A 72,089-nucleotide genomic window follows, 5' to 3' on the forward strand; every position below is an offset into this window, starting at 1 on the left:
TGATGGTTCGAATACATACCTTGCATGCTAAATTGCATGCGCTCCATATGCTCACGCATAGCCTCCATCTCACGGAGATATGCATCTCCTCGGTTGTCTTGTTGGTGATGTTGTTGTCTTCTTCTTCCTCTTTGTTGCGGTTGTTGTTGTTGTTGCTCTTCTTCATCTTCTTCATCTTCACCACCTTCTCCTTCTCCACCTTCACCATCATGCCCATCATCATCATCATCATCGTCCTCATCAACATCATCCTCCTCCATAACATTCTCAACCCTCCCGTCATCCTCGGGAATCCTCCAAACAATCCTAGCCTCTCGAGTGATTGAGGTGGCAGCTGGGTTTGGGAGCATACAATGGTGCACATTTTGCACTAGCCAAGAGTACCCACCGTTTCCCTTAGTCTTAGAAATGAAGCGCAACGTGTTAAGTTGCTTTATATCCAAATACGTGTCTTCACTCTTTCCTATCGGAGTGCAAGACCTCAAGAAACGCTCTTGCTTGAAATAATACACCAATCTAGTAATCATACCACCACAATGAATCTCACCCGTTTCTTCCCAGTGGCGATCAACTTACAACAATTCAAGAAAAGATACCCAAAATTCAACCTTGGCCCCAAATCCGACCTTGTAGCCATCCAAAGCACCAAGATCTCCTCCCTCGAAAGCTTCCCAAGATCTTGCTTACTAAACACTGTATACCCAAGAATCTGATGGAGAATACGAAGAGCCGGGTGAATGATCTCGCTAGCAAGCGATTCCTTAGAGTCAAACGACTTCTTCCTAGATATGGCTCTCCACCAAGCAACCTCATTGTATTCGGTCTTGTGAAGGGCAACAAAGGGCTCAAGGATGTCGGTATTGGGGTTGAAACCAAGGGCTTTGTTGAATTCCGCAAGGTTCATGGTATGCTTGGAATTGAAAAGTTGAAAAGAGATGATATAGTCGGTATCCCCCGTCATATTAAACTCAAAGGTGGAGAAAAATTCAATGCATGGTTCCAAATAAGTTCGGGGGGATGACTTTACAAACTCATCCAAACCAAGATTACGAAGCAAAATGTTAAGATCGGCATCAATACCCAATTTTTCCATATCCTCGGCAAAATAGTTGCGGGACGGTCTAAATTTCCGGGATTTCATTTTATTATAGATAGGGGTGTGCTTAGCCTGGTTATGAAATTTGAGAGCGGGTAAAGGAGGAGGTGGGGCATTATCTTGAGTAGTTTGGTTTTGAGAGGGTTCGGTGTTTGAAGGTTGACCACGAGAGGATTGGCCGGGGGATTAGTTTGAACTTCTCTTGCTATTCTTAGCTCTCCTCAACAAATCCATAGTTTCAAGCTCAACCAATACAATGAATCACAAAGAACACCCAAATTCAACACCACAAACCTCCGTTCACAAGACCACCCAAAACCACCACAACCTACAAAGTACCTGTTACAAGCAACAAACAACCAAAAATCAACAACAACCAACAATATTAACAATCTATCACAAAAAAGAAGCACAAAAACATCCAAAATAATTCCAAAACTACCATACAAACAACCAAAAACATCATACTCAAGCTTAATCAAGGCCACTCACAACCAATGCATAAAAATCAATTGAAATTGACAAAAATAAAACAAAGGTGTGAAGTATACCAAGATTGAAGACTCAAATTAAGCACAAAACCGAGTAGACTCGAAATTCCCGAAGAAAACCACGAGAAAGAAGAGCAAACTTGATGAAAATGGAGTATGAATGAAGTTTGGATGGAAATTTAAGAGAAAACAAGGGTGAATTTGAGTAAAATTGTGTGAAAGAGATGATTTGGGGGTTAGGGTTTGAGAGGTGGAAGAGAGAGAATGGGGAAATTAAGAGTGAAAGGGAAAATAAGAGAGGAGAGAGAAAGAGAGAGGAACCGGGCAAATTAAAACCCAGATCCCCGCGCCCTCTCTCGACAAAGCCGTGCCCGCTCCAAAACTTCCGCGCCCGCAGAGAGACTGCGGGGAAACCGCGGAGAGTTTCTGGAAAATCCGAAGAACTCATACCTGACAAAGGGTCGCGCCCTCTCTAATTCTCTCGCGCTCGCTCCAATACTGTCGCGCCCGCGGAGAGACCGCGGAGAGTTCCTGATCCAAATTTGAGAAAATGAGCCGCGCCCTCTCTGAATTTACCCCGCGCTCTCTCTATTGCACCCGCGCCCACGGAGAGCCCGCGGGGCAACCGCGGAGACCTACTGATCCGATTTCCACTATTAAAAGCAAGGGCACCCGAGGCCTCTCCAAGCCCGTGGGGCGCCCTCTCCCCTGCACTCTAAAACCTCTTATCACCCTCAACAAACACATTTAGTCCATATATGATGAATAAAGCCACCCTACAAAACAAGCCAAAAACAAAAGGAAGGGTAAGAGCAAAAATCAACAAAAAACCAAAAATAAAAGAAAGAAAGGAAAAGAGAGTAAAGGTGAGAATCCGGGTTGCCTCCCGTAAGCGCTTTTGTTTAAAGTCGTTAGCTCGACGTTTACCACCCCACTCAAGGTGGTTTGAAAAGAATCATTTTATGAATAAGACCAACAAACACTCCATCAAAATATTTCTTAAGCCGATGACCGTTAACCTTGAAAGAAGATGAGGAATCCAAAGGAGAAATCTCCACGGTGCCATTATCAAAAACATCTTTCACCAAGAAAGGACCACTCCATTTTGACATGAGCTTTCCGGGAAATAACTTCATTCTCGAGTGGTAGAGGAGGACTTTATCACCCACACAAAACTCCTTCTTCTCAATAAGCTTATCATGAGCTTCTTTGGAACAAGCTTTGTAGGTTCTAGCACAGTCATAAACATCAAGTCTAAGCTCCTCTAGCTCATGAAGATCCAACCACCTTTTCTCCCCCGCACTTTCTAAATCAAAGTTTATCTTTTTGATTGCCCATAAAGCACGGTGTTCAAGCTCCACCGGGAGATGGCAAGACTTGCCATAGACAAGGCGATATGGAGTGGTACTAATAGGCGTCTTGAAAGCCGTCCTATAAGCCCAAAGAGCATCATCTAACTTATCCGACCAATCCTTTATATTCCTTGCAACCGTCTTCTCAAGAATGAGCTTTATTTGACGATTGGAGACCTTGACTTGGCCACTCGATTGAAGATGATATGGAAGGCCGAACCGTTGATGCACTCCATGTTTCCTCAACATCTTTTGGAAAGCGTTGTGAACAAAATGAGATATGTTATCGCTTATCACAGCCTTAGGTACGCCAAACCTTGGGAAGATGATTTGTTGAACAACTTCAACAGTACTTTGTGGTCATTAGTAGGGGAGGCAATGGCCTCAACCCATTTAGAAACATAGTCCACAGCCATAAGTATGAATTAATTACCATATGAAGATGGGAACGGTCCCATGAAGTCAATCCCCCAAACATCTAACACCTCTAACTCAAGAATGGGCTGTTGAGGCATCTCATTCCTCTTGGAGATATTTCCAACCCTTTGACATCGGTCGCATGACTTTACAAGGCCTCATGAATCTTTGAAGAGATGCGGCCACCACAAACCACATTGAAGAACCTTAGTGGCGGTTTTTAAAACGCCCATATGACCGCCACTTGGATCCGAATGACACATCCTTAGAACACTTGACACCTATTCATTTGGGACACAACGCCGAAGCAAGCCATCCACCCCGCGTTTATACAAGATTGGTTCATCCCACAAGTAATGTCTTGCCTCCCTCTTGAGCTTCTTCTTTTGGTTCTTGGAGAAAGAAGGTGGAAACTCCCCACATGCTAGAAAGTTCACCAAGTCGGCATACCATGGGAGATCCTTAACCTTAATGGCATACAAGACATCATCAATCATTCTATCTTCAATTGGTAGACCATCATCATGAATTTGATCAGCCTCAAGGCGAGAAAGATGGTCGGCCACAACATTTTCCGCACCCTTCTTATCCCTAATCTCTATTTCAAAAGTTTGTAATTCAAGCACCCAACGAATCAACCTTGGCTTGGACTCTTTCTTGGCAAAGAGATACTTGAGAGCCGCATGATCCGTGAAGACAATGTTCTTGGAACCCAATAAATAACACCGGAATTTCTCGAAAGAGTGAACAATGGCCAAGAACTCTTTTTCTGTTGTGTAATTCTGTTGGACCCCATTTAGTGTCTTGGACATATAGTAAATCACATAAAGCTTCTTGTCCACACGTTGTCCCAAAACACCTCCAATTGCCCAATCACTAGCATCACACATCAACTCAAAGGGTAGATCCCATCTTGGGGCTTGAACAATGGGGGTAGAGATTAGGGCCTTCTTCAATCTATTAAATGCTTCCAAGCATTTATCATAAAAAATGAACTCAACGTCTTTTTGAAGAAGATCATTAAGGGGCTTGGCAATGAGTGAGAAATCCTTGATGAATCTTCTATAGAAACCCGCATGACCCAAAAATGATCTCACTCCCTTGACATTCACCGGAGGTGGAAGCTTCTCAATAACCTTAATTTTTGCCTTATCCACCTCTATTCCTTTATGAGAGATCTTATGCCCAAGCACTATCCCTTCCTCCACCATGAAATGGCATTTCTCCCAATTCAAGACAAGATTAACCTTTACACACCGAGCCAAACATTTCTCAAGATTAACTAGGCACTCTTCAAATGAAACCCCACCTACGGAGAAATCATCCATTAACACCTCCATTTCTTCCTCCAACAAGTCTCCAAAAATGCTCATCATGCATCTTTGGAAAGTTGTGGGGGCATTACAAAGGCCAAAGGGCATTCTCCTATAGGCAAAGGTCCCATAGGGGCATGTAAATGTTGTCTTCTCTTGATCTTCGAGGTGGATTGGAATTTGGAAAAATCTCGAATAGCCATCAAGGAAGCAATAGAACTTGTGCCTTGTTAGTCTCTCTAACATTTTATCAATGAATGTAAGGGGAAAGTGATCCTTTTTGGTGGATGTATTTAGACGTCTATAGTCTATACACATCCTCCAACCGGTGACCGTCCTAGTTGGAGTGAGCTCACCACTCTCATTCTTGACTACGGTCATACCCCCCTTCTTAGGAACGACATGAACGGGAGAAACCCACCTAGAGCTTGAGATGGGGAATATGATTCCCGCATCCAAGAGCTTGGTGATCTCTTTTTTCACCACCTCTCCCATTTGAGGGTGTAGCTTTCTTTGTCGTTCAATAGAAGGAAGGGTGCCTTCCTCAAGCGTTATGTGGTGCGTACACAAAGCGGGGCTTATACCTTTAAGATCATCGATAGTATAGCCCAAAGCGCCTTGGTTCTTTCTCAAGACACAACATAACGCTTGAGCTTGGCTCTCGCTCAAGGATGCACTAACAATTACGGGGTAAGTGGAATTTGGGCTTAAGAATTCATACCTAAGGTGTGATGGTAGAGTTTGAGCTCTACCATAGGCACACCTTTACCTTCTTTTGTTGCGGCCGCTTGCAAAGCTTCATGGCTTGAGATCTTCAAGCACAATTGTTCATCCACTTCCTCCATGCTTCCATTAAGCAATTCCTCATACAATGCTACCTCCTTGCATGGTACACCTAGCTTGTCTTTGTTCAACAAAACATTCTCAAGAGCATCGTTAGAGGTGAGCAAGTGCTCATGCATGGAAGACACAACATGATCAAGAGAGTCAATCATCATGCAATTTTCAAGAGAAGAACTTGGATATTTCATGCTTTCATTCAAATCCAATTCTATGACCTCATCTCCTACCTTAAGGGAAATCTTTGCACACTTTACATCTATCATAGCACCCGAGGTAGCAAGAAAGGGTCTACCTAGAATAATTGGAATGGTAGCATCTTCATCCATTTCTAAGACAACAAAATCCACCGGGAACACAAACTTCCCAATTAACCCTCAATGGAACATCTTCCACTTTACCTTTTGAAAACTTGATTGACCTATCGACTAGTTGCAAGGTAATATTAGAAGGTAAGAGTTCCCCTAGATCAAGTCTTTGATAAACCGAATATGGCATTAAGCTTACACTAGCTCCTAAGTTACATAAGGCATTATCAAATTGCATCTTGTTAATAACACAAGGGATGGAAAAGTTTTCGGGGTCTTTCAACTTAAGTGGCATTTTGTTCATGATGATTGCACTACAATTTTCAGTCAAATTGATTGTCTCCACAACATCACAAGTCCTCTTTCCGCTCAAAATGTCTTTGAGGAATTTGGCATAATTAGGCATTTGGTTGATCACATCGGTGAAAGGTAGAGAAAGGTGAAGTTGTTTGAGCATATCAATAAATCTCCCAAATTGCTCATCCAACTTGTGTCTCATGAATTTTTGGGGATAAGGGAGCTTTGGTTTCACAATCTCTTTCTCTACTCTCACCTCTCTTGGTGTCTCAACCACAACCTCATCTAAAGATGCTCTACTTCCCTCATTCTCAACCAAAACTTCTTTGGGGACCTCCTTGTTATATCATTCCTCCTAAACAATCTCTCCTCAAGAACCTTACCACTCCTTGTAACAATAGCATTCACGGGTTTCTTGGGATCTAGGCCTTGGGAAGGTAAAGAAGAAGGGCTTGCTTGGTCTTTCAAAGCACTAGCAAGTTGAGAAATTTGGTTTTCGAGCATTTTGTTGTGGGTCATCATTTCATTAAATTTCTTGTCACTAACGGCCATATATGTGTTCAACAACTTGGTTTTATTTTCAATTATTTCCTCCAAATTGGTCCTAGAAGAATAAGATTGTGAATAGGAATTTTCACTTTGAGTCTTTGGAACAAATCCGGGTGGGGGACCTCTTTGAGAATTATTTTGAAAATTTCCCCTACCTTGATTGTTCCAATTACCCCTATTTTGATTTTGACCATAACCTTGATTATGGTTTCCACTACCTTGGTTATGATTTCCATAACTTTGGTTTTGATTACCATAATTTTGGTTTTGATTTTGACTACTATAACCTTGATTGTTATAGTTGCCACGAGAACTTTGGTTCCCTTGGTTCCTATAACCACCACCTTGGTTATAGTTGTCAAAATTACCTTGGTTTTTGGTAATTCCTATTCCATTGACCTCTTTCATTATCAAACCTTTGCACATTATTATTTGACACATAATTCACATGCTCACTCTCACTATTATCAAAATCATCACCACATTCCGGAGAAGCATGAGGGCAATTACAAGAGTCATGATCATAAGATCCACATGCATCACAAAACAAGCAACCACTAGGCATATTATTTGAAGAGGGGGGGGGGGGTTTTGAGAGTTAGAAAAGGTACCTCTCCCCTTAAATTGGGAGGGAGAATTCGAAGCTTGAGAAGAAAAGGAACCCTTCAACTTGGCCTTGATTGCGGTCATTTCTTTCCCCAAGTTTGTCATTTGTGAGGATAAGTTATTGATCGCATTTAGATGGTCTATAGAGTACACCGAAGAGCCACTCTTGCTAGTTGAATCCCTCTCACCATCTTGCCAATCTCTATAGTACTTAACCACGTCCTCTACAATGTCCACCACTTCCTCTTCCATCCAATTCATTATGGGACCTCCGGCACCCCCATCAAGGCATGATTTTCCTTGAGGACTTAGGTCACCATAGAAAATTTGAATGACTTGATAAGTTGGAATTCCGTGGTGGGGACATTCCCTTTGATACTCTTTATACCTCTCCCATGCTTCGTAGAGGCTTTCATTAGGTCTTTGCTTGAACCCTTGAATCAAAACTCTAGCCTCCGCCGTTTTCTTTTGTGGGTAGAATCGGGACAAGAATTCCTTGGTGACTTCATCCCATGTTCGAAGGGAATTTGGCTTTACCTCCTTATCCAACCACTCCAAGGCTCGGCCTATGAGAGAAAATGGAAACAACTTTACCCGGATGAATTCTTGAGAAACTCCGTTCACTTTGATAGTGTTGCAATACTTTTCGAACTCCTTGAGATGGTTCAACGGACTCTCATTCTTAGCTCCGCTATATTGTCTCCTTTCGATCAAAGCGATCATAGCCGGCCTAATTTCGAAGTCATTCGCCGGTGTTGTAGGTGGAGCAATTCCACTCTCAAACTTGTACGCACCGGGAATTCCCAATTCTTTCAAAGCAACTCTTGGTTGATCTCCCATGCCTAGTTCCTCTTCAAATCCTTCTTCGCTTGAAGAACTAAATTCAAAGGATTTACTAGCAATTCTTCTCCATGAAAGAGTCCTTTCGATTTCCGGGTCAAAAGGCACAATGGATCGATCACGAGCTCTATGCATGCAAGACTTCAATGAAAATATTAGTAGCACGGCTACAAATGTAGCCTTAAGAAACAAAATCTTTTTGTATTTTTTTTCAATTAAAATGAAATAGACTCAACAACTAAAGCTAAGCACCAATTTCACTCCCCGGCAACGGCGCCATTTTGATAGAGGAATAAACTAGTCGTTAATTGCCTATCCCAAAATCAAACACTATTTATAAAATCCTAAACCAACCTAAAACAAGTATAGGTAAGTATAGGGTCGAACCCAAAGGAGTTAGTTGGTGTTATCTTTAGCCTAAATCAAGCTATTTCGGAGATTGAAGTGAGAAAATGGTTGGTGTTATGATAGCAAAATTAGACTAATCAAGTAATTCAAAAAGCTAAATGCTAGGGATATTGGTTCCACATGCTAATTCAATAATCGTGCTAATCGACAATTTCATCGTTTGATTCAAGCATTGCAAAGGACAAACAATAGTAACAATCAAGAGAATTCAAGAGCTATCTCCTAGAGGCCAAACTAGGGGTCACTATGAATGGCTAATCAAGGAAATTCACAATCAAACTCAATCAATTAAAGCAATCCTCAAATTGATGGGTCATGTCATTAAGAAATGCAATGCAATCTAGATTAATCTTATAGGTTGATCATTCCTAATCTAATTAATCACATGCAAAACTATGTCAACCAATTTAATTGCAACAATTCAATCAATCAAAGATCATCAACTAGCACAAATTATCAATCAAGCATGCTTCCCCTTCTCCCTAGCAACTAATCTACTCACTAATCATGGTGTAACTCAAGAACAAATCACTAAAATTAGCATTGATCATCATTCTAAATCAATATCAAGAGAAAGCAATATCAACTACAATATCCAAATCAAATCCAAGCAATACAAACAATCAAAGATGAAACTCAATCAATCAAGTAAGAGATGAACTAGAAGAAGAAAATCTTACTAACATTAATGATTGAAAATGAAGAAATCCAAGCACAATTGATCCAATGTTGAAATACAAATTCAATACCAATAACTTCTCTCTAACTTCTCTCTCTAAAATTAAGCTAATGAAAATTATCTAAAAGTTACCTTCAAAAAGGAATTACAAGTGTATTTATAAGCAAAGAAGAAAAACGGGATTCCCGCGCCCTCACCAATAAACCCCGCGCCCGCGGATAAATGGGTACGAAACCCATTAAAAACTCCGCGGGCTTTCAAGGCAACACCCGCGCCCGCGGCAAAAGCGCGGCGAATCCTCTGCTCCCAAAGGGTGATCAGAGGGTCGCGGTCTCTCTGGTACGAGCGGGCTCTCCAATCTACCCGCGGCCGCAGCCAGACCGCGGAGAGTTCCTAGTCGAAATCTACCACTTTTGTGCATATGAGCCCGCGCCCGCGGCCTTCATACCCGCGCCCGCGGCAGACTGGCAGGGCTTGATGCCCTCTCCATGCCCTCTTTGAGCCCTCTCCGAGCCGATTATTTCCTCCTTGCTTAGTCAATATAGCCCATCTTGATTCCCTTTTAGAGACAAATCTTATGTACCTACAAAAAAAAACAACGAAAAGGAATAAAAGGGAAAAAGAACCAAATAAAAGGGAAACACGAAAAACACAAGGAAAAAAGAAAAAAGGGATTAAAGGAAAAAGGACAAAAAATAAGATAAGAAAGCATAAAAAAGAAGATGAAATCATCCTAAAAGACTACCCTATGAGTGCCATAAATGACACTCATCAATGACGCCCACACCGCATACGTGCACCGATCTCTTGATTCGCCCTTTGCGTTCCTTCAAACTTGAAGCTCCGAAAGGCAAACATGAGGCATCCAAATTAATGAGAAATATGAGAGGAAGGCTCGAGAATCCTTGGAAACACGATCATAACCTAAAAACAAACGAAAACAAACAAATAAAAGGGAAAAAGAACAAATAAACAAAGAAATGCACAAAACAAGGAAACTAATTATGGAAAGCACAAACTAGTGAAATAAAGAACAAAACTAAGGAAAAGCTAAGGAAAAGGGCTATAAAATAGTATGAAAATCATCCTAAAAGAGGCCAAATGAGTGTCATAAATGACACTCATCAAATTCCCCTAAGCTAAACTTTTGCGTCCTCGAGAAAAACAAAGCAAGAAAGAATAAGGATGAAAAACTTATTCAAAAAGAAAAAGAAAGACTCAAGATAAGAATGTACACTAAGACTCACTGTCGTAGGAATCATGGTTGCTTATAGCTAGAACAAGCCCTTTAAACCCCAAAGTCGCCTATGAGGACGAGTGAGGTCTCGTAAGGGTGTCCTAAGAGTTTTCCCATAACTATCCCCCAACATCAAAGAGGCAAAACCATAACAAGAAAAGAAAAGGGAAAAGGGAAAACAAAACCTTTGCGAAATGGACTTACAAAGAGACTACAATGCAAATGAATGAAATCTTTCTCAAGTAGTCAAGGTATGCACGTTCCAAGATATCCAAGGTTGATTGAAACATAAGGTATGCTAAGCATAGGAACTAGACATCACAATCCACGTTCATCCCAATCGATCTTACCGCGTTCTCCCCACTAGTCTCAAATCTCCCCTTAGCGAGCATCCCAATGATTCCTCGAAGGAACCGAAAAAAGAGATTTATTTAGGCTTTTCGACAATCTTGACTATGCATCCCCTTTACTTAGGCAATGACCCATGATTCCCTCCCCCGAATTGTGACTCAACTTCTAGGTCGAAAGGGCTTTCCCAAAGGTTGTAACATAAGGGCATAAAGGGTGAAGGTAGGCTAAAATTTGAAATTTGGTGGTTTTCCTAATAGTGAAGCAAAGAACGGGCCCTTTCTTAGAATCACAATCAAATAATCACCAATCCAAACAAAAATATGTACACCCCCAAGCTTATTCAAAGTTATAAATCACAAATATAAGTACAAAAAGCGTAAACGCTTCTCCCCCAAGCTTAAATGAAGCATTGTCCTCAATGCTTAGAAGGAGAAAAGAATACATCAAAATATTTTTGAATTTTTCACTTTTTCAATTTTTTTGTTTTTTTATGCTTTGCTTTGTCCATGCTTTTTTTCAAATTCGGACGGCTTTTTTTATATATTGCACTTATTTGTCCATGCCTCTTTTAATGTAGGACGGCTTTTACTCGTACTCATTTGCCATTATTCACAAAGAAGATGAAATCACAAGCTTGCATCAAGGGAACCACATATCCCAACTTTATCACCACAAACTCCATCAAGAATGATCAATTGCTTCACAAAAACAAGAAGAGAAAGAAAATGAAACAAAAGGCCAAAAATCTAAAGATGTGGCTTGAAAAGAAGGAATTAGGCTCAAATGGTTGCAAGAAGGCAAATGTAAACCCAAAAACAAATATTAAACAAACTATCCTAAAAATGAAAAATACCACCTCGAAAAAGGTGCCTTTTTCCTCCCTAGATAGCTCGGTCTCGGGTTTAAGAATCATAAATCAAGCTTTATAGATTAGGTTTGCAATAGTCAAGGATCCACGCCGCTCATACAAAATAGGTTGAAGGCTTGAAAAACGATGAACCTCACATGGATGTAGCAAAAACTCACTAGAGGTATCAAATCGACTATAGGGAGCAACTACCAACATGCTACAAACAAGTAGAATCCGGCTTCATGATCCACCTAGTTCAAACCAACTACCCTATCATACACCTATCCTAGAGTCAACCAAGCATAGTCTCAAACCGTGCATACATTTACTACCTAGGAAGAAATTCATGCAAAAGACAAAGTCTAATGTACAAAGTCCAATTCATAAGGAAAACAAAAATGGGTGAAAAACAAGCCTCATAAGCATACCACAACCCAAAACAAGAACAAAGGAAAAATAAAAGAAAAGAAAAATAAAAGGAAAAGAAAATAAAAGGAAAGCCATAGACAATGGAAGAAAAGGAAAAATTGAGAAAGGAACTAGAAAGCGAGTTAAACACATATATCCCAATCGACATACAAGTGATCGAATGACAACATCGTCAACGATCCCAAACACGTTACGTGTTAACAAGCAATCATCCTCGAACCGTTCAACTTCCCCTAAACTAAACCTAATCTATGCATCCAAAGAAAATAAAGAGAAAAATTATAAAGGTCTCACCGGGCTATCCATGCTTAGCATAATAAATAAAGGTGAAAAAAAGAACCACCATTGTTGCGCTCCAAAATCGTAAGCATCATCAAAAAGCCATGTGAGAACAAGAAAAGTAAAAGAAGCTATAAACAAAGAAAAAGGTTAGTAACTTCAAAACAAAAGAAAAAGATACAAAAAAGTAAAACTAAACTAAGCTAACAAAAAACTTTAAACAACTAAGCAAAATTAGGCTAACAAAAACCAAAACGGAAAGTAAAGAAAAACTAAGTAAACAACTAAACAACTAACTAACTAAAAGGTACTAAACTACAAGATTTGGATTCAAGGATTTTGGATAAATGAAATTTGATGACTTATGGAAGAAGGTTGGTGCGGTTTTGAGGGAATGAGGGTGATGGGGGTCGAAGGTAGAAGGAGGAAATAAGGGGAAATGAAAGAAGAAATAAGGAAGGAGAAGATAAGGGGGCATGGCAGTGGGTGCGGCCATTGGTAGGTACACAAATAATGATGATGATAAACACCAACATAGGCAGTAGCAAAATCCCATTTTAGTGGGTTCAAAATCCCAAAATAATGGTAGCACCACATGAACCCACCAAAAACAAACTTCCTTCAACTTTTAAAGCACAAAATTCCCTATCTTACCTCACTAAAATTCTTACCCTATTACCTCAAATTTCGATGATATCGAGTGTAATCACATCAAAAACTACAAAATACCTTCTCATTCCTCATGCTCTCCTGATGAAGTCCAATCCCAAGATTCCAACCTACAAATCCAAACAAGTAGAAAAGTGAAAGAATAGAAAGTAAAATAAGGGAAAATAAGAAAATTCAAAATCAAAAAAGAAAAGTTAGAGATCTCCGGGTTGCCTCCTGGGAAGCGCTTGCTTATGATCCTAAGCTCGACCCTTCCTCCAAATCATGGAGGGTAAAAGAAAACCACCTTCTTCAAAGTGGCGGAAAGAGCAAATTTCTCCTCAACTTCTAGCAACTTCTCGTTATTGCTTGATGAGACATCATTCAATAACTCCTCAAAAGCAAGCTTCTCTTTCCATAATCTCATTCTCTTTCTATTTTTCCTAGAAGCTCTTGCTCTTTTCTTTGCCTTGTTCTTCATTGTAAATGGTTTCACACCATCCACACTCTTGGGGTCATCGTCCTCCTCTTGAGGGTAGAGCTCAAACCAATGAGGAATGTCTATTTCCTCCTCGTCTATAAGCTTGGGAAGCTTCGTTTTCTCTTCACTAACCTTCTTGCAATCACAACTCAAAAGCACATCATCACGATTCTCAAGAACATTTTTAGTTGAGGAATTAATCATGCTTACATTATCAATAGGGTGAGGGGAATTAACACACATAATCCCTTTCACAAGAGACAAAGACTCATGCATTGGTTTTAGCTCAAAACTTTCCTCATTCTTACCGATTCTCAAGGTAATACGACGTCCTTTCACATCTATTAAGGCTCCTGAAGTGGCTAAGAAAGGTTTTCCTAAAATGATAGGGATATGGTCATCTTCCGCAATCTCAAGCACAATGAAATCAACGGGAATGGTGAACTCTCCTATCTTGAGAGGAACATCCTCAACTCTCCCATTTGGAAACTTGATAGACCGATCGGCCAATTGAAGGGTCATGTTGGATGGAAGGAGCTCACCTAGCTTAAGTTTCTTAAAAACGGAATAAGGCATGATGCTAACACTAGCACCAAGATCACAAAGAGCATTTTGGAACAATTTTCCTTTGATTTTGCAAGGTACGGAGAAATTTCCGGGATCTTTCAACTTTTGGGGTAATTCATTATGAATAAAGGCACTACAACACTCCCCCAAATTCATCGGTTCCACCATATTGCAATCTCTCTTACCACTCAAAATTTCCTTAAGAAACTTAGCATAGTTTGGCATTTGTTCTACCACATCGGTGAAAGGAAGAGTAAGATGAAGTTGCTTAAGCATCTCGATGAATTTCCCAAATTGCTCATCCAATTTATACCTATTGTGCTTTTGGGGGTAAGGAAGTCTAGGTTTGTAAACCTCATCTTGCTTCTGCTCTTTCTCCTTAGGCTTATCATTGGAATCCTCACTCATCTTGCTAGGCTCTTCATGCTTATTCCCTTCACTCGAATCACTCTCCTTTTCACTCTCCTTACTCTTCCTAGGAACACTCTCTTTAAGGACCTCACCACTCCTAGTGGTCATAGCACACATTGGTTCCCTAGAGTCAACTTCTTGTGAGGGTAAAGAAAAAGGACTAGCACAATCTCTCAAAGGGATGGCTAGTTCATTGATTTGGTTCTCAACCATCTTTCCATGAATAAATAGGACCTCAAACATTTTGTTACAAGACAATGTGAATTCATTCAACTTCTCGGATTGAGTCATCATGAAATTCTCTAGCCTATTCAATTGGGATTGTTGAGCATAGAAATCATCACCTTGGCTTTGAGTCTTTGGAGTAATTTGGGGTGGGGTATCTCTTTGAACATCATTTTGAAAATCTCCCCTACTTTGATTACTCCAATTACCCCTACCATGATTTTGGCCAGAATTTTGATTATGGTTACCATAACCTTGGTTATGATCCCCATATTCTTGGCCATGGCTTTGATCATTACAACAAAAGTTATTATGGTTACCACAAAATTCTTGGGTCACATGGTTACCATAACCACTATTTTGGTTATAATTATCATAGCTCCCATGATTGTGATAATTCCTATTCCCAACATTCTTTCGAGCATTAAATCTAGGTCCAAAATCATTATTATCAACACAATTCACATGCACATTCTCATATCCATCATATCTATCACAAGGAACATTGGGGAAATTAGAAACATTATGATCATTCTTTCCACATAAATCACAAACCAAGCATTCTCTTATCATGCAACAAGAAGCAAAAAGGGTGTTGGAATAGGAAGATGAACCTCTCCCCTTAAATTGGGAGGGAAGACTAGAAGTTTGTGAAGGACTCTCGAGTTTGGTCTTGAGAGAAATCACCTCCTTTCCTAACTCCGAGACTAATGTGGACAAATTGTTGACGACATTAGATTGATCGATTGAGCCACTTGTGCTTGTCGATTCCCTCTCTAAATCATGCCAATCCATGTAATTCCTTACCACATCATCTATTACATCCACAACCTCTTCTTCCGTTTTGTTCATAAGCGGCCCTCCAGCTACGGCATCAAGGCTCGATCTACCTTGAAAGCTCAAACCACCATAGAAAATTTGTATGACTTGATAGGTTGGAATTCCGTGGTGAGGGCATTTCCTTTGGTAATCCTTGTACCTCTCCCATGCTTCATAGAGATTCTCTCTATGCAATTGCTTGAAACTTTGGATTAAGGCTCTAGCCTCCGTCGTCTTCTTTTGTGGGTAGAAGCGAGACAAGAAAGCCTTGGTAATTTCATCCCATGTCCTTAGGGACCTTGGTTTGACCCCCTTATCCAACCACTCTAAAGCTCTTCCAATGAGAGAGAAGGGAAACAACTTGAGCCTTGTATACTCTTGAGCGACTCCGCCTACCATAATTGTATTGCAATACTTCTCAAAATCCTTGAGATGGTTGAGAGGATTTTCACTTGTTGTACCACCATATTGTTTCCTCTCAATCAAGGTGATCATAGCCGGTTTGATTTCAAAATCACCATCCGGGATCAATAATGGAGCAATCTCGCTCTCATACTTGTAAGCGCCCGGCGTGCCCAACTCCTTCAACGTCACTCTATGAGCTTCTCCCATGTTCACTTGCACACAATCTCAAACGAAATTATTAGTAGCACGGCTACAAGTGTAGCCTAAAGGAAAATCTTTTTGTGTTTTTGAATTAAGTGGAATAGACTCAACAACAATATACAATCACGACACCATTCCCCGGCAACGGCACCATTTTGACGCGGGTCGAGACTAGGTCGTTGAAACTAACCCCTACCCGAGGCCAAACAAAATTTGTAAACACTCAACACACCCCTACACAAGTATAATGGTAAGTTGAGGGTCGAACCCAAAGGAATGGTGGGCGATTATCTATTGTCTATGGTCAAGATATTCTGAAATGTAATGATTGGGTGTGAATGTTATGCTAGGACAAAGACGACTAATAAACAAGAAGAAATCAAATGTAATAAACACTAGGGCTAGGATCCACATGTAATCATAACAGATTCAACTAATTGGGAGGTCAAATTGACTAAGTCAAGCAATGTGAGGGAAAATCAATCATGCAACCAAAAGAGCATATCAAGCTATTCTCCTAGAGGTTTAACTAGCGTCAACTACGATAAACTCTAGCTAGGAAACATCACAAGACACCTCAATCGTGTAAATGCAAGCCACAAATCAATGGTCCGTATCAATGCGAACTTACAATGCAATCTAGTGCAACAATCAAAGTTAGCTACTCTTTAATTATTCACACACATGCACATGCACATGATCATCAACCAATTTAATCACATAGTCAACTCCATCAATTTTCCCCGCTTAGCTTTAATCCATTACTCATACATGCTTCACCATTACCCTAGCAAGCTATCTACTCACTAGCCATTGAAATCAAGATCAAAACAACAATAAGCAACAAATTCATCATGATCAAATCAAACAAGCTAAAATCAAACACAAATCAATCAAACTTCAATCAAACTTGAACATTCAACAAACAATTGAAATCAAACTAAAGATCAAACTAAAAATTGCATTAAAGAAAAGGAAATCTTACAAACTTGATCAAAGATCAAAGGAAATGGAGAAAGCTTCAATCATCAACAATCCACTATGAAATTCTCTCTCTAAAAACCTAGAGTTTCTCTCTCTAAAAATCCAACCTAAACTAATTCTAATGCTATTATAATTCTTCTCCCTCTAAAAATAGAAGGAAAGACTATAAATAAGAAAGATACAAAAGAAGAAGTAGTTAGATCGTCCCAAAAGAAACCCCGGAAGGTGCGGTCGCATCAAGGAAGAGGCGCGGCCGCGGGAAAAAGGGTACGGAACAGGGGCAAGAAGAGGTGTGCCCGCACCACCCTGGTGCGCGGCCGCCCCTGAAAGCAGGGCACTTCCTCTCTTTCTTCGTCCAAGCTCATCCTCGTGGGCTCGTCTTTATGATGATGATGAACACCAAGGAAGGCGGTCTTAAAAGGGCCATTTTGGTGGGTTCATGGCAAAGATGACGCCCCCACCGCATACGTGCACCGATCTCTTGACTCGCCCTTTGCGTTCCTTCAAACTTGAAGCTCCGAAAGGCGAACATGAGGCATCCAAATTGATGAGAAATATGAGAGAAAGGCTTGAGAATCCTTGGAAACACGATCATAACCTAAAAACAAACGAAAACAAACAAATAAAAGGGAAAAAGAACAAATAAACAAAGAAATGCACAAAACAAGGAAACTATGGAAAGCACAAACTAACGAAATAAAGAACAAAACTAAGGAAAAGCTCAGGAAAAGGGCTATAAAATAGTATGAAAATCATCCTAAAAGAGGCCAAATGAGTGCCATAAATGACATTCATCAGTATGTCTTCAGGCGTGGTATTTGGATGACGGCACTATTATTGGAGACTGATGAAGGGAAAACTAGGTGTTATCTAATCTTCCCTCGGTCAAACTAAATTTATAAACACTTAACAAACCCTAATACGAGTATAGAGACAAGTCAAGGGTTGAACCCAAAGGAACGTAATGTTCAAGCACTTTCAATTATGCGCCTAAGCTAGGTCGAAGACGAAGGTAAGAGAGAATACTAACAACTAACAAAACAAGTAACCAAGGAAATAAAACACTAGGAACGGGGATCAACAAGTAATCATGTGAATTGCAACAACTTGGAAAGTTCAAGTCAATCAAAGGTTGTGAAGACTAATAAGAGCAATCAATTAGAATTAAAGAGCTATCTCCTAATTGTTAAGCTAGGGTTCACTATGAATAACAAACTAAGAGAATCACAATCAAAACCAATCGATAATTGCAATTCCTAAATCAATTGTTCGTGTCATTAGCAATTACAATGCAATCTAGCATAATTCTCAAGGCCTAATCGAATTACACACATGCAAACCTTCATTAATAACTTTAATCTCAACAATTAATCAACACAATTCCCAAATTAATCACAATTAATCAATCATACAAGTTTCACCCAATTCCTAGCCAACAACTACTCAAATATCATCATCTATCAACAATCAACTAAAGAAACCAAGAATTCACAAATTATGGAGAACAACTACATTAATCAAGCATCAAACATCAAAATCAATTCAAACAAACATGAAATTGAATAAAGCAATAAAGAGGAGAGAGAGTGAGAAAGCTTCATTGATTGATAATGGAGATCTTCAATACAATTGTCATCTTAAATCTTCAACCTCTCAAATAACCATTAAAATTCCTCACTTTCTCTCTCTAAAATCTACTCCTAAAACTAATCCTAAATCTAGAGAGAGAAGCTCTCCACTAAGCTAAGAAATATGTGGTCTAATTCTAATTCTAATTCTCTAATTCTAATTCTCTAATTCTAATTCTACTCTCCTTTTCTCTCTAACCCAAAAATGGGTATATATAATTCCAAGGTTAAAAGAAAATAAAAGAGAAAATAAAACAAAAGAAAAGAAATGAAAATAAAATAAATAATAAAAGAAAAAGAAAGTAAAAAGAAATATAGAAAATAAAAGGGAAAAATAAAAAGAAAATTTAAAGAATCGTTAAAAAAACCGAAATCAAGAAGTCAGTGGACTTCCAAAACGACAGCTATAATTGGGAAATTATCCCATGATTCGCATTTCATCAAAACATCACCAACGATCATCATAATCACCACCGTTGATTTTGGTTCGATTTGAGCCTTGTTTGTGTGATTGTGTGAGGTGCGATTGGAGGCTTTGAGTGCGGTGGTGGCTGGCTTGTTGCGGCTAGGGCAGGGGCTGCTAGTTGCAGTGGTGAAGGAGGTGCAATTTGTTGCGGTTTGCGGAGATAGAAGGTGGCGCGATTTGTGCGGTTGTTATTGGAGGAAATTGGTGGCTGGTTTGGTTGATTGAATTGGTGGTAGAAAGGAGGTGCGAAGTGAGTTAAATGCAGGAGCAGGGGAAACGGTGGAACAGAGGAGCTGCTGGCGGGAACAGGGCACGAAAGGGTCGCGCCCGCGGTGCTGGGGCCGCGCCCGCGGCCAGACCGCGGTGACTTACTGCCTGTTTTGGATGTTTTGGTGCAATCGAGCCCGCGCCCGCGCCTACCTATGCTGCTGCGTTGAATTGGTGATGTGATGGCGTAGTTTGCTAAGTAGTAGCTGTTGTTGTTGTTGGTGATTGCAATTAAAGGAGTGGTTTGGACATCAAGCTTGAATTGAATCGAATTTTGTCCCTAGCAATCACCTACACGAACAACTGAAAAAGGAGACAAATAAAATAAAATAAATAAAGTAAAAATAAAAAGAAATAAAACTAAAACCATGAATTAAGGACTAAAATCATGAAAAACTAATAAAAATTAATCAAAACCCAAAATGAGTTATTAAAATGGAAAACTAAGAAAATTATATGAAAATATAGAAAAAGGACCTAAATCTTATTCTTTTGAGCGCCATAAATGACCCTCATTAGAGACACTTTGGTGGTAGGGAAGGTTCTACAGTTGATTATGGAAGAAGGACCTCGTTTTGGGTTGCATCTCAATGTGGAAAAAACTGAAGTTTTCTGGCCTACAGAAGACCCTCGAAGCAGGCTTGTGGGTGTTTTTCCCCCTTCTATTGCTCGACCATTGCATGGTGTTAAGCTCCTTGGTGGTCCTGTTAGTTCTGATTCCAGGTTTAGTGGCGAGCTTGTGATGTAGAGGGTGACCAAGACCATTGCGCTTATGGATAAGGTTGCTACGCTGGATGATCCTCAGCGTGAGCTGTTGTTACTTAGGGTATGTACTGGAGTTTCTAAACTTTATTTGCCTTGCGTACTTGTCCTCCAGGTGCTTTTGAGGCGGCTTAGCGCGTTTTCGACGAGGCTCTTCGATTTTTCTTGAAGCGTATTGTTACTGTTTCGGGGCCTGGGTTTGGTGATTGGCAGTGGTGACTTGCCACCTTTCTATTTGCGTTTGGAGGGCTTGGTGTTTATTCCACGGGTGATGTTCGTCATTATGCTTTTCTTGCTTCTCGGTTACACTCTATTGGGTTACAGACGCAGCTTCTGCGTCGTATTGGTATTGTTGGTCTTGGTCAGGCTTTTGAGGATGCGTTGAGTCTGTTTACTGCAACGATTGAGTCTGACATTTTAGGTAATCCTTGTGAGGTCGCTACCCCGAAGCTCATGAAGAAATTGGCAAATATATATTTCACAATGGTTATCGCTTCTGCAGAATCCACCTTTTCTTTGTCTCCTCGGCAGTCGGCATTCTAGAAGTCGCAGCAAGGTGATCACACCTCTTCTTGGCTTCGGGTAGTCCCTATTTCTAGATTGGGTCAGACGATGAACGCTAAGACATATAGATGTGTGTTGTGTTATCGGATGAGTATTCCATTGTTCTCTATCTCGACACCGTGCTCTGCTTGCTCTCGGGTTTTAATGGTGGATGTATTCGGCGACCATGCGGTGTCATGTGCTGGTATTGTAGGTATTAAACATCGGCACAATGTTGTTCGGGATACTTTTGTTGATATTTGCTACAGATCTGGGATTTCAGCAAGAAAGGAGGTTGGCATAGGATTGTCTGAAGGGAATGACGGGGCCCTTAGACCTGCCGATGTGTTACTTTATTCATGGGATCGTGGTCATGATGTATGTGTCGACTTCATAGGGTCTTCTCCTTTGACACAGTCAGGGCTACCTGATTTTGTTCCGGGACGTGTTGTGGCTGACGCGGCTCATCAGAAGCGGGTTAAGTATGAAGCTCGTTGTCTGGCGATTGGATATGGTTTCATTCCCTTCTCCTTTTCTTCGCTTGGGGAATTAGAGAAGGAGGTTGTTGCGTTGCTGAACCGGATTCAGAGGTTTTCGACAACGTAAGACATTGGTGCTTGTGCTGCAGCTCATATATTCATTAGGGTAGGCTTTGCTACAGCTAGAGAAGTAGGGGCCCAGATTGTATCCCGGCTTCCAACAACAACAACAACAACAACAATAAGAATAAATAATAATAATAATAATAATAATAATAATAATAATAATAATAATAATAATAATAATGACATTAATAATAATAACATTCAAATCCGAAACTCGAACTTCACCCTGAAAATTTCTAAAATCTTTTCTTGTTAACTACATTCTTTGTGAGAGAGTAAAATATTGAGAAAGGAGAATTTAGAATTAGGTTCTTTTTCTAAGTTTGTATATGAAAAAGGAAAGTGGTTGGATACTTTGAAAAAGAAAATGGGCTTAAAGTATTGGGTCGAAATTCGGTTTTCGATTTTTTTAAACCCAAAACCGAATCCAATCCGTAATCCATATTTATTAATTTTTCCAATCCGATCCAATCCGAATTAAAAAAAATCCAAACCAAATTACAAATTCGATTTGGTTTTCGGTTCGATTCGGTTTTAATCCGAATTACTTTTACCCCTACTAGAAGCTTAAAAAAACAGGGCCTTAGGGTGTTTGAATTTTGAGGGATTGGTTTAGGGTTTTCTGGTTTAGGTATTTGGCTTTGAGGGTATTTGGGCCTCTTTAGGATTTGTTAGTTTGTATATTTTTTTTTTCAGATATCGGGTTGGATATATGACTTTTTTTCGAATATCGAATATCCGAAATACAAAATTTCGATATCCGATATCCGATATCCTATCACATAATGTTTTCAGATCAATTATTCTAAATTTTTGGATCGAATTTTCGGATTATCAGATAGTTTTGCTAGTCTTAGTTTTAGATGTACCAAAATTCAAAATTTTTTTGCAGGCATGATATATAACGGTCTAATTTAGAAGTTTCACATATCACACCAACTCCACAGTCTCTTTCACTTTTTCAGAGTGTTCCCATTCTTTTATTCGTCCACAACTTTAAACCGCCTATATTCAACTTCAAAAATTTCATCTGCCTTTCTTTCTCTCTCTCTCATCTACTACTCTTCACTCCCCTGAAAACTCCTGTTCAAATTTGCGCCGAATTCTAGGTCATTTTCTACTTTCAATTTCTCAATCATTGCTCGATCTACAAATCAATCGAAAATGGAGGTTCTTGAAACGCCTCAAATTGATGCTGAAACTGATGCTTTCTCTCTAATAGACGTTTCCGCTTCCGATGATGATTTTCTTTTGGCTTCTTCCTCAGGTTTATTTCGATCTTATTTATCGATCTTATATACTTGTTTTTGCAATCTTTTGTGAAATTGAACCCTATTTTTTCAATTTTTTTGTTACTAGTTTAAATTCAGAATCTCTTTTTTTTTTTTTGTTTACCCTAATTGCTGATTTTATGCTGTGAAAATAGATTGGTGTGTATATTCATTTGTTTTAATAAAACAATTCAGTGTCTTTTATCAAAAAATAATCCATAATTTAATAGCAATGGCAAGTGTTTGGAAAATTGGAATCCTAAAATTTGTAGAAAACCTGTGTTAATGTATATAGAGTAGACATAAACATTCCTTGGTTAAGTACATTAGAAGCAAGCATGTGCTGTGATAGCTTCAAGAAGTTATTTTGAACTTTCACCGTTTAATATCCCATAAGTAGGGTCGGCTACATAAACGCACACAAGGACTTAGGAGGCCACCCATCCTAGAATTGCTCTTAATCATTGTGGCTCATATTATGTAATAGTTAGAGCAATCTACTGAGGCATTCATTGGGAAACACCAAATCATATATGAAACGGGGGTTTGAAAATTTTGAGAAATGACCTGTTCTAGTGTACTGCTCAAGTAACTCTACTGTGTTTGAATCTTATGTTGCCAATATATTGATAAATATAATATTTTGATGAATATTTACAAAATGATCACATATTATGTACTCCCTCTATTTTTTTTAAATGCGTCACTTTAACAATTACATTATTCACATAGTTGACATAATTTTTTCACCTCTAAAAAATAAATAAATGTTATTATACAATATATATTACTACGTATTAAATTTGTTGTAATTTCTAGTTTCATAATATAACTAGCTTTTTGGCCCGTTCGATGTACGAAGTAATTGTTTCATTGCTAAAACTTAAAAGGAAAAATAGAATGAGGGTAGAACTGTGGAAAAAGATAAGGAATTTAGTTACGTATATGTACATGCAGATTGTAGGATATGAAATGACATATTGGTTTAAGTTATATTTTAAGTCTATTAGTTGAAAAGACAATTTTTATATAATTCAATTCATATGTTTATGTGATGTATATTAACTGGTTCAACTTTATTTTATTATGATGGAAATGAAACACTTCATTTTTTTAATTGAATTTGCAAGTTATAGAATGTATAAAGATTTAAACAAAAAGATTAAAAGGGGTGACATGTGTCATATGTGGTAGTGAGTAACTTGTGATGACATTTGTCATATGAAAAATTATGGTTTGTGATTTTAAGTACTAAGTATAGAGTATAGAAATAGATATAGATATAGATATAGATTTTGTTACAATTTTTACTAATACACAGTTAAAGATACTACATATTAATGGTCAAAGTAGCGTCTCGGCAAATGTGTCAGCCAAACTGATGCATATACAAAAAAATTAAAAAATAAAAAAAAATAAAAATAAACAGAGGGATCATATTATTAGATGGTCTTATACTATGTTACTCAGACCTCACGTGTCCGTGTCGACACGACACTTGTTGGACACCGACACCGACACTTGGACACTTCATTTTTAAGTAAAATCATAATTTTTTTCAAGAAAATGAGCGAGTCCGATGCTTGGACACCCGTGTCTAATTTGACACTTCATCCGAGTCCAAGTAACATAGGTCTTATAAATCATGTTAAGTATTGTCATATTCGTTTGTAATGGTGGTTTATGATTGGTTTTACTGTCACGCGACCTTGCTAAAATCAAATAATTGGGAGAGTATGAGATGGGTTTCATTACTATCACGGTACTTTTTTAGCTCACTTCCTTTAATTCTATAATATTTAACGTTTACGGTTGGCTATAAACGTTTTAACTTATTTCAAAGTGTAAAATTCCATACAGAACTCATGTGCTACCAACATTAATTGCTTTGTTGATTAGTGTAATTGTGGTCAGATGAGTTTATGTTGATTTTTAATTTATATCTATGAAATGCATAATTTTGAACCTGAAAAAGCCATGGTTTCCTTGTAACTTTTACGGAAATATTAACCAAAAGAATTGTACTGATCGTAAAATTTATTTTGATGGAATCAGTATTGCAGCTAATTTCTGTAATGTATTTCAACTAGTGTAGGGTGATACTAGTCCTTAAAGATGTGTGCGTGTGTGTGTGCACAATGACTCCAAAGAATTATTTTAATAGGCTTCTTTATGATAATTTATCCAAAAATTGATTTCTACTGTAAAGTTTTGAATTTTTCAATCGTGGATAAAAATTAGATTCCTTGAAGTCACGTGTTTAGAAGTCTTAGTGTTCTCTTCCAATAGTGTCCTACATGAGCATAACGATACATGTGTGCTTGGTGTTGCATATACTTAGAAGTATTCTTGTTTGATGATGCACAGAACCCAGCATAGCGGACAATGCAGACCATATTTTTACTGAAGGAGCACCTACAGACCAACCATCTTCCTTGGTTTTACATAAACCTGGGAAAACTGGCAAATGTAACCTGCGCAAAAGTTTGGCTTGGGATAGTGCATTTTTTACCAATGCTGGTATATGCTTTTGTTTTGTACTGTATTGAGTGTTATTCCTTAATCCTGTGGTTTCTTTCCTGCATTGAGATGATCTATTACTCTCTGTCTACTTTATACAGGAGTTCTTGATCCCGAGGAGTTGTCTAGCATAATGGAGGGGTCTGATACGTGTGTGAAGCAAAGCCCTTTTCTACCTGGTATCCAAGAGGAACTAAGCAAATCAACTGATTCAATCTCCACTTTTCAGAGTGATAATGTGACACTGGAAAGTCTTGAGGCTGATCTTTTCTGTGACATAAGAGCTTCAATTCAGAGATGCAGCAAGTCTTCGACTAAAGGAAATAGTGGTGACCTTAAAGTCCATGGAGAAGAACCCAAGAATGATTGTTGTAAGTAACATAATGTGCTCTTTCTAGCATACATTATCAACATCAAGATTTTGCTGAAAGCCAGCAATTCAATTTGAGTACAATTTGATTGCATTTGTCTAGAATCATTTTCCTTACTTCATCTGACATATTGGAGTTGTGGTTGGGTGGCATTGCAATTCTAGTTGCCTTTTCATATATCTCAGTTTAGGATAAAAATATTAAGGGATTTTTTTTAACTAATATTAAGTCACGTTCAGCCTTGTTTCGTAATGTGCAACTAGACTACTAGAGCGATGGAAAAGCTTTAGAGAAGAAACTGCAAGGCTAGAATCTCCTTGTTTCTTGGCTGATAGGATTTAATCCAACATTAGAAATTTAGAATAGGATAGAATTTATAATTTTCCAATAAAGTTATATATTATAGATATGAAGTTACGAACTCTAATTTGGGATATTAATTTGTGTGGGACTGTGAAAGTACTCGATTATGTTCTTGACTTCTTGTTGTAGTTATCTGAAGAGTGCTTAATGAAGATAAAGTTTCAATTGCATGTAATTTGTTAAGAGTCTTGAAGTATCAGAGTTTACTTGTTTTGTTATCCATTTCATGGATACCAAGGGGGCTAACTGGGCTGATGGGCTCTAATCATGTCTATAAGAATAAACATCTTTAACCTTCCATTTCATCTGTAATATTGATAGTGTTTAGTTTTGTTCTGCCAGAAATCTAATATTGTAGACTGTCATGTGCAAACTATCCGTTTCAGTGCCAGGATCCTCTTTGGTTACTAATTCTGTTTTTTTGTTTTATCCCAGCAACAAAGATACCTGAACCTTCACGCAAATTGGTAAGCTGATCTGAGGAATTTTTAGAGTTTGATTATTTTGGTGGCACTCAGATTAGTTGTGTTCTTATTCTTGTAGGCAAAGCCCAAAACAGCCTCCAAGAAACTTAATATGGCAGCGCGTGGGTCTATGAGAACATTAAAGCCAGGTTCTGTTTGCAAACAAGAGATTAAGGCATGTAAATTCCTTGCTGTACTACCATCCATATATGTGCATATCTTCACTTTATATATGTTTTTAGCTGCATTTAAAATTTAAACAATTTATAGCGTACATTGTGATAAACTGGAACATGATCTTACAGTTCCTTCACTATTCTGGACAGAGCTGTCCATTACTCCTTTCGTCCCCTAAAATATTTACATTTTGAGTTTTTACATGGAGGATTAATACACTTTATGAAGTTTTCTGCATGTGTATAAATATTTTCAGACATTTGTTTTAGGAACTTTGCTTCCTTTGTTTTTTCATGTGCAACTCAAAGGTATTGCACATATTATTTTTGGTGGGGGAGTATTTTCTAATTTTTAAAACTATTGTTAAGCTTTGACTACAGTGATATCAATATATTGGAATTTGGAAATGTACTCTGTGCTCACAACAACGTAGTTGGACTGACAACATTTTGTTTTCTGAATAAAGTCTCCTGTCAACCGTAGCAGAGAGCCTACCTCACTGCTTTCTAGGCCACTTAAGCCAGCTGGTGGACCAAGCTTGCAAGTAGCAGCAACTACCAAGAGAATGTCAATTAGTGCCAGCCGCATCAACTCAGAGTCTAAGGCTGCAGGAAATGTGAAAGGTAAAAAAGACTAATTTTCTTTATATTACCCTATTGAATCAATATGTAAACATTGAAGCCAATTTTAAGCCTGATTTGAATAGGCGCAGGGAAGGGAACTTCATTGCCAGATGCTTTCCATCAAGTTGATTCACGAAAGCCTGTACCTAAAGCCCCATCTTCATCCAAAATTTCTGCAGCTTCTTCAGTATTGAACAGAACCAAAACATACAGTTCACGCTTGTCATGTAACAGCTCTAGTAGCTCTGCATCTGAAAATGTTCGAAGATCTCAAATGGGTGTAATAAGAAAAAAGATGTTGGACAAGAATGTCAGTCTGCTACCTGGTGTCAAGAATAGAGCCTCAACTAACGCTGTAGAAAAGGTTAAGTCTCAGAATAAGCAGTCCCATCTCTCAGACTATCTGACGTCCACATCAACACCTTCCTGTAGTATATCACCTGCAAGCTCTATTAGCGAATGGTCCACTGAGTCATGTTCTTCAACCGCTACAGTTCATCAAAAACATTTTGGCTTGAATCCTTGTCCCCCTACCTCTCATGATGTTGGTGCTGATGGCAATGTTTCTCAAAATCTGCTTAATCTATCTAGTAATAGATCTTTGGGTGATCGTGAAAATCAAGTGCCAATATCTAGCCAATCTGCGATACAACCTTCAATAGGGAGTGCTGTGTCCAATCCTCATCCGGGCTCTGCTAAACCATCAGGTCTTCGAATGCCATCACCAAACATTGGTTTTTTTGATGGGGTCAGTTTTCTAACATCTGATAATTTTTCTTGAAGGTTCTCAAGCCTAGCCTGCTGCTGTTTTTGGGTTGTGAGAGAAGGGTGATTGGGTCTTATCTCATGCTGTCACAACTCAAAAGCCTGTAAAAAGCAGCAACTTGCTGGGTTGAGTTATCTGTTGAGTTATACCCGATTTGCTCTTGGATGGTTTCCATAATTTATAATACGTAGTATGCTTTATTAATGTTAATCCTATTTGCATGTATGGTCCATACTTTGCAATAATGAGGAATGTCTTTTACAGGCAAAAGCTGGTGCTAAGACTCCTAGTTCACGACCTCGTTCTGCCTTGCCCAGCAGCCTTCCTAGATCAGCAGCAGGAACACCCAAAATTTCTGGGGCAACAAACAAAACAAGACTTGGCTTTGGCACTAGTGCTTCTAAAATAACAGAATCAGCTGCTGCAACTGCCAAGCCTAAAGAACAAATCATTGATGCAAACCTTAAAACAGATGCAGCAAGGACTCCTTTTACAGTAAAGAATAGTGTATCTAATGTGGTCGAGGTAAGCACCTCGCCACCTGGATCGGGCATCGAGTCATTTTCAAAGGGTGACGCTGTGTGTTCTCTAGAGATGCAATATATTCCAAGGTAAATTATGTATGGGCAAGTGAATAGTACACTGTCATGAACATATTGAATAAAAATTTATACAGTTGTGGTATAGATCGGATGTATATTACCATTTTAAGTTGTTTGGATAAGTAAATATTTGGGGTCTGTTTTCTAACATCTGATGGGTCAATTATATAATTGTCTTTGATAATTAATTAAATTTAATGATATTTATGTGACACGTACTCTACATGCTTCTAAAAAAAAAAAATCCCCTTTTATTTGTATCAATCAAAAACATTAACAATGCGTGTGGAGTTAGTATTTATCATGTACTCATTAATCAATAATTATTTCATTCAGGCGGGTGTATCATGCACCTAGAAGAACATTACCTTGTGAATAAAAGAACATTACCTATAAATAAAAGAACATTACCTATAAATAAAAAAAAACGTAGTTATAATAATTTATTTAAACGAATGTAAAGTACATTAGAAAGAACTTTATCAACCTATGGAAGAAGATGATGAACAACAATGGTGGTACCAAAAATTCAAACAATCAAGTAATTTACTGATAATAAAGTTTCATATGAACAACAAACATTACCACAAAACACAAAATATAGGTAAAAGAATAACAAGCAAAGAGAGTTCACCATTGAAGCACAACCTAGGGTTTCGTATTCATGAAGCGGAAGAAAGATGAACAATAAAAGAGAAATCATACTTCAAATGAGTAGAAAACTCTTGTAAATGAATTAATAGTGGGAATCAAGCTAGTAGAACACTCAATTGCTAGTTTTTTTTAACCAATATCAAAATACCCAAAATTCTCAAATCATGAAAATTCAAAAATTTGGTTGTGAAATTTGGATTTTAGAGTGCAAAATCTAGTAAAAATATGTGTATGAGTGATGACTAAGCACATAAAGGCTATAAATATCAAGAAATAAAATGGAAGAAGTTAGATGGAGAAGAGAGAGAGTATTGAAGAAAGAGAAAATGAAAAGGTGAAATGAACCTTGCATATAAAATAAAGAACATTGCATATAAATTCCTTTTAAAACAAAAGAACATTTCATATAACTAAAAAGAACATTAAATTCCCTCGAGTAGGGTTCGTGAGTGCTCTGCTAGGGTTCGCTTGTTGTTGATGATTGTGCGTGATTTTTCCCTAAATTCCACCAATTTTTGTTCGCAAATTCTAATTATCGAGTACTTGTCTGCTTGTTGGCTGTAGTTATGGTGGAAGATCTTGTGAAAGATTGGGAGAAACTTCGATTGACGAAGGTGGAGGACAAGGTTTATGGGGGTGAATATGAGGAACCTGATGACAGGAATTCTAAATCTCGAATTGATCTTTCTTTGGTGGGTAAATTGTCAACTACCAAACCCTTTAATGTTGAAATGATGAAAAGGGTGCTGTTGAACCTATGGCGATTGACAGATAATGTGGCTATCCGTATGGTTGAGACCAACTTGTTTGTTATTCAATTCTTCGATGAAGCAGATAAGGTGCGTGTGTTGGAGGGTAGACCATGGGATTTTTATAATCAGTTACTGCTCATACAAGAACTCGATGGTGATGATCAACCCTCCGAGGTGTCGTTCCAATTCTTCCTATTCTAGATACGGTTGTTAGATGTTCCTTTTAGTCGGCGTAATGAGAGGTTCGCAATAGAGACTGGGGATAGCTTCGGTGGTTTCATGGAGTTTGATGAATCCGACCCGTTGGGGTGGGAGAAGTTCACGAGAATAAAGGTGATGATTGATGTAAATAAACCTCTAAGGAGGGGTATGAAAATTGCTTTGGTGGGGGAAATACGAAGTGGGTGGAATTCAAGTACGAATGGTTGGGTGATTTTTGTTACTACTATGGGGAGGCCTGGACACTCGGATAAAGAGGGCCCCATTTCGAGGATGATAATGAAGAAACAAGGGTGGTTTTCCAGCACAGTTCTTTTGTAAGGAGGGTGATCCCATCGTAAGGGGTAATCTCCTTAAATGCCCTTGACCACTTAAAAGCTTAGGACTTTACACTTGTTAGGGTGTAGTAGGATTTGAATTCCTGACTGTTTGGGGATCTTGAATTAGAATTAATTCTATCATTACGTTTTTTTTTGTAAGAAACAAGTAGGAGTCGCCAATGAGTTTTAGGAAAAACTCATAAACCTCGTTCATGCCTTTCTTCCATGTGGAGTTCATGGAATAATTAGCACAAATCATAAGTTTACCCATGCCCAAATTGGTCTATAAACCAGAAATGAGTTCGGGAGCGAGGGTACTAAAATAACGTTCCCTTTAGAGGGGAATCGTTATCCTAGCCCTAGTGCAGCCTCTACTAGCACTTCCTTTTTTACAATTTCATCACCAAACAATATATGCAACGCGACACCTAGAACTATGTTAGTTGATTTTATTTACAAGCATTAATTCACGTAGGAATTACATCGTAATGTTTAATCAAATTCGTGAAAAGGACAAGAAAATAAACAAGATTCGTCTTGGCTTAAGTGATCAACTAACAATTATTAATTCAATTCTAATCTTTATTTAACGCAAGGTACTATGTGGAATTGATTAATTAATTATTTTAAAGGTGATCAAGTAACACTAATTAATTAAAGTCCTTTTAAACAAGAAAATAAATGTGATTTAACTAAGTGCTCGGGAATTTACCACTTCTCTTTGTTAGATCTCCGTTTAGAATACTTATGGACTCCTTCTTGTTGGGGAACCTCCACCGTAGTAACAAAATATTAAAAGGGTGAGTGTTTAGGATTATTTGAAATATGATCATGAATATATTAGGCTACATTTTGTATATAATGTATACAACATTATTGTATTAAAATAAAATATAACACTCGTCTACTAATTGATTTGCTTATATAACTTATTGATATATTGAAACTTAATAATAAATCAAAATAAGATATAAATATAATTAGTTACCTCATTCCAAGTATTTCTAACAAACAATCAACATGTTACCAAACAGTTATGTTACTAGAATTGAAATATTCCAATCATCATTCAACAACATGTTACCAATATAAAATGTCACTGGTGAAAAATTAGTAGCAAAATATGTTCCCGAAAAAAAGAAGCTTCAGGCATCAATTTGATTACATACAAAATAAAACAAGTTCAGGAGACTCCCTAAGTACCAACAGGGTCCAATGATGTTAACATTGTAATGAAACTGTAAGAGCATATCTATTATTGAGTACTACGTAACCAATATGAATCCCTCTCATTCATAGGAACCGAAAACTCTGGATTGTATCCAGACTGATCAGACTGGTCAATACTCATTGTTGGTTGTGATCCATACGACATTGCATTGTTGTCTCTAATTATGGACGAACTAGCTTCTCTTGCCACTATGTTGGCGTTGTTGTTGCTACTTCCACCAACGTTAGGGATTCCACTAATGTTACTGTTTGGAGCCGTTCCATGCCACCTCCCATTTAATTTCCCAAATGTGTTTCTTATTATTTCCTTTGCAGTGGAAAAACGGGATGGATTAGCGAATGTAAATAATAATAATAATAATAATAATAATAATAATAATAATAATAATAATAAAGTAGCAGAAACAGATTAATGATTTTTAATTGAAATAATAATATGTGAACAGAAAAAACAAACAAATTACTGCATTAGAAGTAATATTTCAAATTTCAATGCTTTTAATTTACTGATTTTCACAAGAAATACACTTTTATAAATAGGATTTCAAGTAAAAAAGACGAGTTTATGTATTAAATCAGACTTACAGTCTGTGGTTACTAATAATATTACTTACTATAAGCCAATGTGACCAAAATATCATCTTTCATTATAATAGTAATATATAAAATATATACGTAATTGTTTTTAATAGAATAATAGTCAAATTCCCCAGGTTACCTCGTTATGAGCAATTTCTTCTGGAGTATATTTAAACTTTTTCTTCGACTTTCCACCTTTCTCTGCTGGGTTAGGGATTCGAGTATTTTTACCCCTTCCAGATTTTCTCTTATCAACAGGGTCCTTTGTGCCATCTTCCACGGGTACTACACTTTTTTTTAAGTGCCTTTCGTTTTGATCCCTTGGACATACCCTTCGACGGCCAAATACTTTGCGCGAAGATTCATCCCACCAGAAGTGTGCTGATGAGTGTCATTTATGGCACTCATTTGGTTTTTTTTAGGATGAATTTCATGCTATTCTTTAGCTCTTTTACTTAGTTTTTCCTTGATTTTACTCTTTATATATTTTAGTTTGCATTTTCTTAGTTTGATTTCTTCCTTTATGCATTTCTTGGTTAATTTTGTTATTTTCTCTTTTATTTGCTTGTTTTCCTTTATTTTTCAGATTAAGATCGTTTTCCAAAGTTTCCCGAGCCTCTTCCCGAGTTTGGCATTGATTAGGATGCTTATGGTCTCCATTTGAAGCTCAAGCATGGAGAAGTGCAAGTTCCTAAAGACTTTGAGCCGTGCATTCAAGCCGTGGGGGCATGATTTCTTATCTTGAACCCGCAAACATGGAGTTTAGAAACTGCAAGGTTTTGTGTTTATCAAGAGCATTAAGTGGAACGCACGAGGAGCATCGGAATGATAGGGAAGAGGGCTCCCTTGCTCCCAGACGTGGGCGTGCGCGACCATGGCACGACCGAGCGGTCTGGTGGCGCTGGCGCGCCTCCCTATGGCGCGGGTGCGCCTCTCTGGGTCCCTGTTCCGTACCCAGTTTTGCGCGGCCGCGCTCCCCTTATGGTTGGTCGCGCCTGTATGGGTTTATTTGGGGAAGATCTAACTAACTTCTCTTAGTTAGTTTTTCTATATCTAGAATTTTCTTTCTATTTTTAGAGGAGCATCGGAATGATAGAATTAGAATAGAAATTAGGCTAGAATTTTAGAGAGAGAAACTCTAGATTGTAGAGAGAGAAGTACTTGGTTGTTGATTGTTGATTGATGATTGAAGATTGTTTAATTCTAACTTTTCCTCCATTGAATTGAAGCAACTTTGTAAGGATTTCTTTTACTTTAATGCAATTTTCAGCTTATCATTTCAATTGTTTTGTTGATTGTTCAAGTTTGAATTGAATTTGTGATTGAATTAGTTCTATTGATATAATGATGATGAAATTGTTGATTAGCTTAGTTTTGATCTTAATTTCAATGGATTGTGAGTAGTTCTCTTGCTAGGGGAATGGTGAAGCATGTATGAGTGATGAATTGATGCTAATTGGGGAAAATTGATGGAGTTGATGTTGTGATGAAATTGGTTGATTGATTAAGTGCATGTGTGTGATTAATTGAAGAGTAGCTAACTTTGATTTGTCTCACTAGAATGCATTGTAGGCTAGCATTGATACGGAAAATTAATATGTGGCTTGCTTTTGTCGATTGAGTAGGTTTGCATGGCTCCTAGTTAGAGTCTCTCGTAGTTGGCGCTAGCTTGACCTATATGAGATTAGCCTACCTTACTCTCTTGATTGCTTAGTTGATTTTCCCTCGCAACACTTGACTTAGTCATCTCCAATCCCAATTAGCTATGTCCATTCCGAGTACATGCGGATCCCAACCCTAGTGTTTCATTATATTGATTTCTATTTCTTGTTTATTTTGCTTAGTTGCTTAGATTACACACACACCTACCCCCTTGACTTCGAGATAGCTTGAATTAGACAATAGTAGTTAACTCCCATTCCCTTGGGTTTGGTCCTTTACTTGCCGTTATACTTGTTTGAAGGTGCGTCGAGAGTTTACAAATTTTGTTTTGACATAGGAAAGTTAGTCCAACGACCTTGGTTCCACCTAGGGTAAAAAATGGCGCCATTGCTAAGGAACGGTGTCTATGTTTTTTTGATTGCTTGAGTCTAGGTCTTTGTATATAGTTTTCTTTTATTTGATTTTTGTTTGTTTTGTGAAAAAAAAAATGGCATGTCTATCATTTTCTCAATACAACAATGAGCCTTTTTGTGAATATTTCCATAGACTTAAGGGATTTCTTGACTATCATTGTTGTAGTCTTTGGGAGGCTTGTGAGATTTGTTATTTTGGTTTATATGGACAAACTAGGAATAAAGTTGAATGCATGCATAATTGTAGATTTAGAGCATTGTCAATTGATGATGCTTGAGATTTTTATGTTTGGTTTGCTTGGGATGTTCATAATAGGGGTAATCATGTTTCTAATTTTTATGTGCAATGTGTTAATTCTTCTAATGTTAAAATGATTTCCCATGATTTGTCACATGATCCCATTAGTGAACCTAGAACAAATGCTTTCAATTTTAGTTCCTCTTTTGTTCATGATAATGAGGTGCATGCTCAAGTTGACAAATCTCATATGTTTGATTGTGCCCCCACTCCCCAATGTGATGTATATGCTCATGATCTTAATGTTGATTCTTTCAATCTTAGTTGTACTTCTTCTTCTTCTCTTGTTGAGCCTCAACCTTCTACACCTTTTGAATCTCTTATTGCTACTTTGGAAACTCAAATTAGGCATATTGAGCTTAGTGATGATCTTGGGCCTAAAAAGGAGTCAATTCTTAATTCTTTGAGAAGTCAATTGGAGGTGATGAAAAAGAGTGTGGAGAGTCTTGAGGAGGGAAGAAGGTAAATAGCTAGAAAGTCAATTGTCATCTTTGATGCTTGTGTGTGAAAATTTCAAATCCAATATGTGTGTTGAGGATGATAATGATATTTTAGAGCAACCAAGAGAGTGTGAGGATACCTTTGATGAGCATATGAGTGATGGTGAAAGAGTTGAGAATGAAGAGAGAGTTGAATTTGAAAATCCTAACCTTCTTTCCCATCTTGGTGAACCTCAAGTGTATGTTTGTGAGCCTTCAATCTATGAATACATAGACTCTTTTGAGGTAATGTCCCATTTGTTTTGTGAGAGTCATATGAAAATTTATAGATTTTTGGATGAGTTCATCGAGAAAGCTTATTGGGATTTAGATGAGTTTACGATGACTCTACCTCCTCTCATGCATGGTTTTGAGGACTTAGGTTTTGAGATAGTTGAAGGAAAAGTTGTTTATTGTGGTGCAAAGAAGGATGAGGGTGATTCCTTTGGAGTTTTTGAGCTTGAGGGAGATGTAGATTGTGAGAGTTCTTCATTTGAGGACTCTATGATTGATTTTCATGCCCTCATTGGCGATGTGAGACCTTGTGTTGATTAGCTACCCCTTTGCCTATTTCTCATATCCCTTTTTCTCAAAGGTTTGACCACATCCCTTCTTGCCCTATTTTTCTCCCTTCCTATCTCAAAGAGCCTATTGGGGACCCCCTAGTCTATGATGATCTTATTGGTCCCTCATTCGTCTATTGTTGAGGAAAAGGGTGATGTTGCCACCTAAAAATATTTTAGTGAGGAGGATTTGCCTTTTTCTTTTTCTTTTCATTCTTTTGTTCCTCCTTTTTCTTCTTCTTCTTCTTCTTCTTATTTTCTTGTTTTTCCTTTTGATCCCTCTTTTTCTTTCTTTTGGCACCTCCCTCCTCACTTGCGTGCAACAATATTGTTGCACATTTTTATCCCGTCATTTTCCTACCTTCTCTCTTACGAAATGTGTAGTAGTGCATTTGACAAGCTCTTGCGTGCTTTGAATTATTATTTTACTAGAGCGGTCAAGCTTGGACCTTAAGCAAGCTTTTCTCGTGAAGTAACCCGTGCTTTAGATTAGATTTTCATTTGCTTTTTAGAATAGATTTTCTCTCATGGAAATGTTTGTGTGCCTTTTTCTAGGTACATGACTTGATATACTTTGGTGCTTCGATTTGGATCAAGAATCAAGGAAGGTTGACTCCTATGTTTGCTAGCATATGGAAGGCAAGGTTCAATTCTTGAGGAAATTAGCTTTGAAAGGTTTAATTGGGTCATTTGCGGGTATTTACACCAACCTAATATCTGGTAATATCCTTCCTTACTCTTTCTCAAGTGGATGATGACTTGTTGGACGTATGTTGGTTTGTTGGATTGCTCTCCTTGTTTTCCCCTCCCATAGTTTAAAAGATTTATGTTTGAGTGTATTGTCTCATTCAAGCTTGGGGGAGGGTATTCTATCATGTTTGATGGGATTTTGATTCATATATGTCATGCACCTTTGTATATGCTTTTCCATGTTCTTATATTTTGAAAAAAACTCCAAAAAGATTTTTGTTTCTATCAAGGCAAATTTGCAATGTATCTTTGTTTTGTTCTTGCTTTGGACATAATACTCTTGGACTTGTATGATTGAATGTTTTTCTTCTTAAATGGTAACGGTGTGCACGGTTTGAGAGTACGCTTGGTTGATTCTAGGATAAAGCATGCTAAGGTAGTTGGTTAGAACTAGTGGGACCATGAAACCGGATTCTACTTGTTTGTAGCATGTTGGTAGTTGCTTCCTATAGTCGAATTGACACCAATAGTGAGTTTTTGCTACATCCATGTGAGGTTCATTATTTTTCAAGCCTTCAACATATATTTTCATGAGCGGCATGGATCCTTGACTATTGCGGACCTAATCTAGAATCTTGACTCATAATTCTCAAACTCGAGACCGAGCCATCTAGGGAGGACAAAGACATCTTTTCGAGGTGGTAATTTTTCTTTTTCTAGGTTTAATCTTCTTTATTTTAGTTCTCTGGGTTTACGTTTGCCTTCTTGCTAACCATTTGAGCCTTTTCTCTTCTTTTCAAGCCACATCTTTAGAACTTTGAGCCTTTTGTTTCTTTTTGTTCCATTTTTGGTTTTTGTGAAGCAAATGGCCATGTTTTTGGAGTTTGTGGTATATGAGTATGGATATTGGTTCTATTTGTAAGCAAGCTTGTCTTTTGTATATATTGTGAATAATTACAAATGAATAAATGAAAAAAGCCGTCCAAAGTAAAAAAAAGGCAAGGACAATGCAAATGCAAAAATTGTAAAAACCGTCCCAAGTTAAATAGGCATAGACAATTGCTTTGAAAGAAATGAAAATACAAAAAAAGTGAAAATAAGAAAAAACAAAAATATTTTGATGTGATTATTTTCCCCTTTTCAAGCATTGAGGACAATGCTTCCTTTAAGCTTGGGGGAGAAGCGTTTACGCTTTTTGTATATATGATTGTGGTTATGGCTTTGAATAAGATTGGGGGTGTTAGTTTATTTTTGTTTGGTGTTCTCTTTGTTTTGGCATTGAGATTTGGCCAATCTTGCTTCACAACTTAGGTGTACCGCCAAATTTTAAAATTTTAAGCCTACCCTCACCCTTTTTGCCCTTACGTTACAACCATTGGGAAAGACCTTTCGACCTAGAGGTTGAGTCATATATCGGGGGAGGGCATTATGAGTTAAAGCCAAAGGAAAGGGGATGCATTGTCAAGACATCGAGTAGCCCAAAATTATCTCTTTTTCCGGTTCCTTCGTGGAACTTTTGAGATGCTCACTAGGGGAAGATATGAGACAAGTAGGGAGAACACAGTAAGACCGTTTGGGATGAAAGTGGATTGTGTTTCTCTAGTTCCTATGCTGAGCATATTTATGTTTCAATCAACCTCGGGTATCTTGGAATGTGCACTCCCTTACTTGTTTAGAAAAATTTGCATTCATTTATGCTTGTACATTTGGAAAAGTCCTTTCATGAACATTTGTTTGCTTTTCTTGTATTTTGGTTTCTTTTTCATTCTTTTCTTTGTTTGTATTATTACGAGAGTTATAGGTTAATCTCTTAGGAAACCTTTACGAGAGCATTACTCTTCCTCTAGGGCGATCTAGGGGTTTAAATGGCTTGTCTTTAGTTGCTAAAATTGACTGTGATTCCTACAAAAGTGAGCTAGTGTATATTCTTCTCTCTTCTATTATCTTCTTTTTGTTTGTTTGAATAAACACATCATTTCTCCCTTGGTTTTGTTTTGCTCGAGGACGAGCAAAAGGTAAGCTTGGGGATATTTGATGGGTGTCATAAATGGCACCCATTTGATGAGCATTTAAGTCGTTTTTACCTTCTTTTCATAGATTTCTTTCTCAATAAATGTTTAGTTTTATGTTTTTTCTCTCTATTTTACCTTTCCTCTCTTATTTTATGGCTTTTGTGCATTTTGATGGGTTTTCTAGTCTTTTCTCCTTTATTTGTTCTATTTTCGTTATTTTAGTTGCTTTTCTTTTATTTTAGATTTTATAGATTTATTTTCATTTTATTTTATTTTCATTTTTCATTTTCATTTGATTAGTATGTTACAAGTTCTAACAAACTAATTAAAGATAAGATTGACTTTATCTATTCGTAGCTCTATTAACCAACAGACCAATTTTATTCGTATTTCAAGTCTATTTTGCACCCTTAATATTAACCAAATGTCTATATTTATTATGTGTTCATTTATATTTTTAATTTATCTTTATGCGTTTTGTCGAGGAATTTCTTGGTACTTGATATTTGATACTAGTCAAATACATGTCCGGAAAATTGTATTTTAAACTATAAAATCAATGATTAGTTGCAAGCTCCTTTTACTACTCTATAAAATCAATGACTAGTCAGATGGTGACTTTATAACTGCATACTCCTTTTCAATTTTGGACTTGAAGTTCCAAATTTTGTTCTTTTAATCTATAATTTAAAGTATCTCATGTACAAGCATTAAAATTGACATTAACTTAGTAACCTTATAAGTGGGTACTATATTGTGAAACATACTAACACGATGGTATAAGTATTGTTTGATGTGTGATTGAATTTGATTATATACCTATATACATGAAGTTGAATTATAGAATGATAGATGAATAAATTGAACGTGAAGTATTCATACGTATGATAAGTGACTTTTATGTCACTTTTAGGGTGTTTATTGAGTCGCTTTCCGGCTTATTTTACAATAATTTAGCCCATTTTGTTCTTTATTTCTTTTATTTGCTTATTCTCGTCTTTTATCTTTATTTTGAGTACTTTAGTAGTTTTTAATAGTTTTTAGTTTATTTTCGTATTTTTAGTTAATAATTCCTAGTTTCTCTCATTTTCTTATTTTATTTTATTTCCATTTTTGTTTTCTTTATTTTATTTATCTTCTTTTGAATTTATTTAATTTCTTTTAGTTTTAGTATTTTATTTTACTTTATTTTTATTTTGTTCTCGATCATCCCCTCGTGTTGTTTTTGTTGTAGGTGTTTTCGCGTACTTGGTCGATCGGGTTCAAGGTCCGAGAATTGAGTAATCTACCACCCACCAATATCACCACACTGCCTTGCTCCTTGCTTTCCCCCAACAACACCAACAACCGCACACCACCTTCAGCTACAACCAAACCAGCACCACCTACACCCAGCCACACCGCCCTGAACCACCAATCACCCCCGTAACAACAACCAGCTCCACCAACAACCTTCACCACACCACCAAACAACCCGCAACAGCAGTCACGCACTCTTCCCCTGATCCCACAGCAGCCACCCAAACCACCGTCCACCAAAACCCATATCAACTAACACCAACACCACCAATCCGCCAGCAATCACCACCAATTTTCCCTTGATTTCCCTCTCCTCTTCTCACTGACCCGCAACTCCAATTAACCGCCACGCAACCCGTAGCTCACAAACCGCCAACAACCACCATTAGCCTCCGTATCCACCGCCAATCCGCACCAGCACCTCAACTCAAATTCCCGCAGCTCCAATCAATCAATTCGCACAAGCATCAGCTAAAAATAGAGCAATTCAGAGCAATTCAAGTTCAATTGGGTTCGAGCAAACCTAATAAGAGTTCGGTCGAAGTTCGAGTCAGAAACTTTTGAGGTTTTGTAATTTGAAGAGGTGTGGTCGAACACACCTATGGTTCAACCGAACCAACCCCGTAGTTGGGCCGCACCAACCCATGGTTCGACCGAACCATTTCATGAGCTTTGTGTGTGACTTTTAATGAAAATCGGACGGTTGAGATGTGATGATGCTTGATGATGATGTTGATTTACGGTGGTGATGATGATGGTTGTTTGGATGATGGTTGATGGTAGAATGAGAGCAACCATTTTCGAGGAAGGAGAAGTCTGTTGGTTTTCGTGGGTTTGGGTGGGAAGTTTGGGGGTTTTTGGGTTTATTTCTCCATTTCTTTTTCTTTTCTTTTCTTTTATTTTAGTTTTGTTTTTTGTATTTAGTTTTATTTATTTTATTTTATTTTTATTTAACTTGTATTATAAATACCCCCTTTGGGGTTATTTTCTCAGAACTTTCAATCAACATTTTATTTTAGATAGTTTAGATTAGTTTAGCATATATTTTCTCTCTCTTAGGGTTAGATTATGATTTTCTCTTTCTAGTTTAGGAGTAGTGTAGAGAGAGAAAGCTTGGATTTCCATGGAGTTTTTGAGAGGTTGAAGAAGCAACTTTGTGGAACTTCTTCTCATCTATTCAATGAGCATTTTCTAACTTTCTCTCATCTTTATTTCTTGCTTAATTATTAGTTTTTGCTTTTTGTTTGTTGATTTGAGTAGATTAATTAGTTTTTTTGTTTAGTCTTGTTTTTATTCTTATTTTACCTTGTTTTCCATGTCTTTCATCATTATGTTAGCTTAGGTCTTGTTTTAGGGAATTGGATGAAGGTTATATTAATGAATAGAATAATTGATTGTGATTAGTATGAAATTGTTTCTTGATTATTGTTTATAGGTGATGCTTTTATGGACTAGAATCTTTCTAGCTAATCGATTCTATGCTCTTAATTGTGCTTTCAATCAATTGTGCGAGAGTGAGTTGGTTGAGAGCCCTAAATTCTTCCACACCTTTGCTAGGCTAGTTGCACGAGAGTGAATTAGTTTAGTAGGATAATTAACATGCTTAATTGTGCGAGAGTGAGTTAAATGTGTTGATGTTCCTAATCGAGGTCATTTTCATCTATTTGTATGATGTTGTTTAATACATTGATGTGATTGGATTCCACTTTCCCTAGTTTTAGTTTTTTGTTCTTAGTCGTGTTTAGTTTAACCTCTCTCTATCTCACGACCTTTCCTAGTATTCTAGTTGGCACAAATTAATACACTTAGTTCTTTTGGGTTCGACCCTTTACTTGCCACTAACTAGTTTAGTGTAGGTTTAGGTATAATAAATTTCTAATTTGGTTAGGGTTAGTAGACCAACGACCTACTTCCACCTTCGATCAAATTTTGGCGCCGTTGCCGAGGATCGAACCCGGGTTTTCGTGGGTTTGGGTGGGAATTTTGCGGGCTTTTGGGTTTATTTCTCCATTTCTTTTTATTTTCTTTTATTTTATTTTAGTTTTGTTTTTTGTATTTAGTTTTATTTATTTTATTTTATTTTTATTTAACTTGTATTATAAATACCCCCTTTGGGGTTATTTTCTTAGAACTTTCAATCAACATTTTATTTTAGATAGTTTAGATTAGTTTAGCATATATTTTCTCTCTCTTAGGGTTAGATTATGATTTTCTATCTCTAGTTTAGGAGTAGTGTAGAGAGAGAAAGCTTGGATTTCCATGGAGTTTTTGAGAGGTTGAAGAAGCAACTTTGTGGAACTTCTTCTCATCTATTCAATGAGCATTTTCTAACTTTCTCTCATCTTTATTTCTTGCTTAATTATTAGTTTTTGCTTTTTGTTTGTTGATTTGAGTAGATTAATTAGTTTTTTTGTTTAGTCTTGTTTTTATTCTTATTTTACCTTGTTTTCCATGTCTTTCATCATTATGTTAGCTTAGGTCTTGTTTTAGGGAATTGGATGAAGGTTATATTAATGAATAGAATAATTGATTGTGATTAGTATGAAATTGTTTCTTGATTATTGTTTATAGGTGATGCTTTTATGGACTAGAATCTTTCTAGCTAATCGATTCTATGCTCTTAATTGTGCTTTCAATCAATTGTGCGAGAGTGAGTTGGTTGAGAGCCCTAAATTCTTCCACACCTTTGCTAGGCTAGTTGCACGAGAGTGAATTAGTTTAGTAGGATAATTAACATGCTTAATTGTGCGAGAGTGAGTTAAATGTGTTGATGTTCCTAATCGAGGTCATTTTCATCTATTTGTATGATGTTGTTTAATACATTGATGTGATTGGATTCCACTTTCCCTAGTTTTAGTTTTTTGTTCTTAGTCGTGTTTAGTTTAACCTCTCTCTATCTCACGACCTTTCCTAGTATTCTAGTTGGCACAAATTAATACACTTAGTTCTTTTGGTTCGACCCTTTACTTGCCACTAACTAGTTTAGTGTAGGTTTAGGTATAATAAATTTCTAATTTGGTTAGGGTTAGTAGACCAACGACCTACTTCCACCTTCGATCAAATTTTGGCGCCGTTGCCGAGGATCGAACCCGGGTTTTCGTGGGTTTGGGTGGGAATTTTGCGGGCTTTTGGGTTTATTTCTCCATTTCTTTTTATTTTCTTTTATTTTATTTTAGTTTTGTTTTTTGTATTTAGTTTTATTTATTTTATTTTATTTTTATTTAACTTGTATTATAAATACCCCCTTTGGGGTTATTTTCTTAGAACTTTCAATCAACATTTTATTTTAGATAGTTTAGATTAGTTTAGCATATATTTTCTCTCTCTTAGGGTTAGATTAGGATTTTCTATCTCTAGTTTAGGAGTAGTGTAGAGAGAGAAAGGTTGGGTTTTCATGGAGTTTTTGAGAAGTTGAAGAAGCAACTTTGTGGAACTTCTTCTTATCTATTCAATGAGCATTTTCTAACTTTCTCTCATCTTTATTTCTTGCTTAATTCTTAGTTTTTGCTTTTTGTTTGTTAATTTGAGTAGATTAATTAGTTTGTTTGTTTAGTCTTGTTTTTATTCTTATTTTACCTTGTTTTCCATGTCTTTCATCATTATGTTAGCTTAGGTCTTGTTTTAGGGAATTGGATGAAGGTTATATTAATGAATTGAATGATTGATTGTGATTAGTATGAAATTGTTTCTTGATTATTGTATGGGTGATGCTTTTATGGATTAGAATCTTTCTAGCTAATCGATTCTATGCTCGTAATTGTGCTTTCAATCAATTGTGCGAGAGTGAGTTGGTTGAGAGCCCTAAATTCTTCCATACCTTTGCTAGGCTAGTTGCACGAGAGTGAATTAGTTTAGTAGAATAATTAACATGTTTAATTGTGCTAGAGTGAGTTAAATGTGTTGATGTTCCTAATCGAGGTCATTTTCATCTATTTGTATGATGTTGTTTAATACATTGATGTGATTGGATTCCACCTTTCCCTAGTTTTAGTTGTTTGTTCTTAGTCGTGTTTAGTTTAACCTCTCTCTATCTCACGACCTTTCCTAGTAGTCTAGTTGGCACAAATTAATAAACTTAGTCCTTTTGGGTTCGATCCTTTACTTGCCACTAACTAGTTTAGTGTAGGTTTAGGTATTATAAATTTCTAATTTGGTTAGGGTTAGTAGACCAACAACCTACTTCCACCTTCGATCAAATTTTGGCGCCGTTGCCGGGGACTATGGCGTTCATTAGTTTGTGTTGATTAGATTAGCTAGGTTCTTGTATATTATTTGATTTTTGTTTGCTTTTCTTTGTTCTTTGTATAAAAATGGCATGCTTATATTTTCCTCAATTTGATGGTGAGCCCTTCTATGCTTACTTTGAAAGACTAGATGGTTTCCTTAGTTACCATGGGTGTTCTCTTAGTGATGCTTGTGGTATAGCTTATTGGGGCATAAATGAGTATACTAGGGGAATGGTTGAGGACATGAATAATGGTAGATTTTGTCATTTGTCACGCATGATTCTTGGGATTTCTTCACATGGCTTGCTAGGGATTCTTTTGATAGAGAATCTCATGTTTCTTGTTTTCATTCTCAATGCCAAGATTCTTTTAATTTTTGCATGAATTCTCTTGATACTTCTTATGTGCCTTGTGATGATCCAAGTATGCAAATTGACACCTTTCCCCCTTATGCTCATTTTGATGAGGTTTGTGCTAATTTTGATGATGTGCAATTTGACTTTGATCATGAACCTCAACCCAATAACATTGATGCCCAAATTCTCTCTCAAATGCAATATCTCACCCAACAACTCCAAGAGCTTCAAGAGGAACAAAAATTGAGAGAAGTGAGGCTTGCCCAAGTGATGAGTGCTATGTTTGATTTAGATGGACGTGAGGCACCTCACTTGGAGTGTGAGAGTGTTGTTGAGGATGATGTAGGGCAAGGGTGTGAAGGTGAGGGGAGATTTTCTCGTGATGAGAGGATTTTTGAGGATTTTGATCCTTTTCATTCCCCATTTGAGCTTGAATGCCATCCTTCCCCTTATTCACCCCCTTTGAGAGCTTCCCTTGGTGAGGATGTGAGTGAGCCATCTTCATGTTTGAATGAGGGAGTTCATGAGGATGATAATGGTGAGTTTGAGAAATCAAGAGATATTGAGAGTCCCTTGAGTGATGGTGGAAGAGTTGTGAATGAAGAAAATGTCGATTTTGAGGATTCCAACCCCCTTCCCCATCTTGATGAGTCCACCTTGCATGTTGGTGACCCTTTTATCCATGAGTCTTTGGACTCATTTGAGGTTATGGCTAGTATGTTCATTGAAGGTGTAACAAAACATTATAGCCTTTTGAGAGAGTTTATTGGCAATGCTTCATGGGAAAGGGATGAGTTTGAGAGAAACCTTTATCCTTTCATGCATGGTTTAGAGACTCTCGGCTTTGAGGATCTTGAGGGAGTTGCTGTTCATCGTTGTGATAGAGAGAAGGATGAGGTTGTTTCTATTGGAGAGTTTTTGTTTGAGGGAGATGTGAGTCATGAGTGTTCTTTTGAGGATTCTATGATTGATTTTCATGCCCTCATTGATGATGTGAGGCTTTGTGAGACCATTGTTTCTCCCCCCCTTCCTCATGTACCTTTCTCAAGGAAATTTGACCACATCTCCTACTATCCCATGTTCCTCCCTTCTTTTGTCAAAGAGCCTATTGAGGACCTTCTCTTGTTTGATGAGACTTTTCCTTTTCATCCTCCCATTATTGAGGAAATGGGTGATTGTGCCACCCAAAAAGATTTTGAGGAGGTTTTGCCTTTTTATTCTTTTCCTTATTTTTCTTCTTTTTTCTCTTCTTATGTTCTTGATTTTTCTTTTGATTTTTCTTCTTTATTTTGGCATCTTCCTCCTCACTTACGTGCAATAATCTTGTTGCACGTCCTCCTCCCTTCATTTTCCTACTTGTTATCATATGAAATGTGTAGTAGTGCATTTGATAAGCTCTTGCGTTCGTTGCAATATTATTTACTAGAGCGGTCTCGATTGGACGTTAAACAAGCCTTTCTCGGGAAGTAACCCGAGGTTTTTATTGCTTTCATTTTATTTTCTTTTTAGATTAGATTTTATCTCATGGAAATGTTTGTGTGCTTTTTTTCTAGGTACATGACTTGATATACACTTATGCATTGGTTTGGATCAAGAATCAAGGAAGTTTGACGCCTATTTTTGCTAGCATATGGAAATCGAGATTCAATTCAAGAGGAATCAGCTTTGAAAGGTTAAATTGGTTCATTTGCGGGTGTTTACACCCACCAATATCCGGTAACATCTTTCCTAGCTCTTTCTCTAATGGTTGGTGACTCGTTGGACTTGTGTTGGTTTGTTGGATTGATTTCTTTCTTTTCCCCTCCCATGTATTATTTTGTTTATATTTGAGTATATTGTCTCACTCAAGCTTGGGGGGAGGGTATTCTATCATGTTTGGTGGGATGTTGATTCATTTATGCCATGCACTTGAGTATATGCATTTCCATGTCTTTTCTTTAATTTTGAAAAATCCAAAAAGATTTTTGTTTACTTTCAAGGTAATTTTGGCAAAATGTGTTTTGTTTGTTCTTATTTTGGACATTTTATTTTGGGACTTGAATCCTTGAATGTTTTTCTTCCTAAGTGGTAAATGTATGCACGATTTGAGAGTGTCATTGGTTGACTCTAGGATACTATATGCTAAGGTAGTCAGGTTAAGAACTTTTAGGGGTCCATGAAGCCTTAGTTCACGGGAATGTGGTAAGATGGAGTTGCTCTATATAGTTGATTTGAAACCCTTGGTTGGTATTTGTTTAGTTATAATCCCTTGTGAGCTTCATTTGTTCTAGCCTTCATCACCTTGTTGAGCGGCTATTTAGGATCCTTAACTATGCATGTCTTAATCCTTGTTTTGACCTCTAGCTCCCAAGATCGTGACCGAGCCACTCTAGGGGAGGAAAAGGGCACATTTTCTCATTTTTCTTTATCTTCTTTTTGTTTTGTTACAAATTTGATTTTCTATTTTGCATTAACCTACTTGCTAACCAATTTGAGCCTAATTTTCCCTTTATTGTCTTAACCACATTACAAACCCAATGGCCTATGTTTACCAACCCTTTTAGTTAGTAAAGCATTGGCATGTGAGGTTTGAGTTTTGAGAGTGTTGGTCATGAGCAAGAAAACTTTGTGAATTGGTTTAAGTAAGGTCTTGAAAGTTGAGCGTGAAAAGAATATGCAAAAAAGTTTGAGAAGAAAGATGCAATTCAAGAAAATCAAGGAAATTTCAAGAAAAAGCCGTCTATAGTAAAAAAAGGCAAGGACATCAAATAAGAGCTAAAAAAAAAGGAAAAGAAACAAAAAAATCACAAAAATATTTTAGTTTGGTTTTGTTTTCTTCCCTAGTTTAAGCATTGAGGACAATGCTTCGTTCAAGCGGGGGGGGGGGGGGGGGGGCGTTACTTCGGTTTTGGTATATATTGTGTTAGTGTTGAATAAGCTTGGAGGAGATGGCATTATTGGTATTTTTGTTTGATATTTTGTGACTTCTTGAGTTTGTTTTTGAGAGTAGGCCACTCTTTTGCTTCACTTAGGAAATATCACCAAAATTTTTAAATTTTTACCCCGCCTTAACCCTTAGCCTTATGTTACAACCAAATAAAAGACCCTTAGACTTTAGTGGGGTTAGGTCAAAGAACGGTGGAGGGAGATAGACTTCAAACCTATGGAGAGAGTATGCATAGTTGAGATGTCGGGATTACCTTCTCAAAGTTTTTCATTTCTTTATCTTTTTCCGGTTCCTTCGTGGAATCATGAGAAGCTAGCTTAAGGGTTGATTTGAAGCTAGTGGAGAGAACGCGGCCCGATTGGATGGGGCTAGGGTGGATTGTGTCCCCATTAGTTCTCTATGCTTAGCATATGTTATGTTTCAATCAACCATTGACATCTTGGAACGTGCATACATTTGTCTACTTAGAAAGGTTTGCATTCATTGGTACTTGTTCCTATCTCTTGTCCAAATATGAACTTTGTGTTTTCTTTCTCTTTTTATGTTTCTTTTTCTTTTCTTTTTATTTCCTTGCCTTGGTTTTTGTTTAGAGTTGTGGGTTAAGCTCTTAGGAAACCCTCACGAGAGCATACTCGTCCTCTAGGGCGATCTAGGGGTTTAAAGGGCTTGTCTTTAGGTGCTAAAATTGACCGTGATTCCTACGAAATTGAGTTAGTGTACATTCTTGTCCCCTTTAGTGTCTTAGATTTGCTTGAATAAATCATTCTCCTTCTCTCGTGTTTCATGTTAATTTGCTCGAGGACGAGCAAAAGTTTAGCTTGGGGGAGTTTGATAAGTGACTTTTATGTCACTTTTAGGGTGTTTATTGAGTCGCTTTCCGGCTTATTTTACAATAATTTAGCCCATTTTGTTCTTTATTTCTTTTATTTGCTTATTCTCGTCTTTTATCTTTATTTTGAGTATTTTAGTAGTTTTTAATAGTTTTTAGTTTATTTTCGTATTTTTAGTTAATAATTCCTAGTTTCTCTCATTTTCTTATTTTATTTTATTTCCATTTTTGTTTTCTTTATTTTCTTTATTTTCTTTTGATTTTATTTAATTTCCTTTAGTTTTAGTGTTTTACTTTACTTTATTTTATTTTTATTTTGTTCTTGATCATCCCCTCGTGTTGTTTTTGATTGTAGGTGTTTTCGGGTCCTTGGTCGATCGGGTTCAAGGTCTGAGAATTGAGTAATCTACCACCCACTAATATCACCACACTACCCTGCTCCCTTCTTTCCCCCAACAACACCAACACCAACAGCAACAGCCACACATTACTTTCAGCTACAACCAAACCAGCACCACCTACACCCAGCCACACCGCCCTGAACCACCAATCACCCCCGTAACAACCACCTGCTCCACCTACAACCTTCACCACACCACCAAACAACCCGCAACAGCAGTCACGCACTCTTCCCCTGCTCCCACAACAGCCACCCAAACCACCATCCACCAAAACCCGTATCAACTAACACCAACACCACCAATCCGCCAGCAATCACCACCAATTCTCCCCTGATTTCCCTCTCCTCTTCTCACTGACCCGCAATTCCAATCAACCACCACGCAACCCGCAGATCACAAACCGCCAGAAACCACCATTAGCCTCCGTATCCACCGCCAATCCGCACCAGCACCTCAACTCAAATTCCTGCAGCTCCAATCAATCAATTCGCACAAGCATCAGCTAAAAATAGAGCAAATTCAGAGCAATTCAAGTTTAATTGGGTTCGAGCAAACCCAATAAGAGTTCGGTCGAAGTTCGAGTCAGAAACTTTTGAGGTTTTGTAATTTGAAGAGGTGTGGTTGAACACACCCATGGTTCGACCGAACCAACCCCGTAGTTGGGCCGCACCAACCCATGGTTCGACCGAACCATTTCACGAGCTTCGCGTGTGACTTTTAATGAAAATCGGACGGTTGCGATATGATGATGCTTGATGATGATGTTGATTTACGGTGGTGATGATGATGGTTGTTTGAATGATGGTTGATGGTAGAATGAGAGCAGCCATTTTCGAGGAAGGAGATGTCTGTTGGTTTTCGTGGGTTTGGGTGGGAAGTTTGGGGGTTTTTGGGTTTATTTCTCCATTTCTTTTTCTTTTCTTTTCTTTTATTTTAGTTTTGTTTTTTTGTATTTAGTTTTATTTATTTTATTTTATTTTTATTTAACTTGTATTATAAATACCGCCTTTGGGGTTATTTTCTCAAAACTTTCAATCAATATTTTATTTTAGATAGTTTAGATTAGTTTAGCATATATTTTCTCTCTCTTAGGGTTAGATTAGGATTTTCTCTCTCTAGTTTAGGAGTAGTGTAGAGAGAGAAAGCTTGGATTTCCATGGAGTTTTTGAGAGATTGAAGAAGCAACTTTGTGGAACTTCTTCTCATCTATTCAATGAGCATTTTCTAACTTTCTCTCATCTTTATTTCTTGCTTAATTATTAGTTTTTGCTTTTTGTTTGTTGATTTGAGTAGATTAATTAGTTTGTTTGTTTAGTCTTGTTTTTATTCTTATTTTACCTTGTTTTCCATGTCTTTCTTCATTATGCTAGCTTAGGTCTTGTTCTAGGGAATTGGATGAAGGTTATATTAATGAATTGAATGATTGATTGTGATAAGTATGAAATTGTTTCTTGATTATTGTGTATGGGTGATGCTTTTATGGATTAGAATCTTTCTAGCTAATCGATTCTATGCTCTTAATTGTGCTTTCAATCAATTGTGCGAGATTGAGTTGGTTGAGAGCCCTAAATTCTTCCACACCTTTGCTAGGCTAGTTGCACGAGAGTGAATTAGTTTAGTAGGATAATTAACATGCTTAATTGTGCGAGAGTGAGTTAAATGTGTTAATGTTGCTAATCGAGGTCATTTTCATCTATTTGTATGATGTTGTTTAATACATTGATGTGATTGGATTCCACTTTCCCTAGTTTTAGTTGTTTGTTCTTAGTCGTGTTTAGTTTAACCTCTCTCTATCTCACGATCTTTCCTAGTAGTCTAGTTGGCACAAATTAATGCACTTAGTCCTTTTGGGTTCGACCCTTTACTTGCCACTAACTAGTTTAGTGTAGGTTTAGGTATTATAAATTTCTAATTTGGTTAGGGTTTGTAGACCAACGACCTACTTCCACCTTCGATCAACGTAACGTCTTGAATTTCCTTAAATTAATGAATTGAAGGGTCAGATATACCGTATACGTGACCTAAATATGTCCACCAATCACAGGACTAAAGTGATTTTATAAACACCATGCTAAGAGAAAAATGTACAAAGTATTTTGATTAGTTCTAGTATTATCTATTGGGTGCACATTTAAGACATATATATATGTTGATAAATAATTGAATTTACTCATTCCCAGAAGTGAATGAGAATTCTTATGATTAAAAGGTATATGTTTGCATGGTGATTATCATTCATGTAGAGTTCATTATTAATTACAAACATGAGTACATAATATACATTTGAAATCTAAGCATGACATTGTGAAAGGATTAATTAATTAGTTGAACAATGTATTCATTGTGCCCATACCTTTGAAAATTTTCAATATAAAGATTTATATAATTGGGCAAGAGGTTATTTTTGATACATGCATTGCTAAAAGAATTTATGACTTAAAAGGAGCAAGAGATTTAAAGATTGTTGGACTATTTTTATACCCCCATATGCAAGGATTAGGGGGGAGATAGTGTTCATTCCATTGTTTTCATTCCATTGTTTGGTACATACACTAGCATAAATATCAATGATTTATTTCTTAATAGAGGTGGCCACATGATAATCAAATATTTAGAATGTTACCATCCTGAAGATGGATAATGAATAAATGTCATTACCTATATACTACCTATAAACGTACATATAAGTTTATGTCCTAGAAGGACACGATTAGTTGCTATTGAAACTAGCACATCTAAAGTGTAGTAATCCAAAGGGTACAATGATAAGAATCATTGGAAGAAGAAAAGAGATAATTAACAATGACAAATTTGAGAAAGTGATACATTTTGATAGATCTCCTTAAGAGATAATTTCTAGTACATTAAAATGTGTTATGATTGTATAAAGTACTCCAGAAGAGTATAAAATGTTTTCCAACAAGATTAGCATGTATCAATATTACAATCAATGCACCACCGAAGTATGAATATTAGTTAATTGTCTTGCAAGTTGTAGAAAGAAACACATTGGTTTACTTATGTCACATCATACTCATGGCCATGCATAAAGTATCTCTAATAAGGTGATCACCGGTATTATAAAACTGACCATAATTTAAATACTAAAGGAAAAGTGATTGGATGTGATAATAAAAAAAAAAATTAGGCCATCCGGGTTTAATATATAAATCCCGTTATGGAAACTTGAAGTTTCATGTGATAATGAAAGAAATAATGTGCTGACGCTCTCTCCTGTTAAATACATGAAATAAATTAAATGGCAAGACATAACATTGAGATTGATCCATATTTGGATTGTGATTTTTAATACTTGGTGTTAAAAGAAAAGTTCAAGAGATAATGTATTGATTTTCTGAAAAATTGGTGACTAGTAGTTCACTTGAATAATTTATACGATGACGAATAGTAGGTGACCAGAAGCTCATCACGTACAAGTTATATGTGAAAAAAAATTAAGTAACTAATATCATACTATCAATGCTTCCAGTGACCCGAATATCACCACCTTGTGGAATTACAGGAAAGTTTATGTTTGTATAACAATTCTCTTGATTGGGGCTATTGTATGTTAGCACATAATATAAGAAATTTATAAGAAAATAGATAACTGCACAATTCATAACCCCCCTATTGATATCTAGAAGAGAACAAAATTTCATTATTCTCTAGAAGAGCTATAAATTTGTTGAATATATATAATTATCCTATGAGATGAAATTTGTTGCACATAAAATTATATTCTAAGTTGGTGAAAAATTGCCCCAATATATGAGATATTTTACCAACTTAGGGGGAGAAGAACTAAAGTAAGTTGGCAAAATTATAGAGTTATAATTAATTGATCCCTCTAATGATACTTTGTAAACTTACAAGCCAACTTTTGTATCAAGTTATGTTGCACATTTATGATTTGATTTATATACCGTTATGCCCCATCCGGAGGCATAGAGAGATATATTTTGATCATAATAATAATGATATTATGTCTAAAGATTAAGATAGATCTTGCCAATTTTCTTCTAATCACTACACCTGAAGTGTAGATTGTATGATCGGTTCCAATATAAATATGTGATACATGGCAAGATAGTGCAGTTAATACTTTTAAAGTATAATAATAGTATATTATACCATAGTGTGAGTGTAGACACCCATTTGTGTCTCCCCAAAACCAAACCCAGCGATGAGTACCTTTCGCGTCGAACATAATCGAAAGAAGTGAAAGTGTGGAAAGTTTAGTGTTGCGGATAGTTTTAATTTCTTTTCTCTTCTCTCTATTTTTGAAAACTTATTTTTAAGAAAACATACAATCCAGTTTTGTTGGTCCATGATATGGGTCCAATAATAGTGTAGTTGGATAGGGCTTGAAAAGACCTTTCCAACGATATATTATAAAGCCCAATTCCGATGAATATTGAGGAAGTTATGGCCAAATTGCTGAACTGTGCCCGGTTTGAGCCTTATATGCGGCCCAATGATCTAGAGGAGGGCCTAATATAGATTTGTCATTCCTAATGCAATTAGGAATGGTTTTAGTCTTCTAGATTCTTCTAGAAGGTTCTTTTCATTCCTAATTCAATTAGCATTGATAAATTGACTTTTGTTGACTTTTAGAGTTTTAATCAGAATAAAAGAACGTTTTTGAGGAAAATATGATTTTATCCTCCTGTACGGCAATTTCTATCTGATTTTAAGAAAACACGTCAATTTATTTGTCAGCGCCAAACGCCAGCTGTAGCGCCAGGCGCTAGCCTTAGCGCCTGGCGCTAACGTCAGCGTTTGGCGCTAATCTTCGTTTTACGCGTCAGAACTCTGTTTTGATTTTCTATCTTTTTGGTTGATTTTCTTTATAAATAGCGTTCTAAAAGCTCCGTTTCATTCACGAATTCTCACCAACTCTCATCAAGATTCTCTTGATTACTCTCTCTCTCTTTTCTAAACTAGCTTTCTCACAAATATAAAATTCCGCATTCATTAGATTTAGAAACACCTAGCCATATTCGTAGTTGCCTTTGCCCTAGACGTGAAAGTTTAATTTCTGAGGGTTTGGTCCCAAATCTCTATTTCAATTATTTAATTTAATTGTTTGATTTATTATTTTCCTTGAAGTTACTAACGTGTGTATTTTGTTATTAGAAAGAGGTACGAGGCATCCAAGTAAGTACTTCAATGGTTTAATTGATATTATGATATAGAAATCATGCTTAGATTGTTATTTTGATTCCTAGTATCATGTTAGGATGTTTTACTTAATTTGATGTTTAGGGTGACAACAATAAATTCCTAGTATCATGTCTAGGGTAACTTTAATATTAAGTATGATTGTTATGATGCCTTTTATTTTCTTTCTAATATTTATGATTGTTAGTATCATGTTAGGGTTAAATATATGATTTTTATATGTTTAGTGACATGCTAGGGTCTATTATTAATCTTGTTAGTATAATGCCTAGGATCTTGCTATTATAATGCTTTAACATGATTATTTTATCATTATTATTATTATTATTATTATTATGATGATGATTATTATTATGTTGCTTGATATTTATTGTTATTGCTTGATCACGTCTTTTATTGCATGTTTAAAGGGAATTGGTATTTGTAATCACGCTAAATAAGATAATTGATAATCTTGTTTAGGGTTAATTTGATTATAGTTCAAGTGATCGTCAATAATAGATTTATTTGTACATTTAATTCAACCAACATAGATAAACAGGTTTAGGGTTCAACCTATTGATTGTATGTTAGTCAGAAAGAGCACGTGAATTCGATCGGAATAAAGTAGAGGCCTATTATTAGGGCAGGTTCAATCTCTTTTAGGTTAGATTTGTACCTTCATTGCCGAACCCTATTTGGTTCAAGACCTTATGGAGTTGACGATCTCTTGGATCGTTAAGAGGTGTAACCTTCACCTCGTGAACGGTTTACAAGTTCCTAAAACTTGTTGGCGACTCTTTTGCTCTATCTTCTTTCCCTTTGGACGCCACCGTACTTTAGTGTATGATCATAATAGGGTTCAAGCTAGGGGATTAACGCTTGAAATATTCCCTACAGTTTTTGGCGACTCCGCTGGGGAGGATTTCTATTTTAATTACTGAAATTTATTTCGGCAATAATTTAGAATGAGTGGATGAGACTCGAAACGTTCTAAGTATTTCATGTGCGTAATTTTGATTAACATTATTGTCATATGCATAAAAAATATCTCGTTGGAAAGACCATCCGTAATGAGTTAAAACATAGGATTTTTACACGTAGGAAATTTAAGGAATATCTTTCACAACTAGGACCGAAATGACACTGCGCGAAACTGGAAAATTTTATCGAGCACAGAAAGCTGCCGAGGCATGTAGGAATTAGCGTCAGCGAACATAATATTAGCGCCGGAATTTTGACGGTAGCACCAGACGACAGCTCTGTCGCCAGGCGCTACAGCCAAAATCTGGCGCCAATCTCTTTTTGCTGGCGCCAAATTCTTCCAATATCGAGCCAGAAATATGCGTTCTAATTTCGACCAGTTTTTCGCATTGTTTGCTCGATCCTACTTCCTGATTGAGTTTTTCTCACTTTTTTGAAACCCATATGTGTTCTACATATGTACATAACCTGTTGGGGTATGGTTAGTCCGACTCACCGCGGAAACAACCCCGACCCAAGGAACCACTCGTAATTAAACCATAAAGCATAAATAAGTAAACACAAGAAAAGGAAGAACGAATCATACCCTTGAAGCGAGCTTCACCATCTCAAAACGAGCTCTTACTTGAAAGCCTTGAGCACCGCAAATGCCGTGCCTCCAACGGTATCCACCCACAAAGGACGAACACGACTTTTTAGGTCCGCTACCATGGAGTTATCAATGTCCAACCAAAACCCAAGTGTTAATGGAGTTTAAGAGTTTTTCCAAAATATGGAATGCTCTTTCTAACTCCCACTCAAGCACTTTACTCCAAATCCCAAGGTTGGTATTTATAGAGGAAAGTATGAGTGAGAATTTCTATCCCATCAATGTGGGATTCATGAAATTCCACAAATTAATTTAAAGCTAAATTAAATTAAATATATAAGCAAGTAATAAATCAACAAGTGTCCTAGTCATATGTAAAGAGGAGTATGGACCACTTGGAGAGGAGGGGACCATACTTTCTCCCTACTCCTTCCTCTCCTTGTGACACTTGTCCACACCAAAAAGCAAGCATACTTACTAGCTTCCCCTTTCTACCCGACCTAGGCCCACGGCCCAATTAGCCTCGCACCGTGCGGGCTGCTAGCTGTTGCCAGCTCGGCCCAGCACGCCCACACACATCAGTGCGGGCTGCTGATGCCGAGGGCGCTGCTAGCTAGCCAAGCACATGTGTGGGCTGCTAGCAGCAGCGCACGCTAGCACGCCACACACTGCTTGCGGGCTGCTAGCCGTGCTGTGCTAGCATGCCTCGCACATGGTGCGGGCTAGCCACGCCTTGCTAGCATGTCTCACACATGGTGCGGGCTGCTAGCTCGGCTAATCCCCTAGCACTTGGGATTCCGATGCTAGGGGTATTTTGGTCATTGTTGATTTATTAATAATTTTCCGTCTCGTCTTTTTATTATTTTTGACTTGACTTCCGACGCACGTTTCGACGATCTAAGCTCGAATTTCCGACGTTTAAATATTTAACACTCGGGCAACGAATTAATTCGTCGAGTCGGTTCGTATATTTTGCTTGGGTGTGACCCGAAGGGTTCAGTCAAGATTAAGCTGTAATATTAATTATATTAATATTACTGATCGGAAGCGGCCTCCTCCCAGGCATTCCGATCACTTGACCTTACTGAATATATTAGCTTTCTAATAATTCTAAACCCGCCATCAGAATAATACACTTGTTCGAAGGACACCATTCCTTTCAATCTCCCACTTGTCCTTCCGGACAAGTGTGCATTTAGTGTATAGCCCCTTTCCTATGTCTCTTCATGAACTATAGAGTAAGATTACTCGTCATCTCTGTTACGTCCATAAGTGTTTCTCAAAATCCGAGTTTGACTGTCAATAAGCAGATGATTTCTAAAATCCATCTGAGCACGACCATGCATTTTCACAGTCTCGCTCTTCGAGAGGCCTTGTAAACAACAAGACATGTTCCCTATTGTTAGTAGGGGGACATTTCCAGTCTTGTAATGTAGTTTCTCTTACTAAGAGGACCTAGCGGCCCGATATCTATCGTTATAATCCCCAGTTACGGCAGACGTTTGGCGGATACCAAAGCAGACTAGTACTCAAACAAGAGACCTCCCACTACTCATGGTCAAGGAAAAGAGTTCCGATAGTAATAATGAGAAAAATACTTATGACGATTTTTAAATCTCTTAAAGTATTCTCATAGGCCGATCTAGTATGGTTCTAAACCAATACCTGTGCAAAAAATTTATATCCTCATAGCACAAGAAACGGTGCTATAAATCATACTACACACTAATCTCTAATGGTCATTAATCGTCCACAAAAAATATGACCTTGATTAGGGATAATTTTCTATTAAAATATTCAATGTTCATTTAATAGGTGTTTCTTTATCCAAGCCATTGACTTGATACCCTATTTTGAATATTTATTAAAATCGAATGGACTCATTATTTAATTCTAAAACACAATTAAATAGTTTTGTGGAATATTTAAAAATATTTTATTCCACTATGAAACTTCACAATGTTTCATCTTATGATAAATGGTTTTTCCCAAATGTTTTAAGTGTAGTACTCTTCATAAAACATTCATAGAAATCACACTCATATTTGATATGCTTGATTTCTTTCATGCAATTATGAATGTTGTCGTTCACTTATTGCATAGGTTTAGTTATAATTACTTTGCAAACCTTAGCATCTTCATTATCCACCATTTCCATAATAAGATGATAAAATTTTGAGAGTGTTAATGGATTACATGTGATTCAAGATTTAATGTCCAAGCAATGGCTCCTACTCATTTTCATGATTTGAGACCTTCTACTTGACAACCTAAAATTATCAATGTTCAACAACGAACTTTTCCATTTAATATCTATCTTATTATTGCCTTTAAGGCAACAATATTATCAACATATGTTTTAGTAGACTCTCCGATGATGCCTTGCATGGATTTCACTCCAAACGACTCACAATGATTTGGAATACTCAAATCACTTACGATCATGGAAATTTATCTTAAATTTCCGCACATTATACATGGATGCATATCCATGTTACCATTCTCAAGCCACGACACTTCTTGCCTCGTGCTTATAAATGGCTTCCTTGCTAAGGATCTAATCCTTGTTAAGGTTTGTGCTTGCAACATCAAAACTCAAGTTGTATTTGTTTCCATGCGTCAAGAACTCATCCAACTACTTATTTAAGTGCTATGGATGTTCATAACTATAATCTAATGATCTAATACTTAGATTAATATCGACTTGTATTATATACGTACTTCACATGCTCTAAGCAAGTAAGTCGTCTGACGATTCCATATCATAGCTTTACATGATGGATTTAATTCTAGAATGATTCTCAATTCTATTCCATCCATGTGACATTTAGCTCATTCAATTACACTGAGTCTTGCTAAAATGTTCGCTATGTGATATGGTTGAAAGTCTCTTACTAGAGTCTTTCTTGGTTGACTTAGTATTTAGCCTAGCTTATACTTAGTTCAAACATTTACTTAGCTTCATACATATATGGGTCGAAAGCCTTTCAAAGTCCTTCATGTTTAACATGGTAAACTCCTTTACTCATTTAAACATTTAATTAAGTCTATACCATAGAACTTAATTCTCAACATGTACTAAGTATCTTCTTTAGCTTGGTCCATTGTCAAAAATACTTTCAAATCTAAGCATTTAGCATTTGATAGTTGTTTCACAATAGAGTTCGTAAACTTCTCGTTGGACCTTTACTTTTTCTCCCACTAAACTTCTTGTTCATCAGAATTTCTATGTTTCTCCATAAGTCAATCCTCTTATTAACTTTATGAGAAAACACGTTCCAATTCCTTCATGCAATGCTTCCTTTAACCCCATGACAGATTCCATGTGCTTGCTTTCAAATCTAGCATTATTTAGATTTTCAAAACCCTTGGACTATTCCATAGTCACTTCTAAGATCCTATTTTGGGAAGGCGGTTTTGGTATCTATTTTGCCATATTTCATATGTGCAATTTTGCTAGATCAATCACGAAAAGACTTAAGCATTCCGATTGGTGAATAGGTTTTTATTAAAATCAACTCCTTGAAATTAATTATATCCTTTTCAGCCAATCTAGCTATGTATGCATATACATTTCCACATTTGTTAGTTTTCTCCTTGAAAACTTATTTGCAATTGATGGATCTTTCATCCTTCATGCAAATTAATCAAGTTTCGAACATGATTTTCAAACATGGAGTCTATTTCGGATTTTCATGGCCTCTAACCATCATTCGGAATTTGGATTTGTCGTAGCTATCTTACAAGACATTATTCCTTTGCTTGTAAGTCTTAGGTTTATTTCTAACTTAATAGAAAATTTATAGGATTTAATCCAAGCCTTTGGTGAATTCTATACCTATACGGGGTAATTGCATCAAACACTGAGTTTTAAGGCGCTTCCAAAGCCCTTTTATTATGTTGATCTTACTCCAACATTTTTAATGTTTTGTGAGTAATGAATTCTCTTTTAAGGCACTTGTAATGTCCTTTTGAGTATTCTTGATCAAGCATTCTCATGAAGTCCTTTAAGGTCTTCTGAGATTCTCAGTTCTAGTTTGTTGCTAAGCTCGATGGTCATCGAGTTCATTTTCCTCCCACTTGTCGTTTTGGAAACGTGTTACTTTCCAGAAAGACACCACTTAGAGCAACAAACATTATGTTCTCAATTAGGGTGTGGAGGTAATGCCCGTAGTGTCACTTGAATCTTACAAAGAGACATGTATATTGTCTTTGGGTAAAAGTTCGTTGTGAAACAAACAGCTAGCTCCCACTTGAGCTATCTTTAGTCTTTATTGAGCCATTCAACTCCCACTGAGCCACTTAGCTCCCACTGAGCTAGTGAACTCCCATTGAGACTAAGAGCCTTAGACATATACTTGAAAAGACTTTTAGAAGTTATTTCTATCCATAAATGAATATGGCGTCCTTTCTTAGCTTCGACATATAGTTTAGTGTAACATTAGTCATTTGTGCAAATCTTTAAGAACTTTATAGGAAGGGTTGTGTACCATCATCGTTTGAGTCATTTTCCAATGACATCGAGGTCTCCGTGAGGACACACTATGTTCTTTGTGGAGTTCTTTATGAAAATTTCCATTCATAACTTTGAGATGGTCACGCTTGGCTCAAGCAAACATTGCTCGATCTAATCTAGAAGTTTTGATATCTTGCCAAGTCGATTATGTACTTCACTGGACTCTTGAACTACTCAGGTCAAGTTTTTTCACATTTGATGAATATAGCCATATCCTTTCAAATTCTTTGTGAAACGTTGAAGTAATTGATTCCTCTTTAGCCTTTGGAGTCAATTGTCTATACCAAGAACAATAGCTCTCTGCTTTGTCGGTTTCGACAACTAAAACTTGCTTGTCTTAGAATGATTCCAAATCGAGCAACTATCAAGAGCCTATCTAATAGAATCTTGAGTACGTTCTTGTTGATATGACATTGCTAAATATGTTTGGAACGCAAATCAAGCCCATGACTTGAACTTAGTGAGTTAATCATGTTAGGGAAATGTTTGTTTATAATCAAGCATTCTTGACTCAATGCTTGGATAACCATGCCATTCAAATAAATCTCACAACTATTTCTCATTAATTTGAATGTGAGTCTTTCCGTGTGTAAACGGATCAATTGCTGATTATGGAACATAATAACCATTATTTGTTCCAGCCTTTGGCTTAAAAGGTCTTTAAACAAAACATACGACCTTACAACTGATGTAGCTCTTCTTGCTTCATTCTAAGCTTGTAAGTCGATAACTTAGATTAACTTCAATAGTTTGAGGTCACTATCATAGTGGAACACTCAAGCAGTATCCGATACTTGTGAAGATAACGAATTGCTAAGTTAACTACAATAACATGAACTCATGAGTTGAAATGGAATCTAATTCCTTTTTTTTTGTTCCTTCTTTCCTATATTTCTTATCATACAATATCTCATTATCTTACTTTAAGAATTATTTCTTTAAGTACCTTGACTCTTATACTTTGTTAGGCATAATCAAACACCTAGTGCGCTTTAAAACAAAGTTCGATCTTTTCCATTAATTCTTACTCGAATTACTACATTAATGAGTCCTACTCAATTATGTATGATGCGAAAAGATACATTGGTTGTCAAACATTGACAATCTTGAGTTTGCAACTCTATACCTCATGGTTTATCAAAACTACCTAGTATTTTGAATACATGATGTCCAACCGTCCTTTCAGACTTAATTATAAAAGTCATTTATGAGAATTGTATTTTAGAAATGCTTTTCCTGTCTTTGAGAACTATTCTCAAGGATTTCCTTTACCAATCATGGAAACAATATTATTTGATTTAGAATACTATAAATATAAGTGCAAAGTATAACCATTTATCAAGAACATAATAAGTTTGAAATTTAATAGCATTCATGCAAACTTTAATCTTATTAAACGTCTTATTTACGCATAAAAATTGTCCCTATTTGGCGAAAATAAGGCGATTCCAAGATCCGAAGAAACAAAGAGTGGTTAAGCATTCTTTGGCCTGTATTAACACTCAATCTTCTAAGGTAAGCATTGCCTTGCTAATGGCTCTACGCGACTCTTGGTTAGATAATCGTCGCATCTAATGCATCTTTGACGATGTATCTCTTTTGCCACGGTATATGAGGACTCCTCACTCATACCGATGAGTTAAACCAAAACCAACGTGCACACCCGGTGTGCCTTATGAGCCTTGGAGAAGTGATGGCACCTCGCTTTGGCGTAGCCTACCATCACCCTCATTCGGTTGGTAAGTGTTGTTTTGGAAAGGCAAATTTGACTCAATATTATTAGGGACCTAGGATTTCTATGTTGGTTGATTTAAGTGAACTTAACTAATCATCGCAACATAATGAAAACCTAAATATGCATCTAACGAATAATTCACATGTATATAAGCATAAAATATAAAGCGAAATTATAGATACATATTGGCAACTAGCATGACCCCTTGAATTCTTCAAATCTTCAAAAAGTCTTCATTTGCAATTCAAGGTTTGTCTTCCAAGATACGCCATCTTCAAGACTTAACCAAACTATGCAAATACTAGTGTCTACGACTAGGAATAATCTAAATATTAAGGTACAAAAATACTTAACGGTGCGTAGACCGTATTTAGATTTACAAATTACATAACGGCACGTAGTCCTATTTTCTATCCTAATCGGGTCCCACTAGTTGCCATTTCATAAAACCTGTGAGAGAGAATATATATTCCATTCATCCATTCACTATTTGTGAATGGCCCATGCAATTTACAATATCAAACAAGTAAAATGCATTTAAACAACGCGCGCACTAGTAACTAATCTAGGTGGTTTATCCGATTAACACGCCTAATTAAAAACTAGTCTGTTTAACCGATTATGTAATTGACGTCATTAATAGTTGAAGCTCCCACTAAATTCCGCATTTCCCTTAATTAATCCAATTAATTAAGTCGGTAGCACCCAAACTTGTCAAAATAAAATTTTGCCAATGCCGCTCAAAACCGAGGCCTAGCCTCCCAAAATTTTAATTAAAATAAACAAAATTAATTAAAATAAATAAAACGTCAAAATAAGCAATATTAAGCCAACCGCATTTCAAGTGGCTTTCGCTTTAAGCGTTTTGCCAAGGAAACTCGAATAATCGCGGCTCATGCAAACCAAGCATACTACGGCTATTCACCTCACCGCACCAAGCACATACACACACAAAAGCTCCGCACACACGGCCCGCGGCAAGCAGCCTTGAGCTACTGCCACTGCCGCACGCACGCGCACGTACAACCATGGCTGCTGGTGCGTGGCTGCTGCGGCCGTGTGCTGCTGCCGCGCGTATGGCCGCACGCAAGGCGGGGCAGCCACCTTGGCAGCCACATGCGGGCTGCTATGCAGCCCGGCTAGCCAAGTGTGGTTCTTTGCCTCGTTTTGCGTGCCATGGCCTCGGGATTTGATCCCATTTCGCGAGACATAATTAATTAATTCTAAATTAATTTTAGAACTAACTTAATGAGCAAAAATGAAAATTTTTTAAACAAGTCCAACTTAATAAAATTTCAAAGTGCAAATAACCAAAATAATTCCAAGAACCATTCTTAATTAAATTGGTTTAGCTTGGTGCAATAACAAAGTTGAGGCAATTTCTCACTTTTAATTTAATAAATTTAAATTAAACTTGAGAATTTGACAAAGTAAGGGGAAGTTTGAAAAATATGAAATTTAATGTTCAAATGAAAATTCCAACATCTAAATTTTGTGAATCCTTGAAAATTATATCTTTCAACATGAAGATAACCAAATTTCTATCACAAAAATTGAAACTTTATGTTTCCAATCAACTCAAAATGATTAAAACAACGAAGTTTAACACAAAATAACATGGAATTTAGTGGTTTTTAAAGTTTCAATCACTTATCACAAATAAAGATTGAATCTTTAACACTTAGGAAGCCTCAAAACAAAAATTTTCACAATAAAAAGCAATTAGTTTGCAATTATGTGAAAATAAATCAACCTTTAAGCATCAAATACTACCAAGTAAGTGTGCTTTAAGGGGACTTAAAAAGCAGAAAATAATGCAAATAATCAACCACATAATCAACAAGTTATGCCATTAATTTCAAGGTTAGAAAAGACTTAAAAATTTTCGTCAAAAACGAAAAATCCCTCGAAAAAGGCATTTCTGGTCAGAATTTGGCTAAAATCACAGTGTCGAAGGGGTAAAAACCTTTACAGAACACCTTTTCCACCCAAAATTAACTATTTTTGGGCGAAAATCTGGGTTCTAGGCCAAATTCGACATTAAAAACGGGTTTAAAATAAATAAAACCGAGCTACTAATCTAATTAGCAACTTAAACCAGAAAAATAAGCCAAAATAAACCTTGAAAAACATGATTATAAAAATAAACGAGCGGGGCTCCGATACCGTTGTTGGGGTTTGGTGAGTCCGACTCACGCGGAAACAACCTTGACCCAAGGAACCACTCGTAATTAAAAAAACCATAAAGCATAAATAAGTAAACACAAGAAAAGGAAGAACGAATCATACCCTTAAAGCGAGCTTCGCCCTCTCAAAACGGGCTCTTACTTGAAAGCCTTGAGCACCGCAAATGTCGTGCCTCCAACAGTATCCACCCACAAAGGACGAACACGACTTTTTAGGTCCGCTACCTTGGAGTTAGCAAGGTCCGACCAAAACCCAAGTGTTAATGGAGTTTAAGAGTTTTTCCAAAATATGGAATGCTCTTTCTAACTCTCACTCAAGCACTTTACTCCAAATCCCAAGGTTGGTATTTATAGAGAAAAGTATGAGTGAGAATTTCTATCCCATCAATGTGGGATTCATGAAATTCCACAAATTAATTTAAAGCTAAATTAAATTAAATATATAAGCAAGTAATAAATCAACAAGTGTCCTAGTCATATGTAAAGAGGAGTATGGACCACTTGGAGAGTAGGGGACCATTTTTGCTCCCTACTCCTTCCTCTCCTTGTGACACTTGTCCACACCAAAAAGCAAGCATACTTACTAGCTTCCCTTTTCTACCCGACCTAGGCCCACAGCCCAGCTAGCCTCGCACCGTGCTGGCTGCTAGCTGTTGCCAGCTCGGCCCAGCACGCCCACGCACATCAGTGCGGGCTGGTGATGCCGAGGGCGCTGCTAGCTAGCCAAGCACATGTGTGGGCTGCTAGCAGCAGCGCACGCTAGCACGCCACACACTGCTTGCGGGCTGCTAGCCGTGCTGTGCTAGCATGCCTCGCACATGGTGTGGGCTGCTAGCCACGCCTTTCTAGCATGTCTCGCACATGGTGCGGGCTGCTAGCTCGGCTAATCCCCTAGCACTCGGGATTCCGATGCTAGGGGTATTTTGGTCATTGTTGATTTATTAATAATTTTCCGGCTCGTCTTTTTATTATTTTTGACTTGACTTCCGACGCTCGGTTTTGACGCTCTAAGCTCGAATTTCCGACGTCTAAATATTTAACACTCGGGCGACGAATAATTTCTTTCAAATTAATTCGTCGAGTCGGTTCGTATATTTTGCTTGGGTGTGACCCGAAGGGTCAGTCAAGATTAAGTTGTAATGTTAATTATATTAATATTACTAATCGGAAGCGGCCTCCACCCAGGCATTCCGATCACTTGACCTTACTGAATATATTAGCTTTCTAATAATTCTGAACCCGCCATCAGAATAATACACTTGTTCGAAGGACACCACTCCTTTCATAACCCTCTGGGAATTCATGCTCCATCTACCTGATTGAACGCTCCGAGCAACAAAGGGTACATCCGAGAATGTTGAATTCACCAAACCATGGAAGCGAGTTTTTCTAAACTCGCGGTGTCCCATCCATTCGTGCTAACCCTTCACGGTTAGGCTTCCGCGCGGTGCATCCGGACAATTAACCATGGACCCTCTATTGACTAACCCATATCCTGAACTTTAGAGAACTAGAGCCATGGTTAGGTTGCAAACTCTATGCATCATATCGTGCCTATTTGACTAATTATGCATTATTTGTCGTGCATATGATATATGTTTTCTTAACCGTTTGTTTGACTTGTGTTAAGATTAAATAAATTAATGACTAAAAGAACTTTGCCTAATTACTTAATTAATTAATTTGAGTAAATAAAGTCTATTATTTTAATCAGAATTGACTTAGTACGACTTTAGGCATACCCCTGTTGATTAGTAACACCGAAAACAGTCTCAGATCGAAGCTCTAGCAATGGCGCCAAAGTCTGAATTGTAGCGCCACTCTGTGGAGTGTGGCGCCTGGCGACAGATCTGTCGTCTGGCGCTACACTGCAAAGAGAGGCGCTAGTCCTGTCGTTTTGACGACAATTCGGATTATTGATCGAGTCATCACTTTGTGTCTAATTAACCAGTTTACTAATTAATTCGGTTAAGTTTTACTGTCAATAATGCCTTGTTAAGTCAATATTTGAGTCTAGGCATTAAGTCCCATGGTCTTACACAAGAGTCCAAGCATGTCACTTACACTCAACGCACACACCAATACACATACTTTGACCATGTCTAAGAGAGTCTTTTATGCGCGTTTTTTCCGTCACTTTTTTAGGGGGGTAAGTCGGATATTAATCCTCCAATTTAAATACCATACTTGATTCTTAAAATATATACATTATGTTTTAGCCAAAATATACACCTATTTTTTTATTTTTTTCCTTTTTAAAACCGTAAAGTCAAGGTTGATTTGAGTCAAGTAAGTAAAACACAAAAATGGTTTAAATTACAGCGCGTGGTCAAGAAAGGAAGGACGGTTAATCAAAGACAACCTTTTCGTACAAGTCCACTTTTCGACAAACCCATTGCTCGTAAGAGGAAAGCTAGGACAGTAATGGAAACACAAGAAGAAGTCAATGAGCTTAGGAACCAACTGGTCACCGTGACTGAAGCACTAAAACTCCTAACCCTTAAGATCGATGATCCCGTGAAACAACAACAGATGGACCTCATGCAAGAGAGTCTAAGCAAGCTATCTAGCGACTACAAGTTTCAAGGGATTAGCTCACAAGGGGTCTCGGTGGACAAAGATCTTCTTCCGCAGAAGTTCAATGCCAACGACATCCCGAAATTCAAGGCAATCGATAACCCTTATTTTCATTTAAGAGCCTTTGAGACAATAATGAGTATTAAGGGTATCGACAAAAAAGGGTTCCCCTCTCTCTTCTCGCTATCTCTCGAGACCGTTTGCCAGCAATGGTTCTTTTCTCTCGAGAAAGAAAAGACCTCCACCTGGGAGTCCATAGCAAACGCTTTCGTTGATAGATATAAATGCAATCTTCAAGTTGAGACTGACCATAGGGAGCTTGAAATCCTCAAGAAGAAGGAGAATGAAGGCTTCACCCCCTTCTTTAATAAATGGAGAGAAACCTCAGCTAAGATGATCGAGGTGCCGAGTGAAAAAGAGTCTGTAAGGTTATTCATCAAAAACCTTCAAGAAAAATACTCCAAGCATCTCAACTATCAAAATAATCTCCATACCTTCAAGGCCGTCTACGACATTGGAATCAACATTGAAGACGACCTGGCTAAGTTGAAAGCAGCCAACAATAACTCCAACAATGGCTGGAAAGGCAAGAAGAACGACAATCCTTCTTCTTCCAAAACCACCCACTCAAACATTGTTAGCACTTTTAACCTAAGGGAAGTCCTTGCTATGAATAATCAAGGACAAAAGAAACCATTTAGGAGGAACTTTACTCCTATTGGCATGAGTTATGACACCGCATTTGACCGACTAAATGCAAAAGGTCTTATAACTCCCATTGGACCGTTTGGGGACCCACAGTCGAAAAGAGGTCGGCTAATTGGAACCCCAATGCACATTGCAAGTACCACCAAGGTAGGGGCCATCTTACCGAGAACTGTTGGAAGCTTAAAGAAGCTATCCAAGACTTAATCGATAATAACAAGCTGCCATTGCCCCTTGCCAGTAAGAAGCCAAGTATTGATAATGCGCCTCTCGCACATTCTTTAGCTATCTCTGATGAGGAAAACGAGGTTGACCCTCGTCTCTCATCAAACCTGTTAAATAAATCCATGCCATCAAAGAAGAGGAGGAGATCTTTTTCGACGCCATGGATAATCTTCCTGAACTAGCAAGTAAAGAAGACATACAATCGCTTACACTGTCTATGATCGAAGGATCTCACTTGCTACGTTAAACTCTCAAGACCATAAAAGAACTTCAGAAGAAATATGACGAGGTTCCACTCCCTAAAGATAAACCTAAAAGAGAATTCACACCTATGGGAACGACTTACGAGGCGAAACATTTTCCTTTACAAGTCACTGTAAAACCCAAGAAGAGTAATAGACTCTACACTCAAATTGGGATCCCATATGTACAAATGTTCGAAATGCTCTCCGAGAGTGGCGAGATCAAACCTCTCGAACCGAGACCATTCGAATAATTGAAAAGGACAGATAGATATTACTGTCAGTATCATCAATCAGGAGGTCACACTATCGAAAAATGTTTTAAATTCAAGGATTTAATTCAGAAAATGATTGATGAAAAGAAACTAGTCCAAGTTCCACAAGAAGAGGATGCAAACATTAATGGAGTTTGGGACAGTGATGAAGAAGACGTCTACTTAAAAGACATGGTAGGACCTCCACCTTCGATATCATACGCCATGGATGACTTTTGGGTTGAAGAAGATTAAGCGATAGACGTCCTCACAAGATCCGAGAGAATGCAACCTCCCGTTTCAACACAACCCATGGCAACCACACAACAAGTTCCCATGCCTATCATTGAAGATAATGATATCGTTAAACAGTTCAAGAAGACAAAAGTTGAAATGAACGTATGGAAACTTCTGGCGACATCTCGAGAACATAGGTTTGCTGTAATGAATGCCTTGGACAAAATAGGGATAGATTCCGACACCAAACCTGAGGGGTTGGCTAACTTAGCTTCCTCACGAGTGATCTACCTAGTCCCATCAATTTGATCACCTTTTCTGACAAGGATTTACCTCCAGAAGGTGATAAACACTATAAGGCATTAAACCTCACAGTAGTTTGCAAGAGAATGAATGTCCCTATGACTCTTATAGACAATTGATCAGCCATTAACGTCTGTCCACTTAGAACTGCGAGGATGCTAGGCATAAGGGATGAAGACTTAACCCTGTCAACACAAGGAATAAGAGCCTACGATAATACTCATCGTCAAGCTCTTGGTAAAATCACCATGAATGTAACGGCGGGAGCGATAGAACATGCTACTACTTTCCAAGTAAGCTTCATTCAAATTACTGTTGGGACGCCCTTGGCTTCATGACCTAAAGGCCATCCCCTCATCTCTCCACCAACAGGTGAAAGCCATAGTTGGGGGAATTCCTATCACCATCGATGCTTCACCTATGAGAATCAAGTCTATAGAAAATCCAATAATTAATGTGGAGCACGATGAGGATGATGAAGACTTGTGGGGCTTTAACGAAGAGGTCTCCTTAATCCAGGAGGATGAAAGAACCCCTCTTTTCCACGACCTCCATTCTAACATGATCGTGAATGCTATTCTAAGGAAACAAGGACATTAACCTGGGATAACTCCTCGCTCATTCAAACAGTCCTATAAAGCGAAAGCTTCGATCCCTCAAAGCTAATCACTCCAGCGGAAGGATCACTACAAGGGTGGCGCAAGACCGTCAAGGTGACGACTCCAAGTGGAAGAAAGATATCCATCACGACAGGGCAAGGACCGATGTTCGAAGAGTCGTCTGAGTCAGAGTCAGAGTCTTTCCCTATAGAGTCATCTAGGTCTTTAGTAGTAGCACCCTCCTCTTCTATCTCTCCTAGAGTATTTAGTGATTAAGTCCCTGTGGACATATCACTCTTTGATGTAATGATCTCAGAGTACGATAATATATCTTCATCTCCTTACTTCTTGTGTTCTTCTCTAACCCAAGATGACGAGCATTGGTTAACTAACAATGAAAAAGACGAAGAACTTATTAAAGCAATGGAAACACTCGAAAATAAAACATCGGTAATTGAAGAAACTGAGACGGTTGATATCTCAAATGATTCAACCAATAAAAGAGAAGTTAAAATCGGATTAACACTTAATGAACAAGAAAGAACCGTTTTAATTAAATTACTTAAAGAATTTTTCGATGTATTTGCTTGGTCATACGAACATATGCCAAGCATTAATAGAGAAATAGCTCAACACACTATACCACTAATTCCAGGAATGAAACCTGTAAAATAAAAGTTACGTCGAATGAAACCCGACGTAGCTCTTAAAATAAAAGAAGAGGTCCAAAAATAAATAACTGCAGGTTTCATCAAGGTATCTAAATACCCTGAATGGATCACCAACGTCGTCCCAGTTCCAAAAAAAAGATGGAAGGGTAAGAATGTGTGTCGACTATCGAGATCTAAATAAGGCAAGTCCAAAGGACGACTTCCCTTTACCACACATCGATATTCTGGTGGATAACACATCAAATCATGCACTTCTCTCGTTCATGGATGGATACGTAGGTTATAATCATATTCTCATGGCAAAAGAAGACATGGAGAAAACAACCTTCATAACACCATGGGGCACTTACTGCTATACGGTAATGCCATTCGGGTTGAAAAACGCGGGTGCCACTTACCAACGTGCAGCGACTGCTTTACTCCATGACATGATGCACAAAGAAGTCGAAGTATATGTGGACGACATGATTGTTAAATCAAAAGACCGTCCAGGACATCAAGTAGCCTTAAGAAATTTTTTCGAAAGGCTTAGAAAATATAATATGAGGTTGAACCCATCTAAGTGCGCTTTTGGAGTCACCTCAGGCAAGCTTTTGGGTTATGTCATAAGCTCTAGAGGAATAGAGATATACCCAACCAAGATCAAAGCAATCATGTCAGTACCACCGCCCAAAACCGAGAAGCAGATTCGAGGATTTATTGGCCGGTTGCAATACAAAAGTAGGTTCATATCGAAATTGACAACGATATGTGAACCAATATTTAAGAAACTTAAGAAGAATGTACCAGTGATATGGGATGACGAGTGTCAAAAAGCCTTTGAAAAGATCAAATCCTATCTCGCAAATCCTCCCGTATTAGCACCAGCACTTCCCAAGATACCTCTTAGGTTGTACTTAACAGTTACCAAAGAGACAATGGGAGCTATGCTAGCACAAGAAGTGGAAGGCAAAGAAAATGCAATCTACTATCTAAGCAAGAAAATGCTCGAATACGAAGCATGTTATACACCACTTGAGAAATTGTGCCTCGTCTTGGTGTGGGCCACAACCAAGTTAAGACATTACATGCTAGTGCATACAGTCTTCGTAGTCTCCCGATTAGATCCACTTAAGTATCTATTCGAGAAATCTACACTAAATGGACGCATATCAAGATGGATAGTCAATTTAGCCCAGTTTGATGTAAGGTTTATGCCGCAACAAGCCATCAAAGGATCTGTGGTGTCAGACTTTCTAGCGGACTTTCCAATAGAAGACTCGACGCCAATACAAGACAATGAATTTCCAGACGAAGACTTGATGGTCACTGAAGATGATATTTGGACCTTATACTTCGACGGAGCCTCAAACCAAAAGGGATGTGGTGTTGGAGTACTACTAGTATCACCTAAAGGAGAGCATGTTCCAATCTCCATAAAACTTGATTTCGACGTTACCAACAACGCTGTTGAATACGAAGCATGCGTGATAGGCCTTGAAACAGCTTTGGCATTGGGAGTAAAAAAGTTACGGATATTCGGGGACTCCTCATTGATCATCAATCAAATCTCCATAAGGTGGAAAGTAAGTTGCGAAAGTCTATCCCCTTACCAAACCTACCTGGAAACCCTTACTAATCAGTTAGAGAAGGTAGAATACACATATCTACCTAGAGAAGAAAACCAATTTGCTGATGCCTTGGAAAGACTAGCCTTAATGGTTAGGATTCCTACGGAAATCGAGAAAATTCCTCTAACTATAGAAAAAAGGCACAAACCAGCATATATTCAGGCTATAGAATACGATGAAGTAGTCCAAGAAGAAGAAGAAGAAGAAGAAGAAGAAGAAGAAAGAAGAAGAAGAAGAAGAAGAAGAAGAAGAAGAAGAAGAAGAAGAAGAAGAAGAAGAAGAAGAAGAAGAAGAAGAAGAAGAAGAAGAAGAAGAAGAAGAAGAAGAAAGAAGAAGAAGAAGAAGAAGAAGAAGAAGAAGAAGAAGAAGAAGAAGAAGAAGAAGAAGAAGAAAGAAGAAGAAGAAGAAGAAGAAGAAGAAGAAGAAGAAGAAGAAGAAGAAGAAGAAGAAGAAGAAGAAGAAGAAGAAGAAGAAGAAGAAGAAGAAGAAGAAGAAGAAGAAGAAGAAGAAGAAGAAGAAAGAAGAAGAAGAAGAAGAAGAAGAAGAAGAAGAAAAACCGTGGTACACGGATATACTCAATTATGTCACCAAAGGAGAATACCCTCCCCATGCTGACAAAAGAGCAAAACGAGCATTAAGACTCTTGGCTTCCCAATATGTACTCATAGACAACGAACTACATAAAAGGGTACCTAAGGGTCGAGCTCTCTTATGTGTAGGAAAAAAGGATGCTCAAAGAGCAATGAGTATAGTCCACGAAGAAATTTGTGGGACTCACATAAATGGCAAAATGTTAGTCCAAAAGATAATGCGAGAAGGATACTATTGGACTACAATGAATAGGGATTGCCATCAATACGTAAAAAGATGCCCTAAATGCCAAATCTACGCCAATTTACAACATGTTCCTCCATCCTTTCTCTACACCTACACGTCGCCATGGCCATTCTCTACATGGGGAATTGACATCATCGGCAAAATCACTCCCCCAGGAACAAGAGGCCACGAATATATCCTAGTGGCAATTGACTACTTCACAAAGTGGGTTGAAGCACAATCATACGCTAATCTTAC

The 72,089-nt window shown here is 37.4% G+C and overlaps 3 protein-coding genes across 3 annotated transcripts; 1 reads left to right on the forward strand and 2 right to left on the reverse strand.

Moving 5' to 3' along the window:
- Nucleotides 1-2,522: 2,522 nt before the first annotated feature.
- LOC110739167 lies at nucleotides 2,523-3,454 on the reverse strand. The gene is made up of 2 exons (XM_021919632.1): nucleotides 3,373-3,454; nucleotides 2,523-3,280 (listed from the first exon to the last, which is right to left on the reverse strand). The coding sequence occupies exons 1-2, from the start codon at nucleotides 3,452-3,454 to the stop codon at nucleotides 2,523-2,525; spliced, it is 840 nt and encodes a 279-aa protein (XP_021775324.1).
- A 2,376-nt stretch (nucleotides 3,455-5,830) lies between these two features.
- Nucleotides 5,831-6,316, reverse strand: LOC110739168. The gene has a single exon (XM_021919633.1). It carries the CDS (start codon nucleotides 6,314-6,316, stop codon nucleotides 5,831-5,833), a length of 486 nt encoding a protein of 161 aa, XP_021775325.1.
- A 15,604-nt stretch (nucleotides 6,317-21,920) lies between these two features.
- LOC110739184 (endochitinase A-like) lies at nucleotides 21,921-28,661 on the forward strand. The gene is made up of 8 exons (XM_021919645.1): nucleotides 21,921-22,621; nucleotides 24,993-25,145; nucleotides 25,247-25,516; nucleotides 26,315-26,346; nucleotides 26,423-26,518; nucleotides 26,987-27,143; nucleotides 27,227-27,891; nucleotides 28,174-28,661. The coding sequence occupies exons 1-8, from the start codon at nucleotides 22,519-22,521 to the stop codon at nucleotides 28,522-28,524; spliced, it is 1,827 nt and encodes a 608-aa protein (XP_021775337.1). The 5' UTR covers nucleotides 21,921-22,518; the 3' UTR covers nucleotides 28,525-28,661.
- Nucleotides 28,662-72,089: the final 43,428 nt, after the last annotated feature.

Source organism: Chenopodium quinoa, unplaced genomic scaffold (genome assembly GCF_001683475.1).
Source record: "Chenopodium quinoa cultivar QQ74 unplaced genomic scaffold, ASM168347v1, whole genome shotgun sequence".
Lineage (NCBI taxonomy): Eukaryota > Viridiplantae > Streptophyta > Magnoliopsida > Caryophyllales > Amaranthaceae > Chenopodium > Chenopodium quinoa.

Coding starts and splice junctions, on each gene's coding strand:
- LOC110739184 (XM_021919645.1), top strand. CDS start 22,519: ATGGAGGTTCTTGAAACGCCTCAAATTGATGCTGAAACTGATGCTTTC. Junction 25,517..26,314: donor AGAACCCAAGAATGATTGTT/GTAAGTAACATA, acceptor GTTTTATCCCAG/CAACAAAGATACCTGAACCT. Junction 26,519..26,986: donor TTTGCAAACAAGAGATTAAG/GCATGTAAATTC, acceptor TTCTGAATAAAG/TCTCCTGTCAACCGTAGCAG.
- LOC110739167 (XM_021919632.1), bottom strand. CDS start 3,454: ATGCCTCAACAGCCCATTCTTGAGTTAGAGGTGTTAGATGTTTGGGGG. Junction 3,281..3,372: donor ACCGTTCCCATCTTCATATG/GTAATTAATTCA, acceptor GTACTGTTGAAG/TTGTTCAACAAATCATCTTC.
- LOC110739168 (XM_021919633.1), bottom strand. CDS start 6,316: ATGAGACACAAGTTGGATGAGCAATTTGGGAGATTTATTGATATGCTC.